This window comes from Durio zibethinus, chromosome 13 (genome assembly GCF_047325235.1).
Source record: "Durio zibethinus cultivar Kanyao isolate XHJ-2024 chromosome 13, ASM4732523v1, whole genome shotgun sequence".
In the NCBI taxonomy this organism is placed as follows: Eukaryota; Viridiplantae; Streptophyta; class Magnoliopsida; order Malvales; family Malvaceae; genus Durio; species Durio zibethinus.
Genome location: NC_143174.1, coordinates 4,947,884 through 5,019,972, shown reverse-complemented (window position 1 = coordinate 5,019,972; position 72,089 = coordinate 4,947,884). Strand labels below are relative to the sequence as shown.

Genomic DNA, 72,089 nt, shown 5'->3' with positions numbered 1-72,089 from the left:
TGATTCATGTCCTTTTTTAGTCTTATGCATTACAATTTCTTACCTTTTGTTGGCTTACTAACTGAAAACTCGATTCTTTTATGTGCAACTTCTTTAATATTTATGGTTTGAGAAACTTTCTGTTAGATGATATATCTTTTAAACTCACATTGTATTCATATATGGGAAACTTTTAGACGAAGTTTTTCAGGTAAAATTCGTGAATTTTCTTATTAGAAACAATTAAATAAAAATTAAAATTGAAAATTAAATTTGATAAATTAAAAGATTTCATTATATAAATAAAATGTGTAAAATTTTTAAAAAAATTATATATATATATATTTATATAGATATTTTTAGTAAAAATATTGATAAAATTTTTATCGTTAAATAATTATTAATCAAATTTGAATTATAAATAACATTTTTAATTTTTTTTACATAGTATTAATCTTCACATTAAATTCTATTAATTTATCAATTTGGATTTTTATTAAAACTTTAATTAAATCATTTTTAAGGAAAGACTTTACAAATTTTATCTAAAAAACTTCATATAAATTTTGTCAATTCATATATTAAATATTAAGACAATGATACAATACAATGATATATATATATATATATATATTGAAGAGCATCACTGGTTTTTGAAATTCAAAAACAATTTTCTTCCTAGTATAGAAATAAAAAATTCGAACTCGTCTTTATGTACTTGAGCAAATTGAACACTCAAATGCAAGTTTTATGGCCAACAATAAAAGGTTTTGCTATAGTATTTGTTTTAACATATAAATCCAAAAATTTATAGTTAGATTTAACAAATGGATGGAGTCGCCACCAATCTTTTTTATTAGGTGTGATTGGCAACCTAAGGAATCTATCCTCTTAAAGAACTCTTAAACTTGACTAAGGGTCCCTGAAAGAATAGATTTGGGTCTACTAACCAAAACAGTGTTCGAAAGTTCGGTTACATGTGGAGAAAATTATAGCACCCCCACATGCCCATCCAAAGGATGGTACCATATTGTTTTAAATTTATTTTAAGGTCTTGAGTCTAATGGTTTCAAATTTTTAAGTTAAATATTGAAAATAATTTATAAGATTCTTCTATCAATCTAGTAGAATTCTTAAAAATATTTCATCATCTCAAGAGTATTCAAGAATCTCATTTGTCTTCTTGAAGAGGTTCCGTCGTCATAAGAAGGTTTATTTGATTATTTTTATTGTTGAAAATACATCTAATTATTCTACCATTAAGGCCAAATTAAAAATATTTTCTCTTTTTGAATCTCTAAATTTTTCATAATTTGGGCCTATTTAAAAATTCTCGCTTTCTTTTTTTTTATTTCTAAATTTTCACCATTTGAGTCAATTTAAAAATATTTTCTTTTTCAGAATTTTTAAATTTTTCACCATTTGGGCCTATTTAGAAATTCTTTTTATTTTTTATCGAAAAGAAAATAATATGATAATTATTTTTATTGAAATATCATTTAAATTCTTCCACCATTTGGGACAAATTTAAAGAAAAATTTTTACTTAGAGATTTCTTAGAAATTTACCATTTGAAATTTCTAAGAACCTCATCCTTAGATAATTATCAAATATTTTCAATCAAAGTTTTTATTTTTATTATTTTTTTGGTTTTTCTTATTTTTTGTTCTTATTTTTTTGTTTGAAAATAAATATTAATTATTGTAATTGAAACTTTTTATCTAAATTATTTCACCGTTTGGAACAAATTTAGATAAAATTTCTCACCTAAGAATTTTATAAAAATTTACCATTTAAAATTTTTATAAATTTCATCATTGGATAATTAATATTTATTCTTAAAATTTATTTTATTTTATCCCTTTTTATTTTTTTTAAATTTAATCATGCAAAAATATTCTTAAAACAAAGAAACACATAAAATAAATAAAATGAATAAATAAAAAAAACCAAAAAATAGAAACGGCTCGACTGGAGCAACTAAAACGGCTCGGCTTGAGACAGAAAAAGTGGCTCATTGGCACGGCTCAAAGGACGCGGCTTAAGGGACACGGCTCAACTCGGCTAAGGGAATCAGCTGGAATGCGGGTCGGCAAAGCTAGTTGGCGCTTGGGTTGGGTCGCCTACTGGTAAAACGCGTGGATTCTATGGGATTAGTAAGGCCAAAACGGCATCGTTTTACAATGGTATAAAAGGCAAAAATTTTTGTTTTTCTTTAGATTTCTCCCTTCTTTCTCTCTCTCTTCCCTTCTTTTCTTTTTTTATCTCTCTAGGGACCCAAGATACTAGTTAAATGTTTGATCGAAAACTGAGAAAAGCCACTGAAAACTGGAAAATATCACCAAAAAAATGCAAGTTTCACAGGAAACTTCATCGGAATCTAGAATTTTTCCAAAAAAATTCCAAAAAAAACATGCCAAAAATTTCAAAAAAATTTCCTAAAAATCCTAAGATTGCTATTAACTCTCTCAAACACTTTTTCTGACTTTTGCCTTCTGTTTTTTGCTCTCTTCTTTCTATGTGTCCTCTTTGCTTCTAATCAATAGGTATTTATAAGGATCAATCACAAAGTTTGTGACCAATCTGAATTCCCTCTTTGATTAAGTTTCAGTATTATCCACAGAATATCAAACTTATCCTATAATCTTTGAATCCAGTTGCAACTCTGTCAATCTCGATCCTTGACAGAATATTCTTTCTTTTTCTATTATATTTTTCTTATTATTTTTAACCTTTATTATTATCTTAATCATTATCATTATCTTCTAACAACCGAAGGTTAATCAGGAAAAGATAAACTTTAGAAGAAAAAAAATAAAGAAAAAATAAATAAATAATAACATAATAAATAAATAAATAATTAATTAATTAAACCAAATCTTTAGGCTTAACTGGCCCTATTGGACCAGGCTCAATTGATTCGAGCCTAGACCAAAGTTGGTTTCTATAACTACCCCTTTTTGCACATTTCTGTGCAACAGAAATTGTGTAAAGACGTAGACACCTCGCTTTTGCTAACACATTCACTTTTTTTAATCAAACATCCAAATTTGCTAAATGACCTGAAACTCTTCTAAGTAGAAGTTCATAGTTTTTGGAGAATAAATAAAGATCCTCTAAACAGAGGCTCAACGACTTTTGAAAAATAAACAAAGCTCCTCTAATTAAAAGCTCAGCAACTTTGAAAAAATAAACAAAGCTCCTCTAAATAGAGGCTCAACGACTGTGTAAAAAAAATAAAGCTCATCTAATTAGAGGCTCAACAACTTTCAAAAAAAATAAACAAAGCTCCTCTAATGAGAGGCTCAACGACTTTAAAAAAATAAGTAAAGCTCCTCTAAACAGAGGCTCAACGACTTTAGAAAAAATAAACCAAGCTCCTCTAAATAGAGACTCAACTACTTTTGAAAAATAAACAAAGCTCCTCTAATCAAAGGCTTAATGACTTTAGAAAAAATAAACAAAGCACCTATAATCAAAGGAGTCATAGATTATGTTTGAAGGAATTTTAGGAAATTATGCCTAAACGTCTTACAAATAATTCCTAATACTGAAAAATATCCTCTTTCAAGAATTAGAATCTTATCTCATAAACTTCTTCTCAAACGAGAATCTGAAACTCTTACATCAAAAAGTCTTCATGTCTATCTTCTTCATATGAGATCCTAGAATATCCCTGCTTCCTAAATTTATGCACTAGCTTTTTTTTAAATGCAATATATGCTATGCACTAGACATTTATAAATGCAATGCATGCTACACAAATGTTGATTAATTATGATACTCAAGTTTCTCAAGCTCTTCTCTTCGGCCCCGAATCTTTTAATCTTCAAATACTAACTCTCCATCATCTTTATCATTTAATTCTCATATTCTTTTTGTGAGAAATCTCTTTTCAAATTCAATGTCCTTATCAGGAGCTAAACATTTCAAATTTGTCTTTATCACTCTCAACCTTTCCAATGTAATGTAAAAATCTTTCATGCTATTATTCATTTATCAATCATTATTTCAATCTTAAAAAGTAAGAATGCATTCACACATTTCTTCCATTGTAAGGAATTAAAGAGAAAATAATATGAATGGCTAGGAAATAATCAACAAAAAGAGAAACACAAATAATGAAGTGGAATATCTTTTATTAGCAAAAAGGATAGCAAACTTTGGCCACTGGGAAAAGAAAGAATTACAAAAATGGGTATGGAGAGACAATGCCCAAAAATAAATAATCAGACAATCATGATAACATATCTTGAAGTCCTTTTCAAAAAATCTAACCACCCAATGCACTTAACAACTTAAAGCCCCTCATAACATGTTAGCCTCCTTGCCAATGAATTTTCAGATTCGATGCTATATTCTCTTTATCTAAGTTACCTTTTCAGGTTTTCAACTTAGATAAACCCATTTTTCACTCAAATCATCCTTTTAGGGTTTTTGACTTGAGTCATCTCTTTTTTTTATTTTTTTATCATTTTTATCATTTTTCTCTTTTTTTATTTTTTTCTTTTTTTTCTTTTTTCAAGCATAGTATTTCTTCATAGCATCAAAATTTATAAGATGGGACAGATCATCTCCATTCATCTCAGCAAATATTAATGCTCCATTTGAGAAAGCTCGTTTCATGACATATGGTCTTTCCTAATCGAAGTCCACTTTCCTCTATTATCGTGCTGACTTAGGAGAATTCTTTTCAAGATCAACTCTTTTTCTCAGAAACAATGAGGTTGAACTTTTTTATCATAAGTCCTTATATAGTTGACCATGGCACATGCTGTCAATCTCTTTTTCTCGATGAAATTCAACTGTTCATAGTGCTCTTAAACCCATTTGGCTTCTTCTAGTTCAACTTTCTTTAGGACCCTCAACGATGGGATCTCCACTTCCACTGACAGTACAGCTTCCATCCTATAAACAAAAAAAAAATGGGATTGCTCTAATAGAGGTACGCATCGATGTTCGATATGCATGTAGTGTAAAAGATAACTTCTCATGCCAATCTTTATAGGTCTCGATCATCTTCTCAAGAATTTTTTTTATATTCTTGTTTATCACCTTAACTGTCCCATTCTTTTTTGGACAGTATGGTGCTAAATTATGATGCTTGATCTTATACTGGATATATATTTCTTACATCATCTTACTATTCAGATTCTTGGTATTATCTGAAATGATTCTTTTTGAAAGTCTATATCTGTAAATGATCTCTCTTTTTATGAACTTACAGACCACAGATTGTGTTACATTTTCAAATGATGTTGCCTCAACCCATTTCGTGAAGTAATCTATCATCACGAAAATAAACCTATGCCCATTAGAAGCCTTTGGGGTAATAGGACCAATAACATCTATGCCCCACATCAAGAATGGTCAGGATGGTGCCAAAACATGTAAAACAGATGGCAAAAGATGGATCTTATCAGCATAAATATGGCATTTATGATATTTTCGAGCATAGTCAATGCAATTGCTCTCTATTATCAACCAATAGTACCATGCTCTCATGATCTGTCTTGCCATCATATATCCATTGGCATATGCCTCACATATTCTATCATGTACCTTTTAATGATTTTTTTTACCTCAGCCTTATTTGCATATCTCAACAATACTTCATCATGGCTCATTTTATACAAAACATCTTTATCCAGGAAAAAACTCATAGCTAGTCTTCGAATGACTCTTTTATCATTCTCAGTTGCTTGGACTGGGTATTGCTGGTTCTTAATATACTATAAAATATCATAATACCAAGGCTTCCCATCCTCTTCCTCTTCTACATTAGAGCAGTGAGCCAACATATTTTTTACATCTGGCTTGATAGACTAAATGTCAGTATTATCGGTAATTCAGATCATTGCAACCAAAGTAACCAAGGCATCGATAATCAGATTTTTCTCTCTAGGTAAATGATCAAATTAGACATCTTCAAACTGCTTGATCAACTCCAAAATATACTTATGATATAAAATGAGTTTTGAATTTCTCGTTTCCCATTTTTTTTTCAATTGATATATAATTAAAGCTGAGTCTCTAAACATTTTTAATGCTTTAACTTTTCTATCTATAGCAGCCTATAAACCTATGACACATGCCTCATATTTAGCGATGTTATTTATGCAATTAAAATTCAACCTCACTGTTATAAGGTAGTATTATTCTTAAAAAAAAATCAAGATTGCTTCAATCTCATGTCCTAAGGTATTGGCAGCTCCATCAAAATACATTTTTCAACACTTCTCCTCATGTTTTTCTTTCTCTAATTAGGAAATAGTCATTAAATCTTCATCGAGAAACTTTAATCTCATTGGTTCATAATCCTTGGTAACATGATTTACGAGAAACTCGATTATGGTACTCTATTTTATTACTTTTTGGCTTACATATATGATATCAACTCCAAGAGCATTACTTGCCACCTAACAATTCTCTTAGACAAAGAGAGCTTTTTGAAAATGTATTTAATTAGATCCAATTTTGCTATAAGTCGAGTGGTATGATAAAACATGTATTGTTTGAGTCTTTTGGTAGTCCAAGCTAACACACAACACATTTTTTTCAAAGAAGAATACTTTGACTCATATTCTGTAAATTTTTTACTCAGATAATAAATAGCTCTCTCTTTTTAGTCATATTCATTTGCTGCTCCAGCACACATCCTATTGAATTCTCGCACACTGTCAGGTATAAAATTAAAGGTTTTTCTAGAATAGGAGATACTAACACTGGAAGATTTGACAAGTATTGCTTAATTTTATCAAAAGCTATTTGACATTCTTTATTCCATTCTCTAGGGTTATTCTTGTAGAGAAGCTTAAAAATGGGATCACACTTATAGGTAAGCTGAGATATGAGTCATGAAATGTAGTTCAATCTCTCAAAAAAACCTCAAATTTCTTTTGGTGTACTCAGGGTAACAAATTTTGAATGGTCTGTATTTTGGCTAGATCAACTTCAATCGCTCTTTCACTAACCACAAAGCCTAGCAACTTCTTGACTTTACCCTAAATGTGCACTTGGCTGAGTTTAACTTGAGTTAGAATTTTCTCAACCTTTTAAATAGCTTTCTAAGGTTGGTGACATGATCTTCATATTTTTTAGATTCTGCTATTATATCATTCACATACACCTCAATCTCTTTGAGCATCATGTCATGAAAGAACGTCACCATGGCTCTTTGATACGTTAACCCAGCATTTTTTAACCCAAAAGGCATGACTTTGTAGTAAAAAGTTCTTACATGGTTATGAAAATGGTTTTTTTCATGTCATCTACGACTATCTTTATCTGGTTATACCCTGAGAACCCATCCATAAAAGAGAACATTGAATGCTTAACCGTGTTATCCACTAGTGTGTCAATATGAGATAAAGAAAAGTTATCATTTGGGCTAGCCCTATTCAAATCATAATAGTTTACACACATTCACACATTTTCATCTTTCTTAGGGACTTGTACTATATTGGCTATCCATTCTAGATACTTAGCCACTTGCAAGAAACCTGCATCTAACTACTTCATCACTTCTTTTTTGATCTTTAGCAGCATTTCAAGCTTCATTCACCTTAATTTTTACTGGACCGATTTACACTCTGGCTTCAGAGGCAGTTTGTGCTCTACTATTTTTGTGCTAAGTCTTAGCATATCCTGGTAAGATCAAGCAAACACATCTACGAATTTTTGAAGTAGATTTTTCAAACGTTGCCTATCTCTCGATGTAAGTGAAGTGCCAATTTTAACCTTTTTTCTTATTCTCTTTATCTTCTAGATTCACCAAGTTAGTTATATCCTAATGAAGCTCAATTGGTTTACTTTCTTACTCAATCAATCTCATTAGGTCCAAAGGAATAACATATTCTTCAGAATCATCTTTGTTATCAAGCACATCAGTGTTAATTAATTTTTTAAAATTAACTCCTTGATCGTTATCATGATTAGCTTCCTATTCATTTAAGGACCTGAAATTGTATGAAATAGGATATGTTGGCAAGATGTATTTAGAAAAATGAAAAAATGACAATAATAAGGGCATAAGAAAAAATGAATGAAAATGCATCATTCATAATCTTTATTAAAATAATAAAAGATATAACCCAAACAAGAAAGATCACCCAAATGCCTTGGGCAATAGCTATTGGGATGTACAATTACATTGAATTAGTCTCAAAGGTAAAAAACATTTCAATGATACTCTAATTATTTAGCTCATAATCTGGCGGACAATGGTGGACCCACCCTTGTCGTTCAAGCCCCTTTTCATCTTCAATAGCATGGATGGCCAATTGAGCGAATGTCTCTTCCATACTTTGCTCAAAATTTTCTTTTACATTGGGTACATGAATCCTCTAGGCTTGAAAGTCTCGTATAAGTGTGGGATGATCATTAGTCTTGCTATTTTACCTATTTGTCTTTTCTTGACCTCCCATTCTTTTGCTTCATAGCCTAAGCCTAGCCTTTCACTATTGTTCATCATTGTTGAGGGCTCTTTTATCCTTATAAGTTTTTGCCCAACCTTACTCCAAGAAACCAACCTTTATTAATGATCTGACTCATCATTATCTTTAAAAATTATTAGTTTTCTTCCCCTACAGAATTGACTAGTTTGAAAGATCGATAAGAACACTCTATCGTTTCTTCAGCAGCTTCCATATATAAGGCATTCAAAGGTTGGGTCACTAGCAAGTCTTCCTCCCCAAATACCACTACCAATCAACCTTCTACATTAAACTTGATCTTTTAATGTATGGTGAGGGAATAGCACTTACTATGTGAATCCATGGCCTTTCTAATAGACAGTTGTAAGATGGAGAGATATTCATTGCTTGAAATTTTACATTGAAGGTGCACGACCTAATTTATAAGGGCATCTTTATATCTCTCAGGACTTTTTGCCTGGTCACATCAAAAGCTCAGACAACCATTTGGCTATCTTTTATATGTGAGTAATCAATAGGTAGCCTTACCAAAGTTGACATAGGCATGACATTGATAACGAAGATATTATTAATAAGGACATTGGCTATGATATGGCTCTTGCATTTGACCATGATATGCAGAGCCTTGGTGCTTTTTTTTTCATCCGAAAGAATCTTATCATCACTGAATGATATATAATTTGGCATGACCAGGTTTCTAGCTAAATGGTTCACATACTCGACAGATACATTATGTGCCACATATGCCTAGTTTAGCACATTCAGCAAGGTATTCCAATATGGTTCTAAGTTTAATAGCAATGATAATAATGAGATTCATGCCAGCATCTTGCTCAACTATTTAACCACTGAATATTCACTATATTTTACCAGCTTTAAAAATTCATAAGCCTTTTTTTTTTATACTAGCTTCTGGCCTTCCTCTTCAGGTACCACATTCAGGTCATTCTGTTTCTCTTTCACTTTGGCTTTCTCTCTTCTAGCCTTCTCTAGTATTTTTAGAGTGTAACATCTTCTACTTCGGGTGATACCTTCTACACAAGTTATATTGACAGTATTAATCTCAAAGGCATTCTCTTCTTGCCTCTGAACCACTGTATCATAGTCATATTTCTAGGGTATAGCTTTATCATCCTTATATGAGAATGGAGTTAAAACTTTAAAAGTTACTGGCCTGAAAATGAGTTTGTCTATGACTGACTTTTTTTTGTTCCCACAATGAATTGTTACCGACTTTGGAAATAGTTTTGCTAGCCTGTCGGTCATAGATACCTCAACACTCTTTGATACTTTTCTTTTTTTGTAGAGTTTCATCTGGTATAAATCTATGAGCTTTTGTACCTCTTGGCAAAATTGCTCATAAGTTTCAATACAGTGACCAATTGCCTCACTATGATATTTACAACTAGTACCTGCTACATATGCTCTATGATAATTGTGTAAACTCACTGGTTGTATTATGTCAAGTTTTCATAAAATATCAAATAGCTAATTAAGAGATGTCTTAATATCTACCACTTTTTTTTTCAGATGATGTTATCGTTCCTCACTCAAACATTCACATTGATATTAGGCAAAAGATTGCCACTAATGTTTGGTGCAATTACCCCTCCTGTATCAAAGTTAATTATTCCATCCTTGATTAATCATTACACTTTGTGCTTCAAGGCAGTGTAATTCTTGATAAAATGACCTGTAATCCCATAGTGATAGTCACAATGAGCTGTAGGATCATATATTTAGGGTAAAGTGGCTGAATGGCTCTAGTTGGCTAGGAACAATTAGATGATTATTATAGAGCTAGCGATATAACTCTGTATAGGTCATAGGAATTGGATTGAATACAAGTTTTTCACAAGTAGTTTGTTGCTCCCGTGAACCATCTATTGGGCTAGCTGAACAAGTTTGAAGTATCAGAAGAGGTTGAGAGTTAGGACTGTATATGGCATTTTGAGGTCTAAAAAAATATTGATATGTTTGGGGCTAAGATGGCTGTAGGATTGTTTGGTATGGGTAAGGAGAAACATTATTCACAGTAGGAAAATATAGAGTGTACCCTTGTGGGTAAGGTTGATAACCCCTAAATTGTTGCCTATCAAAGCTCACAACTTGAGCTTCAATCTTTTTTTTTCTTTCGGGCTCTCTTAGTTGATGTATCCCCTTATTCTAACTTACCATTCTTGATGGCATTCTCGATGATTTCACCTGAGATTATCATGTCGACGAAATTTTTTGTTGCACTCCTTATAATCTTTTCATAATAAGAAGATTTCAGAGTACTAACAAACAACATTATAATTTTTTTTTTAGTTAGAGGAGGTTACACTTGAAAGACTACATCCTTCTACCTCTGGGCATATTTTTTGAATGATTCATTTACCTTTTTTTTTATATTCTGTAAAGACAAACGTTCAAGAGCTAGGTCTATAATGTGTCAGTATTAACTAATAAAGTCATGGGCCATATCGTTCTAAGTACAGATACAGGTTCTATCCAGCTGGACATACCACCGAGCAACGGAGTCAATGAGATTATCTCGAAATATGTGCATTAATAGCTTTTCATTATAGGCATTGGTTGCCATTTTTCGACAGTACATGATAATATGAGTTTTTGGGTATTTCGTACAATTATGTCTCAAATTTCAAAACTTTAAACTTCGACGGTACCATCATATGTCTCAAATTTTGAAACTTTAAACTTCGGTGATATTATAACATCTGGGACTAAACAAAGCCCAATAGCATCTACAGAGCCATAAAAGCCAATTCCTTTCACAGCTCATAACCTCTCTTCCAGCATACTAATTTTTAAATCTTTCAACAATTTAATAGCTTTTGCTTTCTCTCTCTCTTTTTCTTTTAGATCATCCAAATCAAGAACCTGCATTAGTTTCACTGCCTTTTCAATAAAGATAGAATTCACATAGCTATAGTAATGCCTTGGATTTGAAGCTGATGGTCTTCTAAGGTATACAGGATATGTAAATTGTTGTGGCAGTATATCCGGTGTGGATTGGGCTTGTTGTGGACCAAACTCAAAATGATATAGAGGTTTGGCCACTTCTTATGATAGAAGGCCCTGTCTCTTCTATTCTTTTTCCTTTGTTTAACTTGTTAAGAGCATCCAAAATCTTACTCAACTCATTTTTAAGATTTTCCTATGCCTTTTTTATCTTTTCAAGTCGATGAGAGTTTTTTTACTCCATTTATCTAGCTCTGGCTCTTGTGTTATATTGGTGGGTAGGGTTTCTACTAGATAGAGCTATCCTTGAACCTTGAGTGATATAATTATATGATTATTAGAAATTATATGTGCTATGATTAATATGCAAATACATGAATGGGATATACTAATATTTGCCACATCGTCATTATTGATAAGAGAATCTCAATTTGAAATAAAATTTCAAAAGTACATCCTAGTAAAGCCACAGCAGTATCTCAAAATCCAAAGCATCATTATTTTTAATGCCTCTTTATAAATTTTCTAGCTTGCTGGTAATGATTTTGTGTCTCATCTAGGAAATCAAGCAATCGGTGCCCATTAGCTCCCACTAGTTACACCATAACCTTTAAATTTTCCACTTTGTCTTCCATTTCTAATGCCTTGTCTACAACAATGCATAGTTGATCGAACAAGTACCTTAGATGCAATTGTTTTTTTGTACACATGTCCTTCCATAGCTCACTCTATTTAGCTTATTTTTTGCATTCGTTAAACGAGGCCTTTACTTGTGATGTGCATCGATCCACTATCTTTTATAACATCTGACTATGTCTATATGCCCTAGTAGTGGCCTTTTATCCTTCTTCCACCTTTGCTTTTAGTAATTCATTTTTTTAATAGTTGAACAAGCTTAGGCATGACTGATGAATGTGTCATGTCTAGATCATTGAATAAGGTTTTCATTGATCTTTTTGCTCTATAAGGCTTTGCATTTCTTATTCTTGAAGCTTCGAGCTTTTTTTTATTTTTAACTTCAATCGCTTTTTTTCTTGTTCTAGCTCATCTTTTTCGGCTTAGAGTTTCTTTTTAGCTGTCTCCACTTTGAGCCAGGGGTCTTAAGGGATCTACTTAAATGATTGGTTGTCTAACTGCTCTCGAGAAAGCATAATGTCCTTACCCCTCCTTGCATGTCACATAATATATTCTAGGGTGACATCATAGGTGAGCCTCCCTTGGTCAACTTGGATGGTTTACTTTTATGCTTTTTTTATCTTTTCAATCATTTCATATGCCTCTTTCTCAGTGAAAGAGAATTTTGACTGGTTAAGTCCATGGGTTTCTAGAATAAATTGTTCATATCCGAATTATCTTTTCACTAAAGTTAGGGCACAAGTAACAGACCCCATAGGCCCAATAGGAACACCTACTATTGATTTCCATAACTAGATAACACTGTGTCATGATGCATCCAAGGTGCTCTCCAAACTATCTCTTAACCATCAAGGGTCTAAAAGTATGAAACTCATTCTTCTTTTGACTTTACTTTAGGTTATGTGTTACAACAAAACTCTCTGATTAGGATGCTGGAATGCAGGTATGGCTTATGAAACTGGCTTTTTTCACACTCAATGTGACTCTTCATCCATACATAAAGTAGTTGTAAACACCTATTAAATTGACTTTTACCATTCCTACAACAAAAGTTCAGAGAAGGAATGGTTTCTACTGAAATAGTTGGTGCTACATTGACTCGGTATGCTAACTGATCGATAAAATCTATCACTACGATATCAACATACCCAATGACTTTTGAAAAGATCACCAATCCATATAAAGCTATAGCCATGGCCACTAACCTCTGATCATCATCGATATGCCTCTGGATAAAATCTTACAAAAAACTTCAGGGGATCGTCTTAGTTTCACCTTTTATCTTGACGCATGTGTTGATCTGAGGTAAGCTAAGTCCAATCATTTACACATCTTTTTACAATAGCCTACCTTATTCGACCAATAAATTTTATCCAGGTTTGACAAATCGAAATGAAGTAGGACCATATATTCTTCAATTATAGGTAACATGTCTGCTCTATTGAAGGTAAAATATCTATAAAAAGGATCTTAAAACTAAAAGATGGCTCTAATCAGATTATTATCCACATCCACTTAGAGTAGTGAAGCTATGTCTCCGTATCTATTCTCAAATACCTCCTACCTTGTTCTACTCATGCATCTCTAAACACTATTTAAGTTAGCTAGATCATTTTGTTAAAGATCGAGATGAACTTTCTCGAACAATAATGAAACAAAACCTTCAGGCAGGTAATCTCCCTATTTTTTTTTACCTTCTTCTAACTTGATTTTTAATTGATGGGCAGATTCATAATTGACTGATGTAGACTTTGGTTGCATATGGCTTTCTATGGATGTCAATGTGAAATCTAATTTATCAATAACTGATATGTGATAAATATTTCCTATATAAGAATGATGCAAATGATAATGTTAAACATGACCATAAAAATGATGCATAGAATGAAATGATATGACAATGTTAAAACATGAGCATGAAATGACACGAAAATGATGTAGATGCACATAATCAAACAAACAAAATGGTTAGATAAGCAATATATAAGCTGTTCCTTCTTGTGCCCTAATTTTGGGTTACATCTATCATGGGTAAAAGGGGCTCTATCTTAAGGTTGGCCTCTTAAGAGTAGACTATATGCAAGGTTAGGTGATTTTGACCACTAAAGGTTTTCAAATTGTTTCTTACATCATCATCCATCACAGACTAGTAAGGTAGTCCAATCCTCACCCATCACAGGCTACCAACGAAAATTATTCAATTTGAGTGAGAGTATTTCACTAGCCATTATAGAGATTATCATCTTACGATAGCATAGGTACTTTACTCCTTTCTAAGAGGGACAAAACTCGGGTATAAAGCTTATATAATGCAAATGCATGTGATAGTGTGTGTAAAGGAACATATAAGTTTCATGCCCCAAAAAATCAAATAAAAGTAAAAAAAGGAAAAAATGTTAGTAAACAGATAATTACAATTTAAAACCATTAGATCAAATAATAGGATAAATTCAAAAATTATGGCTTGACTCTCTATAGCTTCCCTAGTGGAGTCGCCAAACTGTCATAATATATAGATCTGAAAATCTATAGCTAGACTTAATAAATGGATGGAGTCGCTACCAATATTTTTTAATAGTTGTGATTGGCCATCTAAGGAATCTATCCTCTTAAGGAGCTCCTAAGCTTAACTAAGAGTCTCTAAAATAATAGGTTTGGGTCTACTAATTAGAACAAGATTCGAGAGTTCGGTTACATGTGGGAAAGGTTATAGCACCCCCACATGCCCATCCGAATGATGATACCATATTATTTTAAATTTATCCTAAAGCCTTGAGTCTAATGGTTTAAAATTTTTATGTTAAATATTTGAAATAATTTATAAGATTCTTCCATCAATCTAGTATAATTCTTAAAAATATTTTTTCACCTCAAGAGTATTCAAGAATCCCATTTGTCATCTTGAAGAGGCTCCGTCGTCAGAAGAAGGTTTATTTGATTATTTTTATTGTTGAAAATACATCTAATTATTCTACCATTTGGGTCAAATTAAAAATATTTTCTCTTTTTTAATCTCTAAATTTTTCACCATTTTGGTCAATTTAGAAATATTTTTTTTTTGAAATTTCTAAATTTTTCACCATTTGTGCCTATTTAGAAATTCTTTTTATTTTTTACCGAAAAAATTAATATGACAATTATTTTTATTGAAATCTCATTTAAATTCTTCCACCATTTGAGACAAATTTAAAAAGAATTTCTCACCTAGAGATTTCTTAAAAATTTATCATTTGAAATTTCTAAGAACCTTATCCTTAGAAAATTATCAAATATTTTCAATCAAAAATTTTATTTTTTTTATTTTTTTGGTTTTTGGTTTTTGGTTTTTTATTTTTTATTTTTATTTTTTTGTTTGAAAACAAATATTAATTATTGTTAGTGAAACTCTATCTAAATTATTCAACCGTTTGAAACAAATTTAAACAAAATTTCTCACCTAGGAATTTTACAAAAATTTACCATTTAAAATTTTTATAAATTTCATCATTAGATAATTAATATTTATTCTCAAAATTTATTTTATTTTATCCCTTTTTATTTTTTCTAAATCTAATCATGCAAAAATACTCCTAAAACAAACAAACACATCAATAAAAAAATAAATAAAATGAATAAATAAAAAAATACCAAAAAATAGAAACGGCTCAACTGGAATGGTTGCAGCGGCTTTGCTTGAGACATAAAATGTGGCTCATAGACACGGTTTAAGGGACGTAGCTCGACTCAACTAAGGAAATTGGCTGAACGCGGGTCGACGAAGCTAGTTGGCACTCGAGTCGAGTCGCCCACTTGCAAAACGCGCGGATCCTATAGGATTAGTAAGGGTTCTTTTACAACGGTATAAATGGCAAAAATTTTTATTTTTCTTCAGATTTCTTCCTTCTTTCTCTCTTTTTCCCCTCTTTTCTTTTTTTCTCTCTCTAGGAACCTAAGATACCAAGTACATGTTAGACTGTAAACTAAGAAAAGCCATCGAAAACTGGAAAATATCACCAAAAAATGCAAGTTTCGCTAGAAACTTCATCAGAATTTGAAATTTTTTCAAAAAATTTCCAGAAAAAAAAAAAGCCAAAAATTTTAAAAAATTTTCCTAAAAGTCTTAGGATTGCTGTTAACTCTCCCAAACATTTTTTTTGACTTTTGCCTTCTATTTTCTACTCTCTTCTTTCTATATGTCCTCTTTGCTTCTGATCAATAGGTATTTATAAGGATCAATCATAAAGTTTGTGACCAATTCGAATTCCCTCTTTGATCAGGTTTCAGTATTATCCACAGAATGTCAAACTTATCCTATAGATTTGAATCAAGTTGCAACTTTGCCAATCCCGATCCTTGGCAGAATATTCCCTCTTTTTTTATTATATTTTTCTTATTATTTTTAACTTTTATTATTATCTTAATCATTATCATTATCTCCTAACAACCGAAGGTTAATCAAGGTTAATCAGGAAAAGATAAACTTTAGAAGAAGAAAAAAGAAAGAATAAATAAATAAATAACATAATAACATAATAAATAAATAAATAAACCATATCTTTGGGCTTAACTGACCCCATTAGACCATGCCCAATTAATCCAAGCTTGAACCAAATTGGGTGTCTACAGTATTCAATATATCTATGGCATTTACACTTTATCAAGAAATGTAGGCAATTGATTTAAACAAAGATAAATGTTTCTGTTAAATTTTAGGTTGTCTTTCCATCATTTTTTTGTTTGACGTATGTAGAGACCCTATTTGGTTCAAACCCAAATCAATTAGAACGGGCACAAATCAGTCTTAACCTAATAATCAAAAATTTTTTATTTTTATATTTCTGATGTTTTATTTTTATTGTATTTATCTGCATATATTTATTATTTATTTTTATTCTTTTTCATATTTACTTTAATTTTTTATTTTTATTGTGGTTTATCTCTAATTTAATTTTTGATTAGTTTTTTTTTAATGCATAACTTAGAAAAAAAATAAAAGAAAAGAAAAAAGAATTGAATGGCTGAAAGCCAGTTGAAGAGATTGATTTAGTGATAGAGTTGAACTTGAGATTGATAAATCTCAATTTTTCTTCATGATAATGCATAAATTTTGAAAATTAAATCCTAAATAATTTCAAACTCTCTTGATCATTTCGTATAAATAAACAAAACAATCAGAGATAACAAAGACAAAGAGCAAAACAAATTAGATAAAAAAATTAGAGAAGAAACATAAAAACTTCAATTTTGGTTCGATAGCCTCGCAGTCCTAATGACCTAGATACAAATCCCAACACCTAGTTTTTCATCAATCAATTTCCAGCCAAAAAACTCACATCACAACAACCATCAATAGGCCACTCACCTAACAATCAAAAAAATCACAAACTAGCAATAGAAATCCCACAGCCCACAACAAACCCACATCTACAATACCCAGACCCAAACCAATCTCAATAAAGACAATTGAAAATCCAAGCTCACAACACTAAGAACCCAAAAGCATAACACACAGCAAGTCAGCAAAATATGCAACCACTATACCTAATTTGGCAACATTAATAAAAGCAGAGCAAAATTAAAAAAAAAAAAAGTAAATCAAGAACGTTCCTAGCAATCTATATATATTTTTTTGGGTTTAGATTTTCTTAAGTTCTCAAAATCTCCTATTGGTCTCAAGTTGAACCTTTATGTAGAATTCAAAGGGGGTTTAGGCAACGGTCGATAACGAAGAAAAGATAAAAAATTATGATTTTGGACTCAAATTTGTAAAAATTTGATGAGTTTTTGGAAAATCGAATAGGAACATGGGAAAAATAAGTGAACGAGGAGAAATCTAGTGGAATTTGAGGGCAAATCGATGTAGGTAACCAACAGTGAGAGGTGGCGATAACGGCAGAGCACTGTCGAATTCTAAAAATTTGAATAATACAGTGATTGGTGTTCTTGGTTCTTGAATTTTTTGCAAAAAGAAAGGAGAGAAGAAAAGATTTTTTAAGAGAAAGAAATAAGACAGAGAGGAAGAAAAGGATTATGAGAAAAAAATAGATTTAGCTTTTATATAAGAAAGAAATGGCCTCGTTTTGAAGTTCATAAAAGGGCCAAGGATCCACATGTTCTGCTATAACTTAACTCGATCTGTGCTGCAGGACTCGAGACCCGTGTCTAGTCTTCCAACCGAGCCGTCAAGCCCTCTAAGCCATACCTTAGTCTAGAGCCGACTGATCCAAGTTGATTCCTTGAGGCCAACCCGTGACTATTTTTGGTATTGCATTCTTCTTTTTGTCATTTTACTTATTATTTATAATTTTTTGAGTGATATTTTTAAAGAAAAAATAAATAAAAATATTTTTAAAATAATAAAAATTTGGAATACTAATTTTTCTTTAAAATAAAAAATTTTAAAAAAATATTTTTAGAGAAAAAGTTAAAGTATTAATTTTTCTTAAAAATAAAAGTCTCAAAAACTATTTTTTTAGTAAAAGTTGAAGTATTAATTTATCTTAAAAATAAAAAAAAAAATTAGAAAATATTTTTGATGAAATGTTTAAGTATCAATTTTTCTTAAAAAATATTTCGATAAAATGTTTTAAGGAAAAGTTGAAGCATAAATTTTTCTTAAAAAAATATTTTAAGAAAAAATTGAAGTATCAATTTTCATTAAATAAAAAATATTTCAAAAAAATGTTTTTGGAGGAAAAATTGAAATATCAATTTTTCTTAACTAAAAAATATTTCCAAAAATATGTTTTAAAGGAAAGTTGAAATATCAATTTTCCTTAAATAAAAAATATTTCTGAAAAAAAAGTTGAAAGTATCAATTTTTCTTTAAATAAATCATCAAAAAAATTTTCTAAAATAAAATAAAAATAGAATTCTTGGAAAAAAGTTAAAATATTAATTTTTTTCTTGGAATTTAATTTTTTAAAATATTAAATAATCCAACGACAGAGTCTCTACAAGAAAAACAATAGTTTTCTTATATACTCTTGAAGTAAAGAAATTCTCTTAATTTTTTATCAAAGTATTGAAGTCAATTAAGAACAATTCCAAATGATTAATTATCTAGTAAGATTTTTAACGGCTCAATGGATAACATAAAACAGCTAATACTATCTTTTGATTAACGTTACGAGGGTGTTATAATATTTCTCATACATAACCATACTTTTGGACTTAGTTCTAGTTTCGTAGACTATAATCTACCTTTTAAAGAAACCCGAATCAAGTTTGGGATTTCTTTTTAAAAATGAGATAGATTCAATTAGGAGGCTAATCGCACCTAAATAAAAAATAATTTGTGGTAACTTCTGAAGTCATGTCAAGTGATAGGTCTATGGATTTATACATTATAACAATTTGACGACTTTACTGGGGATAAGGCAAGAGTCAGGCCAATAAAAACGTGTTATCCAAGCCTAACTTGATAAAAAATTTTATTTTAGTGTTTTATTTACTTTTTCATATTATGATCTACTTGCATATGCATAACATGAGTTGTATACTTGTGCTTTATCCCTCCAAAAGGTAGTAAAGTACCTATGCTTTCATGAGGTTTTAATGCCTTCACAATGGCTAACGAAATACTCCTACTCAAATTGAACATTTTTCACTTGTAGCTTATAATAGGTGAGGATTGGGATGCCTTATTAATCTATAATGGACAATGATATAAAGAACAATTTGAAAACCTTTAGAATTAACCCAAATCACATATAGTTAGCCTTATGAGCCTAATCTATAAGTAAAGCCATGTCTTTCCTTTTTGTAGAAATAACTCAAAATTAAGATACATCTATTTGTTATACATGAGTTATGCACTAACTTGTTTTGTAGTTTTTTTTTTTTATATTAGATGTTAATTTTGTTCTTGTTTGTTACTCCTTATTTGCTACTTCTTGTTAACATCAATAGGTTCGTAATTATTTATTTATTTATTTGTTTGATTATCTATTTTTATTAATTTCATGCATCTCACTCATTTATAGAGCATCACCGTTCATGTAATACATCTATCATATCATTTCATAATATAAGAATCTTTTACTAGGATAATAATTTAGAAAACATAAGTGATCAACTAAAAGTGTGGATTTAAGCCCTAAAACTCAATCAAGAAGAATTCGGACATGAACTACAAAAGGGGAAAACGTAACTTGCCAAGTTGCTGAAAATGGTTTAAAATCTTGATATCCATTCTAAAGAATCTTCATCCCCTCTAACTTGTTATTTATTGGAAAGATGTCGAGGGTCGACATTCTTCCAATTCCTACTAGTAGCCTAAGTGAAAACCAAATTAGAGGAAATGTGGATATGATAAAGATCTCCAATTCCATACAGGCACCATAGATTGGTTCACACCCATATCCTTATTCCCATTTGGTTACTTTTCAACCACCCTTTTTACATTCAAAGCATGACCCGTTCCCATTCAACCTATATAGATTAGGGTAAATCAATATCCCCATGCTGCCATGTACAATGCCTTCCAAAATCTTTGTGGTTTATTAGCCAATCTAGCAACCAAGTTTTCTAATAAACCCTTAGGCAAATACACCTAATTCTACTCCAATACACGTACATGTGAGTTAATCAATTGCTTAACCTAAGAAATTGATAGGTAAAAAGAAAGAGAAAGCTATCGTTAATCCAATCCCTGTGGCTTACAGTGAGCTATTCCCACTACTTTTCAAAAAACACTTGATCAACTAGTTCTTGTAAAGCCACTAAAACCTTCTTTTCCTATGTGATATGATGCTGATGCTTTGAGTGATTATTATTTTGGGAAAGTAAGCCATTCAACAAAAAACTATCTCACTTTCAAACTATTTAACGATTTTGTAGTCACCCGATGAATTTGAAAATGAAACAAAAAATAAAAAAATGAGTTACCACTAATCTTTTTTGACTAAGTGCGATTGACCACTTAGTAAAACATATCCTTTTAATAAAATTTTAAAATTAATTAAAATTTATTAAAAAGAATTTTAGGGTCTATGAAACAGTTTGGGTTTAAGAGTCGATTACTAGTGGGGAAGGATTAGCACCCTCGCAGTGTCCATTTAAAACGGTATAAATTAAATACATGTTATCCTTTGAATTTGACAAAAATAGTCCTAGTTTTAGTGTTTGATAATAATTTCCTTGATTTTCCTTATTTATCAAAGTTTTAGTTTTCTTATTTTTTTATTATTTGTTTTTTTGTTATTCCGTTTAATTTAAGAAAAATAAATTGAAACCCTTTTTATTGAAATAATCCTTGAAATGTTCCTGTACAATGGTAACATTAGAAGAAATCTTTCTTACCTAGAGATTTCTTAGGCATTGCTTCTCAGAATACCTTAGAATCTCATCTTCAGACGCTCGAATTTATTTTTCATAAAAATATCCATGCAATATGAATGACAATATGTTGACACACACATTTTATTTCTTGAAAATTTTATTGGTTTTTTTAATCATTAATATTATTATTGTTTTGAAGAAAAAGGAAATTTTATTATATTGAAAAATTTTTGTAAATACCCCAATATGCTGGTAGTATTTTAAAACAACTTCTCACCTAAAGATTTTTTCGAGTTATTCAAGAAAAAAAATTATAACCCTCTTATTAAAATAATTCTTAAAATGTTCTAGTACTTTTGTAACATTAAAAGAACTATTTCTCACCTAAAAATTTCTTAGGCATTGCTTCTCGAAATACTTTAAAATCTCATCCTCGGAAGCTCGGATTTATTTTTCGTAAAAATATGCATGTAATATGAATGACAATATGTTGATGCACACATTTTATTCCTTGAAAAGTTTATTGGTTTTTTTTAATCATTAATATTATTATTGTTTTAAAAAAAAAGAAAAATTTATCGTATTAAAAAACTTTTGTAAATAACCCAATACACTGGTAATATTTTAAAAAAATTTCTCACCTAGAGATTTTTAAGACATCACTACTCGGAATACCATAAAATCTAATCATCGAGTAAGATTTTCTTTTCTTTCATTTTTATTATTTTTTTAACAAATTAGTTAATTTTTATTTTTATTTTACTTTTAGAAAAAAGAAAAATTTTTTATTGTATTAAAAACTTTTTATAAATACTCCACTATGTTAGTAGTATTTAAAAAACAATCTTTTTAACTAGAGATTTCGTAAGCATCGCTACTTGGAATACCTTTGAATCTTATCATCGAATACAAATATCCTCTTTTACAGTTTTTAATTTTTTTTGTTATTTCCCATTTTTCAAATTTTAAAAAAATCAAAATTTAAAAATCATTTTTTAATGTTAGTATTATAATCCTTAATTATTATTTTTATTATGATTATATTGTTTTATAAAGTTCATCTTAACTTTTAGTAGAAAAAAACTAAACTTTATTTTTCATTATTTGGCATTATTTATTTTTTGATTTTCATTTTTTATTAATTTCATATCATTAAAACAACAAATATTCATCCTAAGAAATTTAGAAAAATTTAACATGTATAAATATTAATAATAAAACTTAAACTAAAAAAATAATATATAAAAAATAATTCAAAAAATTTTAAAAATTACCTGAATAAGATCGGTCAACGATCCAGTCAACGGATCTGGCATCGATTCACTAGTTCAATGGCTCAAATCAGGTTTCTAACTGTTCAATATCAATCTAACTAGACTAGTCTAGGCTAAGGGAAAATCAAGTCGCAGGGTCGGGTCCGCAGATCCTTGGTCGTAGGGTTTGGTACAAAAAAATATCTTAAATAATCTATTTATAAAAATATTAATCCTAAACTCTAAACCCTAAAATATACAATGATTATTTAAGGTATTTTTTGTATAGAAACACCTTAAATAATCTATTTATAAAAATATAAAAAGATAATTTAAGGCGTTTCTATACAAAAAATGCCTTAAATAATCTTTTTATATTTTAAGGTTTAGAGTTTAGGATTAATATTTTTATAAAAAGATAAAAGAATTATTTAAGGCATTTTCTATATAGAAACGCCTTAAATAATCTTTTTATATTTTAAAAAATAATTATTAAATGGTTCATAATATAAAAAATAAAAGAATTATTTAAAGCATTTTTGTATAGAAAACACTTTAAATAATCATTTTATATGCATATAAAAAGATTATTTAAGGTATTTTATGTACAAAAATGCCTTAAACGATTATTTTATAAATAAATTAAAACAACTTGTTTAAAATTTTTCATAATATAAAAAAGTGGCAAACGCATTAATTGATCTTTTTTTCTAATAAATTTTTCTATCAATTTTTGTTACTAAAAAAAGTGCCAAATGCCTCAATTGATGATATTTTATAAATAAAAATAATAATCAAATAAAAATATTTGTCTTTTTTTATTGCTAAAGCCATCATTTGTCGTTTAGGTATTTATTATTAATAAAACCAAATGAAAAGTTACCATTACATATATTAAGGAGATTATGATAATTATATAGAAATTAATATATGTGGATTTCCCCCAATCAAACGAGTGAATCTAAATACCGGATGCCCTGAAAGTGAAAACAAATCTTAGGTATTGCATTTTCTCAAGGATCACACTTTCCCCTGGAATCCAAGATTTCGTGAACGAAACACTCCCTTGCAAATAGCACCATAGTTTTTTTTTAGTCAAAGGTGGCTGAACTTGAGCAGCTATGTCCTCGAACCTTTAGGCGTACTCTCTAAATGACTCGGTCACTTTTTTTTTTCTTATTCTGTAAAGAAAGACGATTAGGAGCTATTTCTATTATATAGTGATACTGACTAATAAAGTCACAAGCTAGCTCCATTCAATAGTGAATGCGAGATTAATCAAGTTGGACACATCATCTTGCTGTAGAACTAGTAAGGCTATCTCGGAATACATGCATCAACAACTTTTCATCACTAGTATAGGCAATCATTTTTTGGTAATATATGGTAACATGAGTTATCAGACACTTTATATCATCATATTTTTTAAACTTCAAAACTTTAAATTTTAGAGGAATAATAATGTCTAGGGTTAAATAGAGCCTAACAGCATCCATGGAACCATAGAAACCAATTCATTCACAATCTTTCCTTATTCATGTTCATCATCTGATAAGCTTTTGAGTCCTCCAGAGACTTGACCACCTTCAATTTTAACTTCATCTTTTCTTTCGGATCATCCAGATTAGGGACCTGGATTGGTTTTTAGGCTTTTCCCCTAAAAACTAGATTAACATAACTTCGAAACTAAACTTGTGCAGTAATAGATTGTATTCCTGGGTGGGTCTATGGATATGCCCTGAGAAAATTTGCTTGTGTCCCTTGAAAAGGCTGACCTTGATAAAGGTTGAATCCTAAGGGTTACAAATGATCAATAACATCTTGCACTAGATGTTCTAGCTGACTTGGAGCTTCTTCCACCCCCTTTTCCTTTATTCAGCTTATTTAGAGCCTCCAAGATTTTATTTAACTCCCTCTTGAACTCTTCTTAAGCTTTCTATATCTTGTCAAAACAATTGAAGTTTTTTAGCTTCATCTGTCTAGCTCGAGCTCTGGTGTTGAAATGGTGGTAAGTGGGGTTTTTAAATGGTAGAGCTATCTTTGAATCTTGTGTACTGTAATTAGCATACACATATTACTAAATGTTTATGCCAAAGTTTTCAAGATTAACCTAACTTGTTTAAGAATCCTATATGCATGAATAAATAAATGCATTGAATGCTTGACACAATAAATTATGATACAAAAACATATGATTATATGCACAACAATGTATGAATAGGTAAATGAATGTATGTATTGATGTTTGTCATATTATAATGGATAGATGAATACTTATGTTAGTGATGCTAAATTAAAATACAATATGTTAGTCATGCTAGATTAAAATACAACACACAAAATATAACAACTTAACAATAAATAAGAGATAAAAGAAAGCTCAACAAGTTCACTCATATGTCTTAACTAGGGTTACATTCTAATGATGGGTAGACAAGGTTCTAACCTAAGGTTGGCTTTTTATGTTTTACTACATATGGTTTGGTTTAACTCTAAGGGTTTTCAAATTGTTCCTCACATCATTGTCCATCATAGACTAGTAAAGCACTCCAATCCTCGCCTATTATGGTTATAAACGAAAATGATTTAATTTGAGTGAGAGTGTTTCACTAGCCTAGGCAGAGATATGAAATCTCACAAAACATAGGCACTTTACTATCTCTCAAGGGATGGAGCCCGAGTATAAAGCTCATGTTATGTGGATGTAAATGGATGACAAAATATTAAAAGCTTAAAAAATATATCAAGAAAGAAAATCTTTTTAGGGAAAACATTCAGCTTGGATAACATAAATTCATTTACTGCCCTAACTCTCGGCTTTCCTCAGTAGAGTCCCCAAACTGTCATAATGCATAGATCCGTAGACTTATAGCTATACTTGACTTTAGGAGTTACCACCAATCATTTTTATTTATGTGTGATTGGCCACCTAACTAAATCTATCTCATTTTAAAGACATATCCTAACCTTGACTTAAATATCTTTAAATGGTAAATTTTAATCTACGAAATCAGATCTAAGTCTGAAAGTACAATTATATGTAAAAAAGGTTATAGCATCCTCACAACACCCATCGAAGAATGGTACCAATTTGATTTCATGTTATTAAAGCCTTAAGATATTTTTGAATTTTTACAAAGTAAATTTAATTATTAAAAATTAATCTTAAAGTTACTTATATTGTTTGATAGTGATTTAAGATAATTTTCTCACCTCAGGAATATTTATGGAGACTCGTGTCTCACTCTTAAGAGACTCCATCATTGAATTCATTAACATATTTTCCAAGATATTACTTTTGAAAACAATCAATAAAATCCTCTAATCATTTGGCAAGATTTTATGTCAATGCATATCCCTTAATCGTTTGGTGGGGTTTTTATTTGAAAACCTTGAAATTTTCATTTGAAAAAAAAAATCATTAAATCCCCCAATAGTTTGTAACATTTAATGAAAATTTGAATCTTCCAATCATTTGTTAGGATTGAAAAATTATTTTTTGAAAATTCATTATGAAATTCTCCAATCTTTTGATAGAATTCATAATTTAATATCTAAATTCTTCAATCATTTGGTAAGAATCATGAATTTATTATAAAATTTTATTTTAAATATACATAAAAAAAAAACAACTAAATAACATAAATAAATATACAAATATAGAAAAAAAAAATAGACATTACCTTGTCTTCTTTCTTGTTTTTCTACAAAACAATGTATGGCTTCATTAGTGGCCTTCGCCAGTGGTATTGCCTTTCTTTCTGGTTTAAACAAAAATCAAGCAAAAACCTAAAACATATATACTCAAAACTCTTAAAAATTTTACTACAAAAACTTTTTGTTGAATACCTCCCTTTTGTGTTTCTTCTCAACTCATTTTCCCAACATAGAACTCCCAAGAGAAAATCTTAATTATCTAAACCCAAAACACCATAAAAGACTATAAAAAAAACTCTTAATTTTTTTGGTTTTTTTTTTGTACTCTTTCTCTCTTGATTTTTTCTGATTGATTCTTGATTGTTTTTAATTTATCCTAATGAGACCTTTTGGTAAGCCTTTAATCCCAATTACAATAGGAAAATGAGTTTTCTTGGTTTTAATCTATTAATCAACTTCAACCTTGGATTTTTAATCCAAATCCATCTCTCAAACCAATTCCCTTTTACAATCTTTTTTTAATCAAGACACTTTCAATTCAATAATCCAATTAAAATTAAACCATCTTCAAGTTTTAGCAAAATAATTCTTTCCCCCCTTTTTTGTTAAATAATAATAATAACTTTAAACTAAATATAATACCAAAAATAAAAAAGAAATTCAAAGCCTAATCTTAAAATATAAATTAACCCTGGATTAAATAGGGTGTCCACACAATCAATGGCTTTGGCATCAGTTCAGTGGTTCAGCAGTTCAATACCAGTCCAACTAGATCGATCTAGACAGATGGGAAATCGGGTCGTAGGGTCAGGTATGTGGATCTCGGGTCAAGTCGCAAGTCCATATGCAGATTCTAAGGCCTAAAATTATGTCATTTTCACTTTTTTTGTAGCACTATAAAAGGCCAAAAATATTTTTTTATTTCATTTTTTCTGCCCCTTTCCTTCTTTACCCTTTTCTCTTATTCTCAGACTCTCTCTACCATTTAAAGAAAACCTAATTTTCAGTGGCTTTCTATCATACACCACTATCAATGCCGCTACTGACGTCATCAAAGGTGCCAAAAATTTTTAAAAAGATACCAAAGCCTTATTTCACCTCTTTAAACCCAAATTCGACCTCATTTTCTTAAAAAAATCCCAATCGACATAGATTGAAGTTGAAACCTTTTGATTCCACTAAAAAAAATCTTTTATTATTATTGGTGCTACATACCCCGTTTTAGGGATTATGTTGTTTTTTTTTTTTTTGGTTCCTTTTTGTGTTAGTAGTGAGTTTTTCTGGGCTTTTTGTGTTTTATTTTCTAGCAAAGTTTTTTTTTTTTTGGTGGATTTTTTTCTAGTAGGGTCTTCCCTTTTTTTTTTTTTTTTTGGTGGTGTCTTTTCCTCTCTGGTAAAATCTCTGTCTAGGTCAACATTTTTTTGGGTCCCCTTGGTTGGATCTATGAAGCTTTATTTATAAAGCTTCAGTCATGCCTCTCATGCCAAGGTAGGTTTCTCATAGGGTTTGGTGCTATAAGGTTCTAGGTAGAGGCGTGGGATGTAATGGGTTTGGTGCTATAGGGCTTTAGAAGGGCATAGTGTTTTGCAGGGTATGATGTCTCAAGAGGTTGTTTAGGTTTGGTGATAGTGGGTTTTGGCAGGGTACTAGTACAGGGGTAGGTGGATCAGTGGTGTTGTGCATGGCACTACACTCTTTTTTTGCTCTTTTTTTTTGCTTAATTATTATCATTATATTTAATAGTTAATTATTAATTTTAAAATTAAAAAAAATAAGGCCTAATCTGAAGAACCCAGACAAAATTCATTATCTACCTAAACATAAAATACATGGTTTAATCAAAGCTAGCTGATTGAGTTTTAAGGACAAAGGGGAGACCAAGTTTGTTGAGAGTTTATTGCCAAATTATATCAATTAAAGAACCTATCAATGGCAGCACCAGGATTTTAAAGCTGAAGTATAAGACCAAACAATAGATTTTAGGATTTGTTTTTAGGAATTTTTTGGATATTTTTGTTAGTACAATTTCTAATTTTTATTTAAAGATTTTTTTATGTGATACTCAATACCTGTATTTATCCATTCATATATAGTTTTTCTCTTTTTGTATAAATTTATAGCTAGACATTATCCTAATCCTTAATTATGGTAATAAAGGTTCAAGACCCTAGCTATCAAGGTAACCCAATTGCCACTCATGGAGCCAGAGCAACATAGCCAAATTGAGGAAATAGAGAAAACCTACGACAAAATAAAAAGAGATCTGGCCTAGATAATGGAAATGCTAAAAATTTTGAAAAAAGAGAAAAAAGCCAACACACAAGTATCTCGAAGGGTAAAACCACAACAAGCAACACCTTTTTGAACATACTCCTATCTCAAAATACTTTCAATAGCTACACCAATTTTAGTTTTTGATGATCTTGAAGAGCCAAAAAAAATTTAAAAAAAGTTCATTTGAAGCAATAAAAAATTTAAACTCCCAAAGAAAAATGGATCTTATAGAAAAGAGGTTTTGAACTATTAAGGGAATAATTTTTTATGAATTTATGGACATATTGGAGCTTTGCTTGGTACTAGATGTTATTATTCTACCCAAGTTCAAGGTCTCAAAATTTGAGAAATTCAATAAAACTAAATGTCCAATGACCCATGTCACTATGTATTGCAGAAATATGGATGTTTATGCCCGTGATGACAAGCTTTTGATTCATGTATTCCAAGATAGTCTTACGAGGTCTGCTACTAGGTGGTATGCTTAGTTGGATAGAACTTGCATCATTTCATAGAAAGAAATGGTTAAGGCATTTATAACTCAATACAAGCATATTATAGAGTTGGTCTTAGATCAATTGTCTTTACAAAGTATGAAAAAGAAAGATATTGAGAGCTTTAGAGAATATGCTCAAAAGTGGAATGATGATGCTACCTAAGTTCAACCACCTCTAATAGAAAAAAAAACTATAGTTCTATTTGTCAATACTCTTAAAGCTCTATACTATAAAAAGATAATCAAAAATGCAGCTAAAAATTTTACTGATATGGTAATATCTGAGGAGATAATAGAAAATGTCATAAAAAATAAAAAGATTAAAAGTGATGACATAACTATTTCAAAGAAAGTTGGTGCGCTGAAAATGGAAAAAGAAGATGTTCAAGCTATGATTTATTAAGGGAAACAGGTTGGAGACTTTACTTCATACTATCCTTACCAACTTACTACCCTGCTATAAATAACTTTACTCAAAATCCCTATTTTCACCAATCTTATCCTCGATCTGCTGCCCAACCATTGAATAGTAAAAAAAGATCAAGAAATGTTCTTGAAGAAATCTCAATTCCAATTTTTGATTTTTTATGTCTACTAGTAAAGCACCAATACCTCACCTTAATACATTTGAAAGTAATTCCAAATCCATCAGCAAAGAGTTATAATCCAAACAGTAAATGTGATTATCAGATAGGGACAATTGGGCTCTCGATTAAGAAATATAAATAGTTGAAAGAGAAGATTGAAAGTCTCGTCCAAACTAGCACCTTGACCCAAGAGCTTCTTGGGCAATGAAAATTTGCTTTATCATAGTTCTTTTTTTTTTTGTGATGTCTTGAACATGAATCCATTTTAGGAAAATTTTAGAAGTTTGTAATAAGTTTTTATTTTTCTAATTTTAATTGTTTGGATTCCTGCATAATTAATTTTCCAAATGCATGTGAAAAATGTCAAGAAATTTGGTGATTACTATTAAAGATGAGTATCCCAAGCCATTTCCATGAACATTTCATTCTTTTCAATTGGAAGATTAAGAACCTTGATAACCTTTAGCGATGAAAGCTTTATTCCACTTAAACATGATGAACCTTAAAAATTATTGATCTTCATTTAGGCTATGAGTAATAAAATGGTCATTTAATTTGTAAATCTTTTAAGGCACTCTCCTAAGCTTTTGGATTTTGGTGATTTAATGAATGTCAAGGCTTTTCAAAGTCTCCACCACCCAAATCCTAAATTCTCACAAGCCATATTTTCTCAAGTTGTTCAGTATCTTGATTTATGAAAATTCTTTTCCTTTTCAATCCTTTACTAAGTGATCCTCTAACCTTATATTGGGGTAAATCTACTAAAAAGTTAAATTTACTTAATGTCCCAAATAACCTTTTTTTTTTTACTATTTTGATTTATGAATATCTAAATGGATTGTGAAAAGGAAGATTGTTAAGCTTCACTTGAGTAAAAAATTGAGAAAATGCATTCTGAGTATGAGTTGCACACAAAAAAAAAAAAAAAGCAAGATAAAAACAAAACATAAACAATACAAAAAAAAGAAAAAGATGATTGTGACATCATGTATGTGAGACATTTAAATGAAGTTAAAATCAATGAGAAAAAAAATCATCTCCTGAGAATTACTTTTTAATGGAAGTATTCATACTTAAATTGAAAAATGCCATTTTTTAAATTTTTTTCACAAAAAAAAAAAAATCATTTGCTTCCTATTTTAAGTCTATTGATTTTACTAATTAAGAATCATCCTCCAAATTTGGAGACAAGTTCACAAAAAAAAAAAAAGAGGGATCTCATTAAAGAGGCATTTGAATCTTATGTTGAGAGGCTAGGAAATAATGTTTTATGTTAAAGGGGAAAGTTTGAAATAAGCTGAGTTACAAAATTTTTGAACTCATGCAAAAAAAGAAAAGAAAAGAAAAAGGAAAAAGACAACAAAAAAAAAAAGAAAAAAGATGAAAAAGATGAAAATGCATGTTTGGAGTAAAGGAAAGTGTCCTTATAGAAAAGAATAATCCTTAGTTCAATTACCCTTAAACACATATTTTGGGCCTGTTTATCCTTTATTTCAAAACCTCAAACCTTGGTATATATTATGTCTTTCGTAAATTCCATTTGGATCATGTATGGATACCTAAGTTGGAATGCTAGTTCTTTAGAAAAATCATCAATTTAGTTTTAGATAAATTTTGAGTACTCAAATGCATGGTGGAATAATTATAAAAAAAAAAAGAATAAAGCTCTAGGGTGAAAACCCAAATAGGCAACCTAGAGTAATAGTGAAAAATTGAAAGCAACTCATCAAACTGATTGATGCAAAAAGCATTTGGTTAAGGCATTTTTGAATGAACCTCGATGCATCGAAGACTTTTGAAAATTTAAGATCAATCATTTTTTGATGAATTGTTTTTAAACCTAAGCCTTTTCTTTATTCCCAAAAAACTTTGAGCCTTGCATGACCAATCTTGGTATTTATTAAAATACCATATATTTAGAACTTAAAAGAGTGCCAAAATATATTGTACTTTAAAATATCATCTTTATTTGTAAGCCTAAATGAAGAGACAATGATATTCCCTTTTTCATTTAATAGCCAAGTTTCCTTTAATTACTAAGATAATGATGTGCCAAACCATTGCATCCTTTTGGAAAGACCAAGTCATCATTCATCACATTCATTCTAGATAGTATCACCAATTTTTAAGAGATTTGATCACATATGAAAAATTGATTTATTTTTAGAAGACAGTATTGTAAGGCAATTTTCATTGCTATTTTTGAAAATTTTGAAAAATGTTCAAGAAATATTTTGATACAAGTAATCTTTTGAGGCAAGAAGAATGCTAAAAGTAAGGGACCGTTAGTGAGAAAAATGGTGTTTGAGTAAAGAAAATTTTGAGAATATTTGCTTCAGTTTGTGAAAGAATCTGTCAGCCAGTCTAAAGGCTATGTCATGGAAAAAGGGAAGGAAAATAAGGTTTCTAGAATCATATTACCTCAATTAAGAACATATGGTATAGATTTCATGCATTGCATTCAGTGTATGCATTTCATGCATGTCATACATCACATCCAATTAATGTGTTGCATTCATTGTATATTCTTCAAAAGAAAAAGATATAGACTTAAAATTTTGATTAAAAGAAAAACTTTGATATAAAGATCAAACAAGATTTTACCTTAGGTATATTTGTTAAAACTTTTGAGTATCAGTTTTGAAAACCTTCATGTATATCCTATAAGCTTTCGAATACTCTTTTTAAAGTCTTTCAGGCATGATCTATAAGACCTTCAAGTATAATCTTTTAAGTCCTTCAAGCATGATATTTTTAAAAACTCCAAGTATCTTTTTAAATTTTAAAGTTGTTTAGCGTTCAAGTGGAATGAGCATTTTCAAAATTCGATTTGTAAGACTTTCGGGCAAGATTTATAAATCTTCCAAGCTGAATCTATTTTAAAGTTAAAATTAACAAGACCTCTAGGCGTAGCTAAATCTATTTTAAAGTTTGATTTGTAAAACCTCTGAGCATAATCACCAAGTCCTCTAGGTAAGATTTATAAGGCTTTCAAGCTAAATCTATTTTGAGATTTGTAAGACTTCCAAGATTAATCTTCAAGTTCTCTAGGTAGGATTTGTAAGTCTTCCAAGCTGAATATGTTTTAAAGTTTGATTTGTAAGACCCCAAGGTATGATCACCAAGTCCTCCTAGCAAAATTCATAAGTTTTCTAAGTTGAATATGTTTTAGAGTCAAGATTTGTAAAACCTCTACACGTAATCTCTAAGTCCTCCAAGTAATATTTGTAAGTCTCTTGAGGTGAATCTATTTTAAAGTTCAATTTATAAGATCTCCAAGCATAATCACCAAGTCCTTTAGGCACGATTTATAAGACCTACAAGCATGAACTTTAGAACCTTTGGATATCGTCCTTAAATTTTAAAGTTATGTGCCTTTTATTATAAAAGAGCCCTTATTTTTAAAATTGTATGCCTCTGTTTTTGAGGAGTTTGTTACCAAAATAAAATTAATAAAACAAAAAAAAGGAAAAAAAGTGAATAATTTGGACCCATACGTAAAAGGTTATCTATCCTTTTACATAATTCTTGTTGCATAGAAAATGTGTAAATAGGGATAACTGTAGACCTTATTTAGTCTGAACCTATATCAATCGAGCCCAAATCAATCTTAACCCAATTATCAATTTTTTTTATTTTTTTGTTTTATTTTTATTGTATTTATCTGTATATATTTATTATTTATTTTTATTATTTTCCTTATTTGTTTTAAATTTTTATTTTTATTATGGTTTATCTCTAATTTAATTTTTGATTAGTTTTTTTTTAAGGGATAACTTCAAAAAAAAAAGAATTGAAAGGCCGAAAGCCAATTGAAGCGATTGATTTAGTGATAAAATTGAAAAGATGTAGACCTTAAGAATCAAGCTTTGGTCACAGAGAACAAGGGTAGAAACATCGACAGAGGTCAAAACTCAAAAGGCCATAATAAATCTAAATATAGATCCAAATCCAGAGATAAAGTGAAGTATTTTCATTATAATAAAACAGATCATATAAAACGACACTGTAAAATCTTGAAATAAGAGTGAAAAGATGAGAAAGGTAAGAGTTCAGATGATGGTAATATTATAACAGTGAATTCAGATAGAGATTTAGTTACTTTGATTTGTACACATAGTGATTGTAATCATGTTGGTGATCCCGACATTGAGTGGATAGTTGACACAGGAGTGACATATCATTGTGTTCCTAAGAGAGAGTTGTTTACAACTTACAAAGTATGAGACTTTGGTTGCACTAAAATGAAATACAAAAGTATATCACAGATTATTGGGATTTGTGATATTATTATACAAACTAGTACAGGTTACATGTTAACTTTGAGGGATGTCAGACACATTTCGAATATAAAAATAAACTTGCTATTAATATCCTTAATAAAGAAGGATATGATAGTCGATAAAAGAATAGACAGTGAAAGCTTCTCAAAAGATCTATGGTAGTTAAAAGGGAAAAACTATGCTGTACAATATATAAGACATTAATGCACTTGAACGGCAATCAGATAAATGTCATTGAAGATTATGCTTCAACAAACTTATGGCATAAAAGGCTGGCACACATGAGTGAGAATGGGTTACAGGTTTTGGCAAGACAATCTCTTATTCCTTTGACCAAAAGTATGTCTCTTGATTCATGTGATCATTATTTATTTGGTAAGCATCATAGAGTTTTTTTTTTATAAAAGTTCTCAAAGAAAAGAAAATATATTGGAATTAATTTATTCTGACATATGTAGTCCCATTGAGGTTAAGTCATTAGGTGATAACAGGTATTTTGTTACTTTTATTGATGATGTTTCATGTAAGACTTAGGTGTATATATTGAAAAATAAAAGCCAGGTATTGTAGTATTTTTAAAAATTTTATGTCATGATGAAAAGAATAACAAGGTTGCCCTTGAAGTGTATTCGAACCGATAATGGTGGAGAATACACATCCAAAGACTTTAAAAAGTATTATTCAAATCATGGGATCAGGCATGAGATGATAGAACCTTGAACACCGTAACATAATGGTGTAGCTAAAAGGATGAACTGTACCATTATGAAAAAAGTCAAATATATGTTAAAGATGACAAAATTACCAAAGTCATTCCAGAGTGAAGTAGTCAACACCGCTTGTTATTTACTTAATAAATCACCATTAATTCATTTGGGCTTTGACATTTCAAAAAGAGTGTGGATAGGGAAAGATGTTTCATACTCTTACTTGAAAAATTTTGAATGTAAAGTATTCATGCATGTGCCAAAATAGTAAAGGTCAAAGCTTGATAGTAAAGCGACACAGTATGTGTTTGTAGGATATAATGATAAGAAATTTTGCTATAGGGTGTAGAATCCAATGAAGAGAAAGACAGTCAGAAGCAAAGATATGGTCCTTCATGAAAAAAAAACCATAGCAAACCTTAAGAAAAATGATAAGACTACATGGTTTATTATTGAGTGTGATGTTTCAACATCGACAGAGGTTCCACAGAAAAAAGCCACAAATAGTGGAAATGAGCAAGAAACAGAACTTGAAGAGATGAATGAGCCGGCCACGGTTAATAATGAGCTAAATGTAATTAGTTTTGAGTAGAGAAACAATCTTTTCCACTTAAAAGTGTTGAGCAAAATGAGCTACATTCGACATCAGGTGATGTAGAGTCTCAACCTAAGAGATCTACTAGAGAGCGCAGGCCATCTACCAGGTATCCAAGTTTAGATTTTATTTTAGTTACCAATGAGGGGAAACCAAAGAGCTTCCAAGATGTATAGGCTACTTCGAATAGAGAGCACTAGTTAAAAGCAATAAAAGAAAAAATGGAGAGATTGTAAAAAAATGGTACTTATGATCTTGTTAAACTTCCAAAAGGGAAGAGGCCATTGAAAAATAAATTGGTGTTCAACTTGAAAAATGATAGTGACAAGCTAGTGAGGTACAAAGCTTGATTGGTGGTGAAAATTTTTTTTAAAAAACCAACCATCGATTTTGATGAGATCTTCTCTCCAGTTGTGAAGATGAGTTCCATTTGAGTGGTACTAAGATTAGTAGCCAGTTTAAATCTTGAGCTTGAGCAGCTTGATGTCAATACTGCATTCTTGCATTGTGACTTGCAGAAGGACATTTATATGAATCAACCTAAAAGTTTTGAAGTAAAAAAGGAAAAAACACTTAGTTTGCAAATTGAAGAAAAGCTTGAATGGCTTGAAACAAACTTCACAACAGTGGTACAAAAAGTTTGATTCTTTTATGGTAAACCACAGCTATAAAAAAATAGTAGCAGATCCTTATGTGTATGTCAAAAAATTTCTTAATGGTAACTTCATTATTCTTTTATTATATGTTGATGATATGTTAATTATGGGATGAGATACTAGTATGATTTACAGATTGAAAGAATAATTGTCTAATTTCTTTTACATGAAAGATTTAGGTCGAGCAAAATAGATTCTCATTATGGACATTATTAGGGATAGAAGAGCTGAAAAGCTATGGTTGTTATAGAAAAAGTATGTTAAACGGGTGCTTAGTAGATTGAACATGTAACATATTAAATCAGTTAGTAATCCACTTGCTAACCATTTTAATTTGAGTAAGAAATCTTGTCCAATGTCTAAGGAAGAGCAACTAGCTATGTCTAGTATTCTTTATTCTTCTACAATCAATTTTTTAATGTATCTTATAGTTTGTACATGGCCTGAGAAGTAGTGAAATAATTTTTTAGATATTTAAGGGGCACCTCAAAAATGTGCTTAAGTTATGAAGTATACTAACTAGTTCTATAAAGGTTTATTGATGCTGACATTGTAGGTGATCTTGATGGTAAGAAATCTACTTCAAGATATTTGTTCACTTTTGTATAAAGAATTGTGTCTTGGCAGTCTAAGTTGCATAAGTGTATTTTTTATCAACTACAGAGGTTGAGTATATTGCAACAACCAAAGCAGGTAAAGAAATGCTTTGGATGAAATATTTTCTTCTTGAATTAAGATTGAATAAGAAAGAGTATATGGTGTTTTGTAACAGCTAGAGTGCTTTAGATTTGAGTAAGAATGCCATGTATTATACTAGAACAAATCACATTGATGTTAGATATCACTAGTTATATTTAGTGACTGAGGAACAGCAAATATTGTTGAAGAAAGTAAATATTAATGAGAATGTAGCAGATATATTGACTAAGATACTTTTTAGATAAAGGCTTAAGCTCTGTAGTAACTTGGTCAAAATGAGTTCCTTGGCCAAGGTAAGTTCCAAATGAAACTGCTATGGTGATGAATCTCCTCCTAATGGGGCTGGAGAGGGTGATTGTTAAGAAAATGGGGTTTAGACCTATATAATTGGTTTTAAACCAATCAAAGGCTATGGGCCTTAGTCTTTTTTTGTACACAAAGCCCTAACTACTTAATAAAAAGAGATGGGGCTGTTTTAAGTTGGTGTCGTAAACCAAGAAAAGAAAAAAAAAGCTAGAAAAATAAAGAGAAAAAGGAGAAGGGAAAGTTAGTTGAACGAAAGTAGATCCGAGGTCTGATTGAGCTAAAATTTTATCAGCAGATTTATAATTTAGAGTTCTACATTTTGAACGATGAAGATCAAATTTAAAACTCTCTAGGAACATATCCAAGATATATTTGTTGAGTCACATATTTGGTGAGATTTCTCCAATTGTCTCTCTTTAGTTATTGATTAGCTCTAGTTTTAGCTAGAGAAGAACCTTGTATATACATTATTTGATAGTGAAGATTTTTTTGGTAGTCCATGATTTTTTTCTCTACACTGAAGGGTTTTTCAAGTAAATCTTGATATGCTTTATTTTTCTTGCATTATTAATTGTTGATTGTTGATTGTTGTCTATTACTATGGGTTTATTACAATATATTACTTTTACGTTGTTGTAGTTATTGCTTCAGGCCCAACATATAATTCCATGCATAAGGTGAGAGGTTTTCTAGTTTAAGCCACGTTAATTTATCAAATGCCATTGCTTCAATACTTCAAGGCTTTGCCTAGAAAAACCACTCATCGAGCCAACTTTGACCGTCTTCCAACATTCCCTTCATTTCCTCTTTTGACTCAAAAGTCAATAGTGTTGACTCAAAAGCCTTCAATCCAATCAAACATCTAAATTAGTAAAAGCATAATCAAACAATCAATCAATCACACAAGAGATAGCAGTTTAGTATAGTTTAGCCTAATCGACCTACATCCACAGATGAAAAATAAGATCCATTAGTTGTAGAGAATTATATCAAAATAAATCAATCTTATTCATAATTAATATCCATAAATCCTCTCAATTTTTTTAATCCTATGGAGTATTCTAAACCCACAAACAAACACATACCCATATGCACCCATCACAATATCTATATAGACCATCTCAGTCTCCTCTAGTCCATTCACAAACATACAAACATACACAATCATAAGACGTAAATCTCTAGTAGTCCTATGGAGTGTCTATGCCATAAAATTTTATAACTTTCTTGCATCTTTTTATTATATCTAATCCTGTAGAGACTTTACCTATTTATAAGCATACTAACTTGCCTATCAAGAATCTTTTTTCTCTTAGAATTCTCCTATCAAGAATCTATTTTCTCTTTGAATTCTTTTATTAAGAATCCATCTCTTCTTAGAATTTTTTTTTTTACAAGTCTTTTTATCCATAAAAAAATATCTAACTAATCTCAAACAAATCTATTATAGGATTTAAGTTACTATTTTTAACAAATAGTACCATGCTGCCTTCCATGTACATGGTAGAGAAGTGTATAACTCCTTGACCAAATATGTGTTACTGTAGCATATGAATCCATTACGGGTTTCTTACCTCTGCAACTACTGACTTTTCTAACCATTCCATTTCAAGTTCATCTTATTCCAACATGATTATGGGTTGTAAACCATTTTTCTGTGTGATCGGATTACTTTTATCTAAACCATTCTTCACTATTACAATCTAATTGGCCTCCCCAGACTTGTTGAACTCCTCTTGCCTAAGTGCTTTTGAAAGCTTGATATTCCTTGCACCCATATTCCCTAATGAATTTGCCTCCCTTTTGTCAGAGCCATTGACTTATTTGTTTGTGCTAAATCTATCATATCTTGCCAAGTTGACCTTTAACCTCCATACACTCTAGATCACCCTATCCATTTCCCTGATGACTGTCAAGGCCTCTCTAAGATCTTTAAATCTAAAAAAACCAAACCTACTTATTCTCTTTCTTCTCATATTTGATGTAATGTAGTAGTCTAAAACCCTATCATGTTGCATTATGATTTCCCTTAGCTCGTTTTCCCTAATTACCTCCAAGGTGAATATTATCCACGAAAATTGTTATGAGTTTCCTTTTCCATCTTTCTTGTTCATTTCTCATACGACTAGCTTCCCATGCTCGATTATGGTGATACCCCTTGCCATACCGTCTCACCTTACTCTCTCTCTCTCTCTCTCTCTCTCTCTCTCTCTCTCTCTCTCTCTCTCTCTCTCTCTCTCTCTCTTTTAAGATAAGTTTTATTTATTTGCAAAATGTAATGATTTTAAATATTTTAAAAAATACATGATAACTTACTCGAATGTACATTTTTTGTCATAAGTTTTAGTAATATCTTGATTTTCAACATCTATAAAATTTATTAAATTAATTTTTATACTTATTTTAAGCTTTACATCTGACACAAAATTATGTTACTGTAAAAGCTAAAATGAATTTGTTTTAAATTTTAAGAAATAGTATTAAATTTTAAATAATTATTTTAAAAATTTGTTGTAAAAAGGTTTGATAAGAAAGTTTCAATTCGTATTTACAGGATTTTATAATCAATTTCAAAGATTAAAAAAAATTTTGCTTTTTCCTTTTATTACTTATGTTTCACTTTAAAAAAAAAAAAAAAAAACTAATAATACTATAAAAGAATTAAATTATGAAAACTTAATTTCAAATAAATTAACATAAGTTTACTTTTATATCAAACAATTTTATTGAATTAGTATTGTATTTTAATCATTTGCCTTTAGTTATAGTTTTTAAAAAAATTTTAAAAAAAAGTGAAACAAAATTAATAATTAAAACTAAACCTATGCAGTCAATTATAAATAAATAAATAAAATTAACAAAAGATGCCTAAATAATTAAATTAATATTTTTTACTTTCAATTATCAAAATACTTTAGAAGAGTCATTATTGTATTAAACCAATCTTCTTCCTCCGCTCAAATATCCATGGATTGTCAAAGAATTTATATAAAATCCTTGCATACAACCTGGAACAAACACAATATTCAAAGTTTTCATAAAAATTTCAAAAACAAAAAAATTATTGATTTTAATTTTTTAACATGTGGATGCACAAATTATAAAAAATATAATAAAAAATTTATACATCTCATATATCAAACAGTTACAAAAATATATAAAAAAAACTATGTGCATCTCATAGATTAAAAAACCATTTCTTTTCAAACATAATAGAGAAATAGAATTAACAGTGATAGTATGTTAAAGAATAAATTATCATATAATGTATGTGATATTTGGTTTTTTAAAATTAAAAATAATCAAATAATAAAGAATTATTATGAAATTTCTAAAAATAAAAATTATATTTTAAAATTTCAAATTTAAAATGACATATATTTAAATTATCAAGAATTTCATTTTATAATATCGTTATATTTGAGAGTTTTAGATTTAAAATATATATTTATATTATTAGAAAACCTATTTTAAAAGATAATGTATCACTATATTTGAAATTTTTTAAATTGAAAACGATATATATTTAGATTATATGGAAATGTATTTTTAAAAAATAATATATTTAACTTAGACTTTATTGCTAACAACTTAAAATTAATGGAATGGGTCTTCTACTTAAATTTAAAAGTTTTAGATAATTTAATAATTTTTAAATATATATATTTTTATAAATAGTTTAAAATTAGAAAATATCTTACATGTCATTATAAAAAAATTTTTAAAGATTTTCTTATATATCGAAAAAAGAAATAATCCGCTTAAGCATTTATATAAGTAAATCTTATCATATTTTTATGTATGTTGTAATATAATATTATATATGATATATGATTAAAAATTGAAATTTGGCAATTAAATGCAAATATAATTTTTTTTATAAATTAATTTATTAGCAAAAATTATAATATAATAATCAAACAATCTTTCACATTAAAAAAAATCAACAAATAAATTAAATCAACAACCAAGAAATTAATATTTAACTGAATGAAACCCATACTTAATCAGACTTGAACATATAAATTCAAAGTTAATCTAAACAACCAAATAAGTGAAACAAAAAACCTGGAATTTCATATGCCAACAAGCAAGTAGAATTCGATTCAACTCTTGCATTGGTTTTTATGTGCGCTGTTAAACTTAGGCCACAATAATTTTACTTGTTCTGTAGTAAAATGGATTTTGAATATACCAAGCTTAAGGGTATAATTGAGTTGATAATATATTGCTTGAATTGATTAAAATTTTTTGAGAGTTGAATTAATTTAATAGTTTTTTTTTTTAAATTTGACTCAACAAAATAATTGAATTATTCAAACCCGAGTTAGTAATGTTAATAATCAGTAATTTAATAACAATTAAAATTTGATCGTGCTCAGTTTACAAGTAGTTTGCCTTGATTCATATTGGCATCTCAAATTATGTTTGTTAATTTTGTTATGCTGTCTAACAGAAAAGTCTAATAAATAAGGCTCCTAGTAAGAGGAAAACAACACCCTGAAAATAAAATATTTTCTTTGAAGAGATTTTCTGAAAAAAATTTTATTTTTCAGTGTTTGGATCATTTTGGAGAAAAACTTTTTCTTTACTATTCAGCTTTTCCTTCCTTTATCTTCTCTTGTCAATCTTTCTTTAACTCAACATAACCATTTTAAATATATATCTTCGAATGAAAAATCTTTATTCGAGTTAAATGTTTTTTAATCAATATATCATCATTAAAGAGTTAAAAGCGTATATCAATAAAACAATATATATTATTACCCAAAAAAGTAATGTATAATGTCAACTGTAAAACAGAAAGGAAAGTAGTTTTATTCAACTGCAATAACATTAGATTACAAGAAAGCCTAGATTTCAGATGCCTTAGCCAAAGCAACCATAGAAAGTGACCACATATATAAGTCATATGCAGGTTCGGATTTGGGGCTTGGATTAGGTTCACTGAGATTTAAGACACATAAGCAGTTGGGGCGAGGCGTGGGCGAACCACGGCTGAAAGAGGCACAGCCTTTTGCAACGCAAGCCCAAAGGTCTCATCCATGTTTAGTTCCCCACCACCATGTGGTAGCATCCACTCGAAAGAGTGTATCAATGAGCCTAAAATGAACTCAACTAGCACAATCCCCATCCTTGTTCCTGCACATATTCTTCTTCCAGCACCAAATGGAATTAGCTCAAAATCGGTCCCTCGTGGATCGATTTTGGCATTTTTCCCACTCAAAAATCTTTCAGGGGTGAAATCTAGTGGATTTTCCCACACGTCAGGGTCACGACCAATTGCCCAAATGTTTACACTGAGTCTAGTATTTTTGGGGATATAGTAGCCATTAATCTCACAAGCTTGCGTGGAAACACGGGGTAAGTTCAAGGGACTTGATGGATGTCTTCGGAAGGTTTCTTTGCATATGGCTTGAAGGTATGGGAGTTTTGGTATGTCTGATTCTTCAAGCCTTCGGTTTCTGCCAATGACTTTGTCCATCTCGTCATGGGCTTTCTTGAGTATTTTTGGATTTTTCATGATTTCAGCTAATGCCCATTCGATTATGCTGGAGGACGTGTCCGTGCCCGCAGTGAATAGATTCTTTCAAAGGAAAGAAAAAAGAAATCAGAAGATGGAACTCTGAAAATTTATTCGACAACATATTTATACTTCAATCTGTAAATTTTGAGAGCCGAAAGAAAACTTAACTCTGCGAAGACGACTTACCAAAAGAAGTGCCTTGACATTGGTCAAACTGAGTTTTCTTCGTCAGAGTTTTCTCTGTTAGCCGTAATAAGGTCAAGAAAATCGGGCTTTCCCTTCCGCTCATGAGCTGTTGCCGCATGCTCTACCATCATCTTTGTCAGCAGAACATCCCATCTTTTATGTAATTCCTTCATCTTGCGTGCAATCCCTTGCAAATCCATCCGGGCAATGGACGGTATAAAGTCACCGATATTGAAAATTCCGGCGGAGGTCATGAGTTCCACCACCATATCTTTGAATTCATTGGACTCTGACCCTTTTGTCACGAATACTCGTCTACTGAGGATCACTTGGCCGATCATATTGGCCATGGCATACGTTAACATTTCTGGCACAACCACTGGCTCACCCTTTCGGCTAGATTCACACATAGCTCGAAGCATATGGCCTAGCTCAACAGCCCGCACTTGTGACCAATCCTCAAGAGCTTTACCACCAAGCATGTGAAGATTGCTTAGTTTACGAAGCAATTTCCACCTTGGACCATAGTCTGCAAAGACCATGTCTTGAGAGTTATAAGCCAAGTGGGTGGCACCAGCATCAGCGGGTCGATTGGAGAAATTCAAGTCAAGGGTCTTTAGGAAAGCTCGAGCAGCGTCTGGGGTTGAGGCCACCACCATGCTGCACGTTCCCATTTTCAGGTACATGACAGGCCCATATTTTTTGGCTAATTTGGCCAAGGTGACATGGGGCATGGATCCTAAGAGTGGTAGAGCGCCGACAACCGGCCACCCTCTCGGGCCTGGGGGAAGCTTTTGTTTTGATTTTTTGAGAAGAGAACGAATGAAATAACGTGTGATAAAGAAGAGAATAGTTGCTGCTATGAGCTCCCGAAGAAGTGATGTGTCAAGTGCCATGTCGAAATGTCGAAAGCGCAAAAACTAGTACTGGCAAAGAGTAAACAAGGACTACGCTGTGGGAGAATTGGGTTGGAATAATCTGAAATTTATACAGAAAAGAACTAAGAATAAATGAAGGCAAAGTTAGGTTAATTCAACTATTTCCTGCAATCATTAAACGATGATATTAACGATGATATTATGTATACCTATAATTCAAATCTTAATTCATCCAATTAATTTAATTATCCCCGTACTTTGATTTAAAAAAAAAAGGTTAGGTTAAAACGTGGGATCTAGCTAATATTCGCCTACCATGCACAAGACTGATGCGGAACTGATGAGTTTTGATGAATAAGGCAAGGAGGGATTTACTCATTGAATTTGTTTGCATCTCTTTAATAGCTTAAATTTCCCAGAGGCTGCAAAAAGCAAATTGGACTGATTGGGATATATTTCTATCTTTTTCAAGATGGGGTGATCGCTTGTCGAAGATGGGTTTCAAGCTCAACATTGGCAACTGTTTCAGTACTAAACGTATCTTTCAATATCTTTCAATAAGAAATATCTTTGAGTGAAGATTCAAAACATCGGTAATCCTTTTTAAAAGCAAAAAATTACTTTCGGGTTCAAACAATACATTAAATTTTAAACTGTTAAGAGTTACATCTTTAGTTCATTTATTATCTTATTTCTTAAAAATCTATTAAATTTTGCGTTTCTTTTTAGATTAATGTTCAGTTTAAATTGAAAAATCAATGTCCTAAAAAATATATCCCAACAATTAAAGTTTGAGATTTCAATTTCGAAATTTCACAATTCAAATCTAAGGAATATGATTTATGAGGTAATTAAAAATTATTTCTAAAAGAGATAATATCATGAATGATACATGAATTATAATGAAATATTGAATGTGATATATAAATTATAAAAAAAATACTTAAATTATGAATTTATCAACTAACATAAAAATTACAATATTATTTATTCGTCACATATTATCATTTAAAACTAATTATATTAAAAATAAGTACCATATTAATTAACAAATTCATAATCCAAATATTATTCAAATATTAGTTTTAAATCAAAAAACCATATTAATTGAATAATACATTTATACTTATAATTTAATAAAATGGAGATTATAAAATCTAATAGATATTTGAAGATTTCAAAGGTAAAATTTATATGTTTGAGATGAAAACAACCAAGTATAATCTTAAAACATGTAGTACTAAACTTACAATGAATAAGGTGTATGATTTTGATCTTACGTTTGAATGTCAAAAATTATTGAAAGTGATATGTATAAGCTTATTATAATGATTATGTTTATTATAAAGTTATATAGTCTATATTATAACTTAACTATTGTAAAATTACATATTATTATTTCATCTATCTCTTCACTTTCATATGTGAAATCTATGGGCTCATCAATCAAGTAAAATGGCATCTACTTCAAAGATAGTAAAAAATACTGGAGAATCAATTATTACATCTTCGCTTCAACAATAATTTATGAAATAATCTCTCATGAAAAAAGTTTGTGTGAGACATTGATTTTAAGGATTAAATTTTTAATTTCTTGAAATCGAAAACATTATTGTTTTTAGTTTATAGATTATTTTGATTTAATAAATTATAGTTTGAGTTTTCTTAGTATTGATGATAATTGCATAAGTGTATTCAATATATAATGAATTTATTTTATTATATTAAAATATATAAATTTAAATAAAAATGATTATATAAGTTATGAGTTATTCATAAACTTCGTAACTTATATTATCATTCAAAAAAAATTATATTTATATAAAATTTATTGATATGTGAATATATTTTCGTGCATTACATGGGTTTAAAACTAATATACACAGGAGTAATATTTTATCAAACTTATATTATAAAAAACAATAAATCAATTTAGTTTATTGATTTAATTTGTTAAATTAAGAAAATTTTTAAAATTTTAATACTTTTAATATGAATTGAATTAAAAATAATTTAAAGTTAATAATAAAAACGTAAATATAAATCAATTTAATTTTTAAAATTATTTTTAAGTTAAAAATATATTAAATAAAATAAAATACATTTATTAAATATCAAGTGATGATTTTTAAAACTGTCTACATGTTAATATTTTAAACCATTTATATAAATTTATTTTTATTTTTACTAAAAATTTTAATTTTTATATATTTAAATAAGATTCATTAAATAAAACATTTTTCAAAATCACATCTAGTTAACATTGTCCAAGGCCCAATGCTTAGGGCGTTTAGGCGTTCTGTTTTGAGAAAAAAATAATTGTGACAATAGGGCACGAAAAACAGAGAGAAGAAAGATATAATTATTATGGAATTGATTTATTTAGAATTATGTTTTTTTGATTGATTGTACAAATTTTCATAATATATGCACTTCTTTTATATACTTTCAATGAAATTAATTTATATGATAACTTTTTTTATTGCAAATTCTATTTTTTAAGGATTTAATCATCAACGATAATAAGCAATAAACTTTTCTATATATACATATTGAAATTAATAATTCATATCATTCAACAAAATTTAATAAAAATGTTAATAAAAAACATTATCATTTTTAAATAAAATTTAATAAAAAACGATAATTAGAAAAGCGAAATAAATTTTGAAGCTCACTACTACTTAGGTGTAGGTGTTGTTCTAGTAAATATATAATCAAAAGAAGGTGCATGTGGAGGATAAGAGTTTATCAATGGAGAGTTTCGGGGCTTGGCATGCCGCATGTGGAGGCTTTTAGATTTTTTTTTTTTTTTTTTTTTTTTTGCCGATAGAAGAGGTTTTACGGCATGGATTTTGGTCTTTGGATTTGATTTTTAAATTGAGTATACTTGGATTGTAGAAAACTTTAGAATTTCGTATTTGATTTGGGTGTTTATATTTCGAGTTTTTCTATATACAATAATTATTATAATAATTATTCTGATTATATATGTATATTATAAATTTGAGATTTGAGTTAAATGCTTAATTCCTAACCAATTATTCAGTTATGAAAAATGGAAGGTGGAACATGAGGGAGTGGATGGCAAGAGTTGATTGCAGAGAACGTAAATGAATGCCCTAAAGGAAGGAAATTGGATCGGATGTGGCACAAAGCACAGGTAAAACATAAGCAAGTTAAAGCCTACATTAAGGAAATTACTTAAATAATCATGAAAGGCACTTCGAGACAATAATTTAGTGGTAGCCACAACTAATCTTCAAGTTCCAAACTTCCTTATACAAAATAATTATTAGAAAAAAAAAAGTAAAATTTTGAAATTTATTATGACTATGTTTGCTAAATATATTTTTTTATTTTTTGCTTTTTATTTTTGGTTTTTGGTTATTTTATTTATTTTTATTTTTGGCATTTTTTCCTGTTCATTTTTCACAACAACAAAAGAAAAAAAATTAAACTATCTACCAAACATGTATAACAATAAATTAAAAGATGATATATTTTTATTGGAGCTTGAGAGGCTGTTTGGTGTATAGTTGTAGGCTAAGATTTAAATAAAATTTTTTTTCAAGTAAAATTCGTGAAGTTTCCCATTAAAAACAATCTAATAAAAATATTAATAAAAAATTAAAATCAATAAATTAATAAAATTCAATGAAAATATCAATAATATATATAAAAAATTTATTGGAATGCCATTTATAATTCTAATTTAATTAATAATTATTCAACGATAAAAATTTTATCAAAATTTTAATAAAAATGCCTATATTAAATCTATATTAAATTTTTTAAATTTTACACATTTGTTTTATATAACATAACTTTTCAATATATCAATTTGAATTTTTAATTTTTAATTTTATCTAATTATTCTTAATAAAAAAAATTCACAAATTTCTCCTAAACAAATTTCTTTTTTTTTTTTCAATCAATACCCTTGGTAACGAAAAGATGTTCTCGTGAAAACATTTTTTCCTGTTATTCCAAGTAACCAGAACACTAAAAAAACACACTCTAGAACATCCTCCTGCTCAGCTCTGACTTTCAAATTCACCTACAATGCCATACCGTTTCAACCAGTCAAATTATTAAAAGGAAAATAAATAAATTTTAAAATTAAGTTGACCAGATCAAACTTTGGAATAATGGAAATTAACTACTCAATTGTTAGCTAAATTTAATTTAATTAAGAAATTAGTCATATCTGTTAAATTTTAAATTTTTTTATTTTATATTTAAATTCAACCTCTTCACATATTGTTAATTAATTTTAAATTAGACACTTAAAATAATATCAAAGCTTAGATTATGTTCTATATATTACCTTATACCCCTACAAATTTGGTTATGCATAATCCCACTTATACGTTATGAGTGCTTGTTAAAATGTTATTCTCTCATACATGACATTGAAAAATGCCATTCAGATAGCCCATCTGCTTTAACAAGTAGGTGACAAAAGGAAGTTCGATGACAATGATGAATGAACTATTTCCTATTCCAACGAATTTTATGGCTGGCTACTGGATATTGCATTTTTTTTTTTGTTATGAATAATGACTTAAATCTCATAAGATATTTGTTTGGAATTTGTTAGAGATATTTTTGGATTGACCAGATATTACTTGATGGATAAGAAGACTTGCAAAAGAAAAATTTCATAGAGAAAAATAATTCTTAACAGGCAAGTTTGATTTGCAAGAGAAGAATTTTAAGAGAAAAGAGATTCTTAATGGGTAAGTTTATATAGTTATAAATAAGTAAAGTCTTTATATGGTTAGTTATGAGAAAAAGATATAAGAGATTTGTAGGATTTTACTGGATAGACACCTCATAAGAGAAGAGCTGAAGGTTCGAGATATGAAAAGAGCTGAAGGTTCAAGATGTGGGAAGAGCATGGTTTAAGATATGAGAAGAGTCAAGCTTAGAGGAGCTAGCATGAAGACAAATGATTGATGAAATTTGAGTCAAGGTGGAGATTGTTAGGAATAATGACTTAAATCCCATAGGATATTTGTTTGAGATTTGTTAGAGATTTTTTTGGATTGATCAGATATTACTTGATGGACAAAAAGACTTACCAAAAAAGAATTTTAAGAGAAAAATGATTATTAAAGTTTATATGGTTATAAATAAGTGAAGTCTATATAGGGTTAAGTATGAAAAAAATATATATAAGAGAGTCGTAGGGTTTTGTGAGATAGACACATCATAGGAGTACTGGGACTTTACGTCTTATGAGTGTGTATCTTTGCTTGTGAGTGGACTAGAAAAGACTGAAAGGGTCTACATAGGTATGAGGTATGTGCCGGGGCTTTAAGTCTTATGGGTGTGTATCTTTGCTTGTGAGTGGACTAGAAGAGAATCTTTGCTTGTGAGTGGACTAGAAGAGACTGAAAGGGCCTACATAGGTATGAGGTATGTGCCGGGGCTTTAAGTCTTATGGGTGTGTATCTTTGCTTGTGAGTGGACTAGAAGAGACTGAAAGGGTTCACATAGGTATGAGGTATGTGCTTGGTTGTGTTGAAAGGGTGCACATGGGTATGTATTTATTTGGGTTGAGAATACTCCATAAGACTAGAGGAGATTGAGAGGGTCTATGGGTATTGATTGTTGAGTGAGATTGATTTAATATATGTTTGTAATTCTCTACAACTTGTGGATCTTGTTTCTCATCCGTGAACGTAATTCAGTTGAACCGAACCACGTTAAATTGTTGTCTCTTATGTGTTTGATTTATTATTTGATTATGCTTCTACTGATATGATTGGATTGAGGCTTTTTTAGCCTAACATCTTTTTATATATTTTTCCTTAACTACCTAATTTTAATATGAGATGAACTACTAATTAAGAGTCTTGGAAAACCTAAGTTGTATTATTTCAACATCATATATAACTAGGATAAAGATCCGTGTTTCGCTTCGTGACTTATATAATATAATATTAAACAAATATGTTTCACTTCAAGACTTATATAATCTAATGTTAAACAAATAATTATCAAATGCTAAAAGAGGCAATAAAAGATAGAATATAATCCAATGTTAAAAAGATAATGATGAAAATAAGAAGGTTGATAGAAGTTAGTACATAATGCAATATTAAAGTTTAAGGAATTGAACATTGAGTTCAAAGTTTGTAAGCGTCATGAGTAGCAGAAACGTTTCCAAAGGTTCTTGAGAATGACTGTTGTTTCGTTCTGAGATGTCCATGATCCATAGAGCTGAGATTATACCCATTGGTGTTCTCCAAACACCATTGGTGAGCGATTATGCCCAAAAAATATCTAAATCGCAGTTCAATGACGTGTCACTGAGATCCAAATGATTTTTAAATCAATTAGATCGATTGAATGATTTTTTTTAAGAAAAGATCCTACTTCATTTCTCTCAACAATCTAATCGTGAAAAGATTGGTTAAGAAGAAAGATTGAAAGTTAAAAAACACATGTTCACAGATTCTTTTAGTAATTGCCACACAAGTTTTACGAAGACAAGATTCTATGTTGTTCAATATATATATATATATATATATATATATAATATGCATATTTGGCACAATAATAAATGCATTATTCTCACTTACATAATGAGGAGCCATTCGCCAGGTACGCATTGGAACCTGCAAAGAAACACGCTGTACAGCCTCCATCGTCTACGAGGACATCTACGATGCCAAAACGGCTGTGGATCATCTCTCGGGTTTCAACGTGGCGAACAGGTATTTGATTGTGTTGCACCATCAGCAGGCCAAGATAAGCAAGAAGTTTGATCAGAGGAGGAAGGAAGAGGAAATCGCTAGGATTCAAGAGAAATGCGGCGTTCCTACTAAAGATAAGTAAAATATAAATAAATGGGTTTTGTTTTTCTTTTTAATTATTTGGAATATAATTACTTGAATTAATGGCTTAATATAATCGTATATGTTGCTAATTTGTTTGTTTAATAATTCTATGTTGTTTATAGTCTTCTTGGTAGAAGTGGAGAGATGATTTGGGATTTTTAAGTTTAATGGCTTTTTGTTTTAGCTACATTGGCAGGTGTAATATTTGCTTATTGATAGTTTTTGGTATGTGTTTATGAATTAGCCTTAGATTTGCCTTGATATGGAACTCTAATTTACAGTCTGCGAATTTACTTGGTGTTTTATAACCTAGTAAAGGCTTTGGTCTTAGGTGTATACAATGTCTGGTTTTATATGCTTATAGCTTTAAGGATGTCATTCTGTGAAAGCCGTGAATTCGATACCACTATATCTATGTTGTTACTAATAGTTACAGTATCAATAGAGAAGAAAAGGTCTGTTGATGCATTATTTTGTAACTTCAGCAATGTCTTGATATGCAGTTGGTAGGATTTTAAGGTCTGGGGATTAATTGGGGGTGTCTAATGCTGCCTAATTACTGAATTAAAACAACAGAAGGAAGCAAAACCAGGAAAACGCCGAGGGTAAATAAGCATAAAATGAAACAATTAATGCGACGAAAAAGAGGACCTAGGCATTTGCACCTGGGGTTTATAACCTAACACGCTTGGATAATTGTAGATTTGGGCAAATCTCTAACTCATTGGAAATTTTCAATGTCAAAATTTGAAGGCTGATTTCTCTATTGATGATGCTAATGAGTTGTGAATTGGGCTTGTTTGACAGTGGACGGACTTATATGTTTGGTTCAGTAGCTATGGAGACCATGAGTCGTTCTGGTTTAGGTGGTGCTAGAGATTAAGTTACCCCTGTATGTACTGTGTTTTTTGGTTTATAACCCCCAATGTGCATTGGAGAAGAAAGGGGAAAAAGATGCCTACTTAGACCTGCATTTGGAAACAAGCAAAATGTGTCACCAACAGCCTGTTGCCTTTCTGCACGAGTACAAAGTGAGATTGGATTGCAAATTTTGTGATGTATATTTTTTATGTTCACCCCCTTCTTGTCATTAATAAGAGCACACAGCATGCTCACCCTTAAATTTTCTGGGTTGCCTTTCCATATAGCACCATTTTTTTGGCTCCATTGATTTGGGCCCTGCGGAAAAGAATATATAGAGAGGTTGGAAATCATTAGGCAACCATTTTGAGGAGGTTGAATACTGATATAGTGTTGACAACTTATCCATTTATCCATTAATAATGGTTCTCTGTTCTGTTTACAATTTGTTCAAAATCTTATTGGAATGGAAAATGATATTCTTTTGGAAATGTTCCTGTGTTTTTTTAGTGTTGTCAAGCTTGAGGTACTGTAGATAATTGTGCAAGTTTCAAACTTAGAGAAGCAATCTGCATATTCAGTTATGCAATATTTATATCAAGCCATATTGGTCAGCTTATTATGTCAAATTAACATTTCATAAGAACTTGTGATGATTGTGGTGGTGCTTTCTTTTCTTCCTTTCTTCTTCTGGTTTGTTTTCATTACTCTTCTCAAACTATGGTTGATAATGGCAGGCAGTGTCTTAATCTGATCACTGTGGGTGTAAATAATTACATGCAGTCGTTTCGGATTAGAAAGATTCAAAGAGCACCCAGAGGATGGTGGTTAACTTAGCCATTATGTTTGTTTGCCCAATTGGACATGGGTAAGAGATTAAGGGACTGTGGGAGTAAATCTATCAACCTTTCATTCATTTAATTGGATATTAAGGATAAAAATTCGGACTCAACCGCTCAAACCATGAAAATTACCAACGAAATCAAACCTGTAGAGATTACTCAAAATACGAAATTAAACTGGAAAAAAATTTAATTTATTATGGACTAAACTCTAATTCCCAACCAAAACCTAAAAGAATAAATGATAATGCAACAGAGCCAATGGATGCTATCAAATTTGAACAAAGAAAATTTTAATTATGCACATAAAAAATAGCAACCATTTGAACCAGGGTGAAATGAACATTTTTTTTTTATAATCAAAGCTGTCAGAATTTGAATCCTCATTATTAAAATTAAAAATTCAATACTCTATCAATGTATCATAACCTGTTATTAAAACTAAAAATTTTTGTACTCTATCAACATATCACAATCTATTACTGATACGAAAACTTCAGTACTTACACAGATCATAATCTATTCACCACTAACACTACCGTGCCAAACCATTTAACTTTTTACAGATCAAGGCCAAGACAGTTAAATTTATAACAAAGCAAAATCTACGTTAAGCAAAAATTTGAGGAGCCGACTTCGGAAATTTTAAATACAGAACAAAAAAAAAATGGAAGCTTATCCTTCATAAGGAATATTAAGATCAAAATCTAGTAGCCACTTAGGATGTTCTTGATAAGGTTCTTCGGATGAATCGGCTTCTACAGACAATTTCATTGGCAACAGCATTCTGGTGATATAATCTCTACCTTGACCACTTTCTTCATACAATTGTTTGTTGGCTTTTCTCTGGATAAACTCGCCGCTAAATGGATCAACAACCGGCTTCACCCGATGATACGTTTTGTGGCCACCAAGTGCCTGACCGGTTTGGAACATCTTGCCACAAATCTCACATTGGTGCACACTTTTCACCGCCTTTGCACGTTTAAGGTTCTTCATTCTTCCATGGCTGGAGCTGGATTTGGACTCGTTAGAAATACGACTTTCGAACCCCTGAGGCATGATTGAGATCTTATTTGTTGTCGCTTGCTTACTATTACCTAATAGCTCTACTGTACTCTCGCTATCAGTTTTATAGCCTTCAGCAGCTATAGATTCAGACTCCGTGGGCACAGTCTCTTCAGTCTTCTGCTTTTTCCTCGTTAAACTTTGGTTGGAATCCTGTGAGTCTTCAGGTCTCCTTTCTGTCAGAGGAACTGCAGGTCCATAATAGAGCCTTAAGGGCGGCACATTGTAAATTTTGTTATCAATCTTGTCACTAAAAGTTTTCTTCCGCCCTCTCTTGCCAGATTGAGACCAGTTGGGTAAATCTTTGAGCAAATCTGCGCAAGACCTCAGGTTCTGATCAATCCCTTCTTCATCAGTGGTCTCAGGTTCACTTAAAGGATGGCTTTCTTGAGATGGTATAGGCTGGTGAATACCATTGGAATCCATCTCACGATGATTTCTCATATGTTGGCACAACAACTTCATTGACGAGAAACTGTCATCACAAACAAAACAAGTGAAACTATCATCTTCTTCTTCGGGAGAGAGTTTCCTGGCAAGTTTCATACTCTTCATGTGGTGAATTCCAGCTTTTGACTTAGCCTGATGGTGACTATGGACCCGAAGATGCCCACCCAAGGCATTCTCCGACTTCAACTCTCGACCGCTGTATCTACAGAACCCAATTCTCGAATCTTGGTTTTGAGGGGCCTCTTCACCTTCTTCCAGGAGCTTAATTTTCTTGGGGTTCAACTTCTGAGACAAGAAATCCAAGGAAGCATGGTCACCAGGCACCGTGGCCATGCTTTCAGTCTCAGTCCAATCAGTTGGGTCAAGCTCGTTTTCCTGACGGTGATACATATGTAAAGAAAAGCAAAAGAAGATAAAAAGCAAACAACACTATCAGAAGAGAGGAGAGGTAGCAGAGAAGGAACAGAGGCAAAGGACAGCACGTTCAGAGGTTTAGGGAAGAAAAAAAAAATTGACTGTGTTCTGTGTTTATATACAAGATTTTGGCAATTGAAAATATTCAGAATTATTGTAGGATTGGGGTTTCCTTTTTTTTTTTTATTCTTGGTTGGCATTTAAAGAAATCTTGATTTACAAGTAACTGAGTCTTTTTTTGGAAACCTGACTTGTATGTGAAGAAAATCAAATGCAAAGGATAGCATGAATGAATAATTAACTCGTATGATTTAATTACACCCAAATTTAAGATTTTGATGCTTTATTTCGTTTTCATTCGAATCCAAAGATGGAAATTAATGAAATCTTCTTTTGCTTTACTTGGCTTTTGATCTCAAATTAATAGTTTTACTTTCTTTTATGCTCGATTTGGTTGTTAATAAATTACTTTTACTGGTTGTGTTTTTTTTATTTGATAAAAATTTTTTGTTAAATAAAAGCAAATCCAAATTTTGATTTACATTGGAACAAGTGATTAAAATGTAATTGTTTTAAACATATGAGTAAAATTATATTTTACTATATAAAAAAAAAAAAAAAACTAATGTATTTTTTATAATAATTTATTTTCGTTAATTTACAAGAAGTTTAAATTTTCAATTTGTTTTAAATATGGTTCATGTTAATGTGTTTGATTAAAAAGTTTATTGATGCACTATTAATGTATGGATATTAGATACTATCAGTGAATTACACAATTATATCTCATAAAAAATTAATTTAAATATATTTTAAGATTAAATATATATATTTTTTAAGATTTTAAAATTAATTTTTTTAAAATGATTATTGTATGATTCGTTGAAATGTTGTAACATTTATATATCGACAATATATCAATTATAAAATCTTTTGTCAAATAACAAAATTACAGTCAGATTAATTGAGGCTAACAGTAAAATTTCTTTTATCTCTTGATCATTGCTGTTATTGTACTATTAACCAAGTTAATTTCATGGCTAAGCCCTAGGGATGCTCGTCAATAATACAAGTAATTAGTTGAGTTGTTCTACTTTGATTAAAAAAAATTGATCTTAAAAATTTCTAATATAAGTACTTGATTATTTGCATTTTATTAGTTGAGTGGTTCTACTTTGATTCAAAGAAATTGATCTTAACAACTTCTAATAGAACTTTAAAATTTGCAATTTATGTTTCATACGAGAGACAAATCTTTAAAAAAAAAAAAAAAAGATTGGGGCATCAAAATTAATTAATTATTATAATTATATTATATACTTTGCCACCATGGCCCACCAGACAGGAGTAAGAAGCCTTAACATCAGTTGGCATGCAATACTTTTGTTCACGGCCGAAGCATTATGTTTTCTCAACGATGCCAATATGTTGGTTTTCATCCTTTTGTTGGCAAGTTTTTTTTTTTTTTTTTTTTTTTTTTGCATGACTAATATTTTAGTGAATTTTTCCTAAAATTTCATGGCCGATATATAAAATAATGATCTTTCACTGATATATCTTTGAATTTAGTACTCAAGCGTTGTTCAGAGTTTTCAAAAACTGTTTTCCCTTCTTGCTGTTGCTCATCACATCCATTGGACTTCCTTAACAAAGTGATTTGTCATTTATTTCTGCTGCACTACCTCCCCGACAGATTTGATTTCACTGATAAATCCTGCTTCTGACCCTAAATCATCCATTAGTTGCGCTACAACAACAGTTTAATAGATGTTTTCGGGTTGTTTTAATAGATCAATTAGTAGTCCATGAAATACCCATATTTCTCATTTCTAATGTCTCCAAATTAATCTAATGCCATGCAGAAGAAAAAAAAGATGTTGACCTACATTAACTGCTGTTTATCAGGCCTTGATCCCATGCATTCTCCAGATTTCCAGTCATTTGATGCTGTCCAACAGACACAAAAATAGGGTACTCCGTGTGTAGTTCCAATAAGCACATACATGTTTTCCCGTGTATGATTAAAAAATAGGAATAGAAACAATGAGACTATGAGCTACCTTTCCAGCTCACAAAAAAATATGCTAATCAAATCTTTGAATAAATACTATTATTTTTGCAGTTCAGTAAACTATTACCAATGGAGAAATTTCAAAACAAAAGAAAAAAAAAACATGAAAAATGACCATTACATAAGCTCACAGAAAAGTTGTATGCCAAAGGAAAAATTTTTTAAACATCATCAAAATGGGATGCAAGCCTTTCTGCAGAAGCTTCTGCTTGTCTGATGCAAACAGACTACATCAAAAGCATGGACAGGCTGTTCTGGTAGACGGTTCTTCTTGCCAAGAGCAAATTCAAAAAACTACCAACCTTCTCCAACAAGTTTCACCACAGACAGGCAAAAATACAGATTCAAAGCATCCCAAGTAACTGTTGCGAAACACAGATTTCAAGCATCCTAAGTAGCATTGCCGGACTGTAATGTAAAATTGGTAAAAAAATATGAACCACCCAAACGCAGAAATGACTTTATTCTCAAAGTTATAGAACGGGGAATAAAAAGGAAGTAAAGCCCACACATCAATTGTACTAGATAATCTGGAAAAATATAGCAATTCTAACATCCTGAAAAAGAAGTTTACAGCAAACTAAGTATATTATCCAATAAAACTTGATAACTGATTAATGAGCTTGAATTATTCCTAGTGTACGATGCCAAATTCTTAGGCTCTGAATTTCAAACAAATCCGCAATACAGGTGTACACTCAATATTTTTCCAGAAAAATAAATACGAAGAAAATTGCAGGTCTAAATGCATTTATATGGATAAATATAAATATATTGGAAAACTCAATACCTACATTAACTGCCGCATCAATCATCAACCCCTGCTCTGATCTCTCTTTGCAGCTCCTCTTTTTAGTCTTCAAAAGTACCAGTTAAAGTGTTCACAGTCCCATTATCTACTACCCAAATTTGACTCTTCTCTTCATCTTCACAGACACGTGATATGAGCCTAGAGTCATGACTTACCAGGACAACTCCACGAGTAAACTCATCTAAAGCATCAGCCAAAGCATCTATGTTTTGCAGGTCTAAATGGTTTGTGGGCTCATCCAGTAGCAATATATGAGGTTTTGACATGGAAATTGAAGTAAAAACAACTCGAGCTTTCTGTCCTCCAGATAATTTTGCAATTGGAGTGAGGTGATTATGGCTGGGAAGTCCAAATTTCCCAAGTTTTGCCCGAACAGCCTCCTGCTTGCTACGTCCCTGTTGATCTGGATGAAGACGAAGAAGATACTGCACGGATGTCTCCTCCATAGTTAGTAGATGTACAAAGTGTTGTGAATACCTACCAATCCTCAGCTTCTGACTCCTTCATACTTCACCCTCTGTTGGAACTAAATCACCAGCAATAAGGTTCAAGAGAGTAGATTTACCAGCTCCAGTAGGCCCAACAATGGCAACGCGGGTCCCCATATCAATACCCAAATCAACATCAGAGAGTCTGAAATCCTCCCAGTTAGGATAACTGAAGCTTACGTTTATTATCTGTAAAAGTGCCAGTGTTAATTCAGTAGGCTCAGGGAAGTGGAACTCCACACTGTAATCTCTCCACTTCTTCGGGGCCTCAGCTGGAGGTTCATCCTCATCAATTTTGCCCTTTCCCTTGTTCTTCACCGCTTCTTTTACTGCTGCAAACTTTGCTCGATCTTTTACCTTCTCCTGCTGAACTCGGTTCCCTGACCTTTTTGCAGCTTTTACCTGCTTCTCATAAATTTCAAACTTCTTATTCGTCTCTTTAAAACGCTGTTCATACCCTGATTCAAAATCATCAAAGTTTCCACGGTAAAACTGGAGCTTGAAATCATGAAGATGAATAATTTCGGTGCTAACCGTATTAAGAAAATCTCGATCATGGGACACAACCACCAATGTTTTCTTCCAGCGGTATAAATATTCCTCCAACAAAAGAACAGCTCTAAGGTCAAGGTGGTTAGTCGGTTCATCCAACAACAAAAGTGTTGGTTGCACAAAAAGTGCCCTAGCTAGAGATATTCTCATTCTCCAGCCGCCACTAAACGACCGAGTGGGACGACCTTGCATTTCTTTGGTGAAACTCAACCCAGCAAGAATCTTTGATGCCTGAGCTTCAGCAGCATCTGAACCCAAGATCTGCAATTTCTCATACGGTTCCGCAAGCCTTTCTCCTGCATCATCCCCATTAACATCATTGTCATCCTCTCCTTCATGAGCAGAAGATGAATTTTGTAAACCTGCAACTTCTTCTCGAAGCCTAAATAGCTCTTCGTTTGCAGAAACAACCGCCTGAAGGGCAGTTCTATCATCACCAATCACCTCCTGTTCAACCAAGAGCACATCAATATTTTTTGGCACTGGAATCTTCCTCCAAGCAAGAAGCTTTAACAAGGTAGACTTGCCCATCCCATTTGGTCCAACCAAACCATATCGTTTACCGTGTGATATCTTAAGTGAGGCATTCTTCAGAAGCTCTTTCCCTCGAGCAGATACAGAGAAGTTGTCTATGGGTATATCTTTGACATTAGCATCAGCTTCATCCTCGCCGAACAGGACAGAAGCCCGACTACCAATAACCACTGGGAAAGCATCATGATCATCTTTAAGGGCCTCCTGTTTCGCCCGCTCGGCAGCTTGGGCAGCAAGCATTTCCTTCTTTTCACGTTTCTTCAGTTCCTTTTCACTTATTGTGGTATCAAGTGACCTCAAGCCCTGCCTCTGGTGTCTGTTAGACTGAGTTTGCTCTTCCTCAGAGGCATACTCATCCTCCACCTCCTCCTCATCTGAGGGTGGGAGATCAAACCCATCAGTACAAGATGAAACCTTGGAGCCCTTCACTTTGGGTTTAGCAGAAGTAGCACTAAAAGAGGACACCCCCTTCTTCGTTTTATCAGGTTTCTGATCCATGCTAGCAAGCATAGCTGAAACAGAGAGTTTATCCTTTTTCACATCTTTGCTGTTTCCCTTAAATTTTGCAATAGCACCACTCTCCTATAGGGGTGAGCAGTCGGTCGGTGAAGGTGATGGTAGCTAATGGGGTGGGAAAGAAAACCAAATCTAAGCTCAAAATGACAGTGATGAAGAACAAGTAGTCTCATACCAAAATACTCAAGGAATAATCTGCATTCTCAACCAAAATCCTCAAATATCAATAACGGAATACTCAGATATCAAAAATATCAATATCTTTATCTCATAATCTAAACCTCCTACAAACTTAAAATAACATGAACATTTATAACTAAACCCAAGTAGAAACGTATACTAAATATAACTTTTAAGCCTTACTACTTGGAAACTGAGTAAAACAATAACTAATTAAATTAACCTAAATCATCTAAAATAACCTAAAGATATGTAAAAATTAAGATTGAACCCATAAAGTATAAAATAAAAACACTAGAGAATTCAATCCTTCAACTAGCATATTTCCATATTCCCACCATACATTAACAAAAACAAACTAATTATAGTTCTGGAATGTCCATGAGTACACCTTGGAATAATTTTTGACAACTTCCAAGGAAAAGAAAATAAGGGAGTTATGTACATTATCCAAATACCATCAGCTAGAGCTGGAGTGATGACTTCGCTCTAACATCAACCACTCTGTGTAGAGAAATGAGGTGCTCGGCCAAGTGGTATTATCAGATCCTTCGTAACCTCATGTTCTTCCACACTTAATTGGGCACCATCCAGCACCTATTTGCAGCCAACAAAGACAGCAGTCATCACACAAATCATGATATCACAAAAACTCTTGTTTTTCAGGTGTCAACCACCTAAGCAGACATCATACATATCAAGCTTTAGTTACTACATTGAACATTTCAAGAATTCAACTTATAATTTTACATTGAACAATACCAAGAGACTACCTTTACAATCTCAGAGCCTCACCTTATAAAGAAGTGTCCTCCCATTAGTCATGCGTGGAGTGAGGGCAGGTATTCTATATACAGGAAGAGCATCAACAAACAGAAGAACCATCACTTGCCACTGTTTCATTCTGAATGCTGGAAGCGCTTCTATAAAAGACATTGTGTCTAGTAAGCGCCACTGTATAAAAGAACATTTAGAGAACATTCAGAAGCAACTCAACTCAAGATTATGCAAAGTGCAAGGAAATTTTTTGGCAAAAAGAGCTTTCATTAATAAACAGAAGTAGTAAGTTATGGCTTGAAAAATGATCTTACAATCATAATAAACCTCCTAAATAAACCAGTTCAATGTCCTAATCAGAATTATCATCAATTTTCTCAATATGATTAACCATTTCGAAATTCAGAATTAGCACCACTCCTTGCTCCAAAGTAGATATTGGTATTGGCAGTCTGAGATCAATAACAATAGCAGGTAAAGCACGAGAAATACAGCCAGCAAGAGTTTCTTTAATTTCAGAGAAACGCCCATCTCGTAAGACAATCTTCCGTGGATACTCCCTCCGATTAACTGTTAGATACTCTTCAGAGAAACTTTCATCTCTTCCATAGATATAAGCCAAAGAAGATGATGTTATCCATTCAAAAAAAGCATTCCACATGGTTGCAGAAGTTGACAGCTGGTGGACATCAAAAAGAGCAGGAGAAGCAATCAACATAAGTAGAAAATGCAGAAATAATATGGCAATGTTGTTAACCCTATCAAAAAATGGAGAAATGATACGGTAATGTTGTTAGGTCTATGAGACTTACAGTCAAACTGAAACCTTCTGGCGGAGCATCAAACCATGAGTCCTCTGGGTCAAACATATCAGAACGTGGAATCGCAGGTTTTGTTGGCCACTTTACAGGGGCTACTTCTGGTTCAAGCACATCAGCATCCTTCACAGGCTCCTCCTTGTCTGCCACGCTTGGACATGGCAATATGATAAGCCCAGTTTCAGAAACTGTACATATTTTTTGCGACAAAATGGGGTTATGGTCACTAAATACAGCATTCAAACTATATTAAATTCAATGAAAGCACACAAAAACCTACCAGCATCAGTGACATCAGAATCTCCAGATGCCACAGCTTCTGCTGCCTTGCTTAATGCCACAGCACAAGCTTCTGCTGATACAAATTGCAAAATATTATCATCATCACCATCTTCTGCACTGCCACATATTTCAGAATCTCCTTTCAGCGTATCCATTTCTTTAATTTCACAAAGATCGCCACTAAGAGCAATGTCAACTTTCTTATTATCAGCCCAAGTAACAATGCGATTAAGTTTCTTTGCTCCAGCAGATTTAAGAGAGGACATAAGCAGAGTCTCACTTGATGCTGCTGCCTTGTCAGCATTGGCTTTGTTCTTTGCTTCAGCACAACTCCAAATCCATATTCGTTTGAAAATTTAGAAACTAGATTTGAGGGATTTTTTATCCATATAAAATTCATTATCTGATTCAATGTATAAAAATTATAGTGAGATACCAAATCTACCCTTTGTGCAGTTGTTCAACACAGAGCTGTAGCTATTTCAGAGTGAAACACACAAGGTGTAGCTATTTCAAAGTGGAACACACATGGCGTCCAAGCTGCTCATAAACATGCAAGGCATGCACTTGAGCTGATGGGTGATTAGATACTGGATAGGGGGATACCCTTCTAGTTACACGATACCATTATCATAGACTCTAACTTATGTGATTAATGAAATCTCTTTTTTATCAAAAGAAAAAGTAAATTCTCTCTTTACAAATTTATACATAATATTTGCATTCATCGCATCCTAAGAATTTTCTATAATAAAGCAAATTCAAATTACTTTCCAAAGTTACTTTTTATTTGCTGCCTTCTACATTGTCTTGGAAGGTGAATCTAACAATTTTCACACCACAATTTCTTGGCAAGCTGCTAAGTTACAAAAACGGAGTTTGCTGCAAAGAAAAAATAATAGTAAAATAGCTACCATCTGGGTAAATACAGTACTGTGCTTTTACACTAGATAAGAAGATAACACCACCAATAAGCCTTCATAAAATATAACAGTTAATGTAGCCACGTCAAAAATCTATCATGCTTATAATTTCAATGGTTTCAAACCAAGGGATGCTCGGATCCTGTTGGCTTCAGCAATCTCTGGATCGGGGTGGTCTGTTCCATCATCCTTCTTTTCATTCTTTTCATTCTTTTCCTTCTTCTTCTTTGGCTCTTCTCGAGCACTACCATCCTCAGGTTCATGCCTTCTAGGACTAATGCTACTGCGAGCATGTCTCTTGCGGTCCTTACTCCTACTACGGCTTCTTGAATGGCTCCTTCGTCTGCCTCGATCCCTGTCTCGCCTATCACGCTCCCTACCTTCCCTTTCTCTATCTCGCTCCCTCTCTCGACCATAATCCTTTTCCTCTCTCAAGCGATACCGATCCCTATCCCTGTCTCTGTCCCTCTCTCTATCCCTATCTCTGTCTCGGCCACGTCCCCGTTCTCTATCATAATCTCTATCTCTTTCATAATCCCGATCTCTGTGAAAAGGGAAAGAAACAACACTAGACCTCCTGAGACTCGATATTAGTCTAAAAATTCATTTTGTTGAAACAATATCATGCTTCACTATTTTCAATTTCAAATAAAATGTTTGCAAAGAAAAATCAACAACAAATATTAAAACAAATTGTGCAAACCCATCACACTTTGATGCAAGCCCTAAAAAGTTCATTAAAGATTACAATCACATGTGTCTAACCATCCAAATTTTTGAAGCACCATGTTAGTCACAAAAACCTTTAAAACAATATTTGTGCCTTTAGGTTACAATCTCTCAATGATAGCTTATAAAAAGCAACCCCATCCACAAACTAACATATTTGCTTATAAATGCAGCCAAAATCCAAAGTTGATTTAAAAGGTTAAAAGAGAAAATCATCAGGCTAAAAAACTGAACCTAATATAAATTGTCTGATCCATCATACTTCTCACTGCACACTGTCAGTGCAGAGAAACCTGGCAGGACCACAAGAATTTTTCTATAGGAAGCATTTTCAGCCCATCCATGGCTTTAAATGCCATAAGCGAAACATAACATTGGAATACCTTGCCTATAAAAATAAGATATACTCAAACAACAGCTTCCACTAATAGTTAAAAAAAAAAAAACCTTGTGGTAAAATGGCTAAAAAGGAAGCAGAGAGCCTGTCTGCTATTACAAGCTAACCAATTTGCTGTAGCCGCATAACAGCAATTGGAAAAATGCAGGGAAAATTAAGTCTGCAAATCAAATGATGGTATCCAAATTAATAGCACTAAGGTAGGTTCACACTTATGTTCATATCGTGGGATAAACACTAAGGCTCCAATTATGTTTTATGATTTTATACCCAAATTTCCAAGAAAATATATATACAGGCAAAATGAAAATAACTTTTGTCAGTTGAGATGCTTTGAAAAAAATGCACAATTTATCCTCCCCCTTCCCAATCCCCAAGAAACCCCACCTCACCCCAACACACACACACACACACACACACACACAACCAACTTGTAAATAGAAAAATTGAACGATTTATTCTAGCTGAATGATGGTAACTGGTAAAAGGACAAGAAACCATAAGTCTGCGAGTCCAACCATATAGGTTATCCAGGTTAATAGTCACAAAGGCAATTGGATGCCTTTTCCATAATCATGAGACAAACACTAAGGCTCTATCCTTCTTTTGCTGTTTCCGCAAAAGTTCTGGAAAATAAACATTTAGACACAAAATGATTATTACTTGGTGTCAATTGAGAAGTTTTCGAAAGAATGTACAATTGATCATCCCCCTTCCTTCGTCCAACAAATACACTCCTTACTCTCTCCATATAGAATAATTTATACACAGGTTCTCCAATTTTACACAAAATAAAGCTTAAGTTTATTTAAACAGAAAAGAATCAGTATGATATGGTTCCAAAAAGGTGTCAGCCCTTCTATCTAATACCATAAAATAGCAGGATCCTAATGGAGAGCGCAGCTGTGCAAGAATTTCACAAACAAGGAACAAGCAAAAAATCAAGTAAAGGTACCTGTGTCTATGACTGTCACGTCTCCGATCTCTGTCTCTCTCTCTTGCGGGGCTTCTGGTTTGGTAATAATCCTGCCAAAAAGATTGGAATTATATCATAAATGAGAAACCACAACAACATAAAATAAATAAATAAATAACATTCCACCAATAGAAGGAAAATAGTACTATAAACCTTTTCATGAGCCACCTCCTCTTCTAAATCATCTTGCTCGTTCTCATCCTTCTCTTCCTCTTCCTCAAAATCATCTTCCAACACACTTTTTCTTGCATCAAGTGCACCAAGTGATTCAAGAGTCCATCTGTCAAAAGATGCATCATGAACTCAATCTTCAAGCAAATCAACATATTAAAAACACAAACATATTTGGCTAGCTCTCTTAAAATAAAATTCCTATAACATAATAAATTTGAATTTGATAACATTAATCAAGTAACCAAAGATATCTAGGGAGAAAAAAAAAGTTACCTTTTCTTAATGCGCGGCAGAGCAATATCATAAGAATAATCTTTAGTGAGAAGTTCATCAATAACCTCGTCCACATGAGTCAAGGTAAAATCTGATACAGTAAAGATCACCCAAAATGACACCAATAAATAAATCCACCAAAAGTGATACATAGCCAACAAATTCAATTAGCTGGAGTAAAAAAAAAAAAAGCAAAACGTACACTGGGATACAAAAGTGAATTAAATAACTAAAAATTAAATTTTCAATTTTGCTAATGAAAGAATGAGAGATTTTATATAAAGAATGCAATAAAAATTAGAAGAAGAAAAAAAAAAAACTCACTTCCCTCGGGAGATTTTAGCCTTACTTTCCGATAATCATTGTACAGAGGCTCTAAATAACGATAAATATCAGAATCAATCCCAGTCAGACGTAGGTAAAAAGCTCCCAGAACTCTAACATACCTGCAATTAGTTTCCGCATAATAGTTACAATCATACTTCTTTCCTATTTTATGTTGAAGTTGAAACAAGGGAAAAGCAGAAAAACATTTTTTTTAAAGAAAAGTTACTTGTAATCGTCGTTTTTGATGAATTCAACGACGATATCTTTTTCTGGTTGGATTTGGAGCATTTTCATAACAAGGCACATAAAGGGAGTGGGCTTCCGGTTGCCGCCGTAAGTTCCGCCGATGTGGTCCAGCTCCATTGCCTTGTCAACCAGTGTCTCCGCCGTCAACCCAAAACACTGTTCCTTCCAGTACGTATTTTGGTATATCTTTGATCGTACAATTTTCTCTACCAGGTTTTGAGGGTTTGTCCCCCTTATGCTCTTCGCCGCAGGGTCCGTACGGTTTGCCATGGTTGCTTTGAATAAGCGGATCCGTTTGCTTAATTCAATTCAATTTACAATCGACAAAACCCTAGCTGTGTGAGGAAAGAAGGAAAACAAGCATCAGAAGCGACCAGGATTACAATATGAAGCTTCTATTTACAATTTTTTTGTTTTTTTCTTACCATTGCAACAATTACTCTGCTCAAATTAGCATGAATAAAAAACTTATCAAATAAGCTCCATCTGATTGTTGCTTTTTTATTGTTTTTACACCTTTTACTAATATCTTTTGGTTCAACAAAAGTTGCTAAAAAGAAAAAACAATTACTAAAAAGTGAAATCATATTAGATTAGAATTGAATAAATAATTATATAAATGAATCCAGCACCATTGAGTAATTTATGTTTGTTGGGCTGCTTTTCTCTTTCTCTCTAGTATGACTGGTAAGTTGTTTCACTACTAAAAGTACAACAACAAAAATACAATTTTTTTGGTTCAAATACTATAATCTTATTATTTACTGTTTAGTTGCTAAAAGAACAAAAAAATACAATTTTTTCGTTCAAATACTATAATCTTATTATTTACTGTTTAGTTGCTAAAAGAATCACAGACCCTTGAAAGCTTATAATAATCTTTTTTATTTGATTCTAACAGTTTGATTAAAAAAATCCCTAAAATCCTTATACCTATAAGTATAACTTTCAAAATTCGTAAATCCTAATTGGCATCAACAATTGCAAAGTCTCCTAATTAGGGCAAACAGATTAATTAATTTTCTTTCTACAATATTAGAAGATGAAATTTCACAACCAGAATACATATATCTACATGTTAAATTAAAGGATGGTATCATATAATACTTAATTAATTTAAAAATAATAATTAGGGTTTACAAATACCTAATCAAAAATTAAAAATCTATCTTGGTTCAAATCTTTCAGTATTAATCACACTTACGTAAAGGATTTCGATGAATCAAATTAAATAATCTCAAACTTTTTTTCTGAGCAGCCAAACAACATAGCTTAAAAAGAGCAGATAACCTAAATTTGTCGAATCAATAAAATTTTTAAGAAAATAAATCGATCAAAGAAGTTTAATTAGAAGTTTAAATCATAGCAAAAAAATCCAACAAATATATGTGTAGAGAGAAAATAAAGCACCTACGTTTCGAGTTACACACCTATTAGCTGAATCGAAGAACCGAAAGAGAAGAGAAAACCAAACTGAATCTTCAAAATCTGAAGAGAAAAAACAGAATGAAAGCAAAACTGCAGTGAAGAGATGTTCAAAAGGTAATTAAACGAGAACAGTGAAAAAAGGTATAAATGTAAGGTTTTTTCTTGATCTGAGGAAGAGAGCACCGACCTACTTTTATTTTCTTTCCTCTTAAATAATGTAAATGTAATAGCAGTTTCCGCCCCCAAAAAGAATAACACTGACGGATGGAAAATTAAAACGTGAGGTCCAAATGCTGAAGCAGGCAGGCCCAAACTCACTATGAATTTCCCAGACACGCTAAGTTGCCAATTAGACCAAAATTTAATGATATATATTAATAAATAAATAAAATTCTAAAAGATACATGAATTTTTTGTTTGAAAAATTAAAATTAATAAAAAAAAACAAAGGAATTCTAATTTATTATTGTTTGGATAAATAGTGCAAAAAATATATAATTCATTATAATTTTTTTTCAATTATAACATTTTTTTTTATAAAGTAACATATAATATACAAATATATCTTTATATTACTTAACTTGTATAAATAAATCTTTTTAAACAAAATTAAATATTTTTAATATGGTATGATGTATTAATTAGTTATTGATTTTACTCTTAATTTTATGTTTAATTAAACCTTTTAATTTATTCTGACAATAATCTAGTTTGTTTCGATGTTAAGACTTGAAAAATCATAAAATATTTATAAATTATGATATATATAAAATACTCATAAAAAATTTATTTTTGTAAGAAGTGTCAGTTATATAATAAAATTTAATTTTATAATAAAAATATGAATATAATAATTTTTTATAAAAATAAAAAAAATTTAACTTTTTTTCCTTAATTTTTCTTTTAAATTGATAGATTAAAAAAATAAGGATTATAAAAAAAAACTGAAGGTTATTAAATTTTCACCTCTTATCTTTTTTTTTTAAATTAAAAGTTTATCCAAACAAATAAAAAAAAAATTTTGTTTTTATTACTTTCTTTTATTTTTCTTTTGCTTTCTTTTCCCTCCCCTTAATCCAAATATAGTGTAATTTTTTTACTTTGATACTACTTTCTTGACAAACCTAAAATTTAAAATTTTTGGTTGACAAGAAAAAATTTTAAATGTTCAGTTAAATAAGGTTTATAAGGCCCATCTCCAGTTAACAAGAAAAAAAAAATTTGTTCTATTTTTGTGTAAAATATTCCGAAAATAAAAGTCTAAATGCACAAAGTGAATGTAAGAGACTACACCTTTAAGATTATTTGAGAAGAAATTAGACTTACGTTAAAATTTATTTTTTTAAACTGGAGTTCAAATATCTTGAGTTTAGATATTTCAAGTTTAAAGTTTAGGCAGTGTTTGGAAGAGAGGTTTTAAGGAAAGATTTCTTTTGTAAAAAGATTTTTAAAATGTTAAAATGAAATTATCTTACTAAAATAAAAATTAGAGTTGTCAAAAATCTTAAATTTTGAATAAAAATTTTTACTATTTTATTTTTTATCTTTAATATCATTAATTTTTCTATTATAATTATTTTTTATTTCATCACATTTCAATATTCAAAATTTTGTTAAAATAATAATTATTTTAAATTAATGCAATTCAAAATAATAACATTTCAAAATTTTAAAATTAAAATTTTCATTTACACGCACGCTAAGGTGTTTGAAGTGTGTAGAGGTGTGAAGTGAGTTATTGGCAAGGTTGAGCGCGGTTATAATTATCCCATTTCTCTTTTTTTTTTTTTCTTAAATTAAAAAAAAAATAATAGTGGTACGGGGAGTGAAATAGTTAAGCAATGTAGGCACAATCTGTGATGTAGTCACGAGCCGTGATAGGTCAATCTGCAGGCCTAGCGAGCCCATCCCCAGGTGTACCTCGATGATAGGATGGGACGAAAGCCCTTTGCATAGCTCCACATTAGATAGCCGAAAACACGTTCCATAAACAAAAATATAAATGCATAAACATAAATAAATAAATATATATTCTAATTTGACAGCATTTAACAATATCATAAATGTGCATACAAAGTAAGAGTGTAACTATTTTTTAGATGATAACCTCCTAGAGAAACCAGCTAATATAAACAATTTAAGGGAAGATAATATTTTGCAGCAAGTTTGAATATCAACTGTAACGCCCATTTATTGACACATACCATAAAGTTAATTGCGACAATTGCTACTGGAATATTCAGATTGTAAAGCAATTCATTCAAAAATTCATACTGTTGTGTTGTCAACTTTGGGGGAGAGAATAATTCCCCCAGATGAAAAGGCCTAAAAGCTTTCAGAAAGCTTCACAAATCACAACATCAAAAGGAAAAAGTAGTAGCCAATTGGTTCTCTCTTACCTTGTATCGATCCCAAACCCTTTTTACATCCGAGGACTAGCATCATGGCATCATCCCTTCTTAAGCAAAGCCTAGTGAACGACCAGCAAACTTTACTCAGTACTCAATTTCACTCTCCCTTCTTGACTCTTGACCTTCAAACAAGTCTTCAGGTGGGTCGTATGCAATCATGTCAGGGAAAAGCTCCAGGAAATCAACTTTGACCTTCTCTTTCAGTTCTGGATAAGGAAGGAGCCCTTTCAGGATTACTCGAAAAGGCAAAGACAAAGGAGGATCAGGGGATCTCCTCATTTCATCGTATATGTCCATGGCCTCCAATGGTAGTCCTCTATCTAAGTATGCTCTGACAAGGTCTCCAAAGGTATGCTAGTCAAACAAAACTTCCTCTCTTTTCAAGTCTTCCCAAACCTGCTTTGATTCATCTACCTTTCTCTTTCTAGCAAGCATCATAAGCATATCCCTGTAAAAGAACATATCTGGCCGACACCATATTTCTTTAGCACCACATCATATAACTGAAAAAAAAAATCATATCTTAGAAATAAGGATGTAATAGAATAATTTACAAGCATCTAATTTGAGCCTCCTGATGAGTAACTGATAAGAATCTAGATTCAACTGCCACTGATAAGAAATTTTATAACTATCATGCATCAGAATCTAGATTCACAATTTTTTTTATGAAATTACATGTACCAGTAGTCCAGTAATTACAATCATAATCAAAATACCCTTTAACATACACCAAGTAGAATAGATCGATAAACAAGTCAACTTAACAACCCAGACAAAAGACACTCAAATATGCAATACGTTCAAGTTTAGAGTAAAGATTGAATTCACTTCCATTATCTTTCCTGCTGAAAAGGAGTATATAAAAATAAATCAGTATAATCCACTTCTTCTTTAATCCATGAAATCAGATATCCAAACTTAAAACTAGTACGAAACATAAGTACATAGCAGTATTTGATTTGTAATTTTCTTTCCTTGCTTAGTTGTCTCTAAAACTGGGAAACATCATGTTCACAATTACTTTCTGTTAAGCTAAATTTGCCCATTATCCCACAAACTAAACCAAGAAAATTTTGATAATTTATTTTATTATGCTTACTCCTCCTTGGGATATTTATACAGAAACAGAAATAGCACCTTCATGGCAAGAAAAACCTGGTTTTGTCTTTGGAGCTCAGCAAGAACAGATATGAGATCAGACTTAAGCAAGCGAGAGATGTGGAAGAGTATGAAGTAATCCAGTTGAATGGGGTTGGACTGGAAGCGCTTGAGCTCCTTGGCTGCAATCAAGCCTTCTTTTGTCATTTCTTTCTTCCGCCTCCATATCGATAAGCTCAGTCTGGAGGAGGCTGAACCTGAAATGCAGTAACAAACCAAAGAAAGCCTTTGATTTTCTGTCAAAGTATCACGCAAAAGCAACTGAATCGTTGCACAAATTTTGCCTAGAAAGCTGCAAGTTAAACACTGCATAAAATGGAGAAGCTTTACAAGAAATTAGTCTTTTATTGAAGGGTCAACATGTCAATCACAATATATAACCTCATAATCATATGAATCAAAATTGTATCTGAAAAGCACTACCTCTATCATAAGAATCATGTTTTAAAAGCACTACCTCAATGGCCATATACACACATACACGTTCTAAAATTATAAGTAGCCCAACGCTCTTTTTAAGCTTTAAGAGGGTCCTCTCCATCCTCTCCAAGTTATTTGTGATTTTTTCTCAAGTTACCAAGTTTTAAACATGGCTGTAAAAAAAAAAAAAAGACGAAATAAAAAATAATAGTGTTAAATTTTTTGTATAAAAAAATGTTTAATTTCACTGTAACTATAAGAAACAATTGTCAATATTATATTTTAAAAGGCATGAATAAGACTTTTTGAAGTGCTTGAAAAGATTAACTCATTAAACACCTTAGCCTCCCTGTTATTTTTGTGACATTAAGACATAGTTTAGCTTTCCTTTACCTTCATCCTGTTTGGTTCAAAAACTAACTCAAGGTGTCAGAAGCTTTCACTAAATGTAGTACAACTATACCAAAATCAACACAACAAGCTTGAAGTTCACTTCAAAACTAGTATACGGAGAGGTAAGAAACTAACTAAAATTGTTCTCAATGAAGCAGTACAAACATGGCATACAAAATAAAATATGCCAACTATTTTGTCACTAGGAAGTTCACAAAGGTTTCTAACATTTTATACAGAGCGCGAATAAAGAACGGAGTTTTTTAACTTTGTCTCAGTTTAAAAAATATTCCCTATCCTCTCATCTTCATTTTCTTAGCAACCAAACAGACGCTAAAAAACCCTAAAAATCTCCAATTATTTACCAAAATCACAAAAGATCAAACCCTAATATAGATTTAGCGTATTAATATATATAGCTATGGAGAAGTGTAAAGGAGAGAACATCCAGCAAGGCCTTTAAATTGAGATTGAAATCCATGTTAAAATAGTGAAGAAGGATGGAATCCGAAAATTTAGAGCAAAGGAGAGTTCACCTGGTTTGTTAGATTAGAAAACATTTGTGAATCTCACAGCTCCAGCCTCCGAACTGTAAAGAATATGATTACGTCTATTTGGTTGCAGAGAGAAGTGAAAAAAATTGGAGAGACGAGAGAACAGAAAAAGTGTGAAAAGTAGACCTTTCAAACACCGTGATCCGAATAAAAAATAGAAAAATAATACAATTTAAAATTTTAATAAAAATTATAAATAAATTTAATAAAATTAAAAATATATATTTTATATTTTTATATGAATATAAATTATGATATATAATTTTTATATAAAATGTAATACGATTACATAAATTTTTAATATTTTATATAATATAAATACATAAATTATCAATTTTAATAAAAAAATTATTTTAAACTATTACTAATTTTCATTTATCTAGAATTATTGTGATTTTTATATATTTTTTTGGTTTAAGTATAAAATAATTTGAACAAAAATAAAATAATTATATAAGTTTTTATTATTTTATTATTACCAATTAAATTTTTAAATATTTATTTTTATTCAATTAATTTTTTTAATATTTATTTTCATTCAATTAAACACTTGAATATTTATTTTTCATATTTATTAAAAATTATTTTAATACAATATAATTTCCATTTGTGAATATAACTTTCATAAAATTATTTTTTAAAGAAGATCAAAATCTAATGTTGAAACCGCTAAATTATACACTCACTCATGCCAAATCAACCCACATTGATTCAAGGTTAATTTATCTAAAGAAATTAGTAACAATTTACTTTAAAATTTGATAAAACTAAAAACAAAATAAA

General features: G+C 30.9%; 3 protein-coding genes and 3 pseudogenes across 16 annotated transcripts; all 6 read right to left on the bottom strand.

Annotated features, from left to right (window-relative positions):
* Positions 1-41,633: 41,633 nt before the first annotated feature.
* On the bottom strand, positions 41,634-43,507 carry LOC111304415 (flavonoid 3',5'-hydroxylase 2-like; annotated as a pseudogene). Its single transcript, XR_016326859.1, has 2 exons — positions 42,502-43,507; positions 41,634-42,375 (listed from the first exon to the last, which is right to left on the bottom strand). The product of XR_016326859.1 is annotated as a flavonoid 3',5'-hydroxylase 2-like (transcript).
* Positions 43,508-52,569: 9,062 nt separating this feature from the next.
* On the bottom strand, positions 52,570-53,998 carry LOC149515261 (uncharacterized). Its single transcript, XM_089742459.1, has one exon. It carries the CDS (start codon positions 53,839-53,841, stop codon positions 52,609-52,611), a length of 1,233 nt encoding a protein of 410 aa, XP_089598585.1. The 5' UTR covers positions 53,842-53,998; the 3' UTR covers positions 52,570-52,608.
* A 1,936-nt stretch (positions 53,999-55,934) lies between these two features.
* On the bottom strand, positions 55,935-58,831 carry LOC111303925 (ABC transporter F family member 4 pseudogene; annotated as a pseudogene). The gene is made up of 2 exons (XR_016327090.1): positions 56,731-58,831; positions 55,935-56,344 (listed from the first exon to the last, which is right to left on the bottom strand). The product of XR_016327090.1 is annotated as an ABC transporter F family member 4 pseudogene (transcript).
* Positions 58,832-59,319: 488 nt separating this feature from the next.
* Positions 59,320-61,506, bottom strand: LOC111303928 (putative RNA polymerase II subunit B1 CTD phosphatase RPAP2 homolog). 2 transcript variants are annotated; one of them, XM_089742785.1, is made up of 5 exons: positions 60,893-61,506; positions 60,607-60,800; positions 60,210-60,473; positions 59,813-59,971; positions 59,320-59,694 (listed from the first exon to the last, which is right to left on the bottom strand). In XM_089742785.1, exons 1-5 carry the CDS (start codon positions 61,158-61,160, stop codon positions 59,680-59,682), a joined length of 900 nt encoding a protein of 299 aa, XP_089598911.1. In that variant the 5' UTR covers positions 61,161-61,506; the 3' UTR covers positions 59,320-59,679. The 2 variants fall into 2 exon arrangements, with proteins under 2 accessions (XP_089598911.1, XP_089598910.1); XM_089742784.1 differs by having other exon boundaries at positions 59,320-59,614.
* A 154-nt stretch (positions 61,507-61,660) lies between these two features.
* LOC111303926 (PRP38 family protein) lies at positions 61,661-66,628 on the bottom strand. Of its 10 annotated transcripts, none has more exons than XM_022900450.2 (8): positions 66,555-66,628; positions 66,370-66,427; positions 64,920-65,274; positions 64,691-64,812; positions 64,367-64,457; positions 64,073-64,199; positions 63,899-63,969; positions 61,661-62,385 (listed from the first exon to the last, which is right to left on the bottom strand). In XM_022900450.2, exons 3-8 carry the CDS (start codon positions 65,207-65,209, stop codon positions 61,920-61,922), a joined length of 1,167 nt encoding a protein of 388 aa, XP_022756185.2. In that variant the 5' UTR covers positions 65,210-65,274; positions 66,370-66,427; positions 66,555-66,628; the 3' UTR covers positions 61,661-61,919. The 10 variants fall into 10 exon arrangements, with proteins under 10 accessions (XP_022756185.2, XP_089598906.1, XP_022756187.2 ...); XM_089742780.1 differs by having other exon boundaries at positions 61,661-62,361; positions 66,555-66,622; XM_022900452.2 differs by having other exon boundaries at positions 66,354-66,427; positions 66,555-66,606.
* A 1,977-nt stretch (positions 66,629-68,605) lies between these two features.
* Positions 68,606-71,434, bottom strand: LOC111303924 (pentatricopeptide repeat-containing protein At1g62350-like; annotated as a pseudogene). The gene is made up of 3 exons (XR_016327089.1): positions 71,289-71,434; positions 69,919-70,245; positions 68,606-69,281 (listed from the first exon to the last, which is right to left on the bottom strand). The product of XR_016327089.1 is annotated as a pentatricopeptide repeat-containing protein At1g62350-like (transcript).
* Between the last annotated feature and the right edge of the window lie 655 nt (positions 71,435-72,089).

Excerpts from the sequence above, each read along its gene's own strand:
- LOC111303926 (XM_022900450.2), bottom strand. The coding sequence starts at position 65,209 with ATGGCAAACCGTACGGACCCTGCGGCGAAGAGCATAAGGGGGACAAAC. Across the intron at positions 64,458-64,690 it reads GCTAAAATCTCCCGAGGGAA|ATTTTACCTTGACTCATGTG; the intron begins GTGAGTTTTTTT and ends TTACTGTATCAG. Across the intron at positions 64,200-64,366 it reads CTGCCGCGCATTAAGAAAAG|ATGGACTCTTGAATCACTTG; the intron begins GTAACTTTTTTT and ends ATCTTTTGACAG.
- LOC111303928 (XM_089742784.1), bottom strand. The coding sequence starts at position 61,160 with ATGTCCTCTCTTAAATCTGCTGGAGCAAAGAAACTTAATCGCATTGTT. Across the intron at positions 60,801-60,892 it reads TTCTGATGTCACTGATGCTG|TTTCTGAAACTGGGCTTATC; the intron begins GTAGGTTTTTGT and ends AAATATGTACAG. Across the intron at positions 59,615-59,812 it reads GGAGGACACTTCTTTATAAG|GTGCTGGATGGTGCCCAATT; the intron begins GTGAGGCTCTGA and ends GGCTGCAAATAG.
- LOC149515261 (XM_089742459.1), bottom strand. The coding sequence starts at position 53,841 with ATGTATCACCGTCAGGAAAACGAGCTTGACCCAACTGATTGGACTGAG.